General features: G+C 46.7%; 1 protein-coding gene and 2 pseudogenes across 1 annotated transcript; all 3 read right to left on the bottom strand.

Moving 5' to 3' along the window:
* Positions 1 to 12,815: 12,815 nt before the first annotated feature.
* On the bottom strand, positions 12,816 to 13,750 carry LOC127044056 (olfactory receptor 51G2-like; annotated as a pseudogene).
* A 12,190-nt stretch (positions 13,751 to 25,940) lies between these two features.
* On the bottom strand, positions 25,941 to 29,528 carry LOC127032633 (olfactory receptor 51G2-like; annotated as a pseudogene).
* A 12,941-nt stretch (positions 29,529 to 42,469) lies between these two features.
* Positions 42,470 to 43,408, bottom strand: LOC127056561 (olfactory receptor 51G2-like). The gene has a single exon (XM_050964593.1). The coding sequence runs from the start codon at positions 43,406 to 43,408 to the stop codon at positions 42,470 to 42,472; it is 939 nt and encodes a 312-aa protein (XP_050820550.1).
* Positions 43,409 to 72,089: the final 28,681 nt, after the last annotated feature.

Genomic DNA, 72,089 nt, shown 5'->3' with positions numbered 1-72,089 from the left:
TTTTCAGTCAACTTTGGATTAAACTATCTTAAAAAATTTTGTGTCCCCTCCAAACTTTGCCACTTCACTGTTCACTCCCTTTTCTGGATCATTAAGGAATGTGTTGAACAGCACTGGTCCCAGTACAGGATCCTTGGGGGACTCCACTGTTTACCTCTCTCCATTGTGAAATGGACCATTTATTCCCCCTTATTTCCTATATTTTAACCAGTTACTGATGCATGAAGGGGCAGGGAGATGTAGAGCCTGGATGACAAGCATACAGGCTGTGAATATGGGGTGGCACTCAGGAGATCTGCATTCTATTCCCACACTCTGCCACCACCCTGCTGGAGAACCTTGGGCAAATCCCTTTGCCTCCCTGTAACTCAGTTTCCCCTTCTGTAAAATGAGAATATTGACACTGACATCCTTTATAGACTGCTTTGAGATCCACTGATGAACAGCTACATATTATTATTTAATCTTGTTTCCAGTGGGGCCCAAAGGTCTGTGCCAGACACTTCCCAAACTGAGACGTGATCCTATACTGAGGAACTTACAAACTAGACATCACACCAAGGCCAAGGAGAATCTGACCAAGGGAACTGGCCCATTGGTGGCTTAGCATCCCCATTATTCACTGATTCACTAATTCCAAAACCAGAAGGCAACATTATGCTCATGCAGTATGATCCCCTGCATCTCACAGGCTGGAGACCTGCCCCCAAATAATTCCCAGAGCAGAAATTTTAGAAAAACATCCCGCCTTGATTGAACAACCCTTAGAAATTGTTCCAATGGTTATTTCCTCTTGCTGTTAGAAATCTCCACTTAATTTCCAGTCTGAATGTGTCTAGCTTCCACTTCCAGCACTGGATTGTGTGAGACCTTTCTCTGCCAGGGAGAAGAGCCTGTTGTTATATGTGTGTGCCCTGTGTAGGTACTTAGACACTGAAATCAGACTTAACTTTCTCTTTGTTAAACAGAACTGACTGGGCTCTTTGAGCCTATCACTATCAGGCAGGGTTCATAATCCTTTAATCATTCCCGTGGCTCTTCTCTGAGCCCTCTCCGATGGATCAGCATCTTTTTTGGGTCTGTCCGTTTTGGGGAGCAGGGAAGTCACTGATGATGTCACAGTTGGCCCAGAGATTGTTAGCACAGAAATCAGTGACTTTCAGCAAACTCCATCTTGGGAGACCCTGGGCTGGACACCCTGGACTCCCCTCTTTCCAAGTCCCCCACAGCAGACTGCCTAGCTTCCAGAGGCCTGACCTCTGACATGCCTATTGCTCCTCCTCCTGTTGTTTGTCTCACTTCCTGGGCAAAGTGTCACCTGGTTGCATCCCCCTGTGACAGTTTGGATCACAGAGATCTCCTTGGGACTGTCACCTGATGAGCTGAAATTACCTCTGAGCCCGTTATCCCTGCCAGCTTGGGACTCCAAAACCTTGCCTTGTTGTGCCAGATACAGCAGCCTGCTGCAATACAGGCCTGGGCCACCCCCTCAAAGGTGCAGACCTTAACCAAATACAGTTCAGCAGATTACCACACTAGCATCCTGACACCCATTTCCCAATGGGATCCAAACCCCAAATAAATCTGTTTTACTCTGTATAAAACGTATGCAGGATAAACTCATACATTTTCCACCCTCTATAACACTGATAGAGAGATATGCACAGCTGTTTGCTCCCCAAGCCTGGTCACTAAAAGCTGTGTGCTGTAGACAAGCCCTTATTCTCCTAACTCTAGACATAGAAATCATACCTGCAAACAAATAGGATGAACACTCTCAGTATATGATAGGCTTTGTAATGATACCTTTTTGAATAAAGCATATTCCAGTTACATCATATTTACATTTATAAGCATATATTCAAAAAGCATACGGAGTGCAGCATCATACTCCATCTTTGGTCCCAGGTGAGGAAGGGCACCAGCCATCGCTGACATGCAGGCAGCTGGAGCCAGCTCACCTGGTCCTGAGGCCCTCAGCAAAAGTCACCCAGCCTTATTCCCACCACTTAGTCATTGGTGCAGCACAACAGGGAAACTGAGGCACACACAGTAGTCATGCAAAAACGTAAGACTCAAATACGCTTGTGTACAACATAATAAGGAGGAAAAACCCACTTTGTCACAGGGGTTTACTAGTGCCTAAGGGCCCTGTAGCCTGATGTTCAAGACCTGTGGTCCCTGACGCCCAGACAGGGCGCAGACGCAGAGTCAAACAGGACCATGGCAACCTTCTCTCCTGAGGCACTTTACTATTGCTGCCAATCAAGTCACGCTGAGAGGACAAATTATCTGCCTCAGTCCCTCACTGATAGAAGCCATCAGGACAGTTGACCTGACCTGAAACACCAAGTGGACATTACACAGTGATAATCCTAGACGTGTAGGGCTGGAAGTGTTCTAAACAGATAGCTAAGGGTTAATGTCTCTTTCACCTGGAAAGAAGTAACCTGAAACACCTGACCAGAGGACCAATCAGGAAACAAGGCTTTTTCAAATCTGGGTGGAGGGAAGTCTGTGTGTGAGTCCTTTGTTCTTTGTCTTCTGCCTGTGTCCCTCTCGGCTATGGGAAGGATTTTTCTGTTTCCTGCTTTCTAATCTTCTGTTTCCAAGTTGTGAGTAGAAAGATCATAAAAAAATAGTTGTTATTGTTTTTTTCCTTTGTATTTACATGTGTGTAGTTGCTGGAGTGTTTTAAATTGTATTCTTTTTGAATAAGGCTGTTTATTCATATTTCTTTTAAGCAATTGACCCTGTATTTGTCACCTTAATACAGAGAGACCATTTTTAATGTATTTTTTTTCTTTTTACATAAAGCTTTCTCTTTAAGACCTGTTGGAGTTTTTCTTTAGTGGGGAACTCCAGGGAATTGAGTCTGTGCTCACCAGGGAATTGGTGGGAGGAAGAAGTCAGGGGAAATCTGTGTGTGTTAGATTTACTAGCCTGACTTTGCATACCCTCTGGGTGAAGAGGGAAGTACTTCTGTTTCCAGGACTGGAAATACAGAGGGTGGAATCCCTCTGTTTAGATTCACAGAGCTTGCTTCTGTGTATCTCTCCAGGAACCCAGGGAGGAAACACCTGGAGGGGGGAAGGGAAATGGTTTATTTCCCTTTGTTGTGAGACTCAAGGGATTTGGGTCTTGGGGTCCCCAGGGAAAGTTTTGGGGGAACCAGAGTCCCCCAAAATACTCTAATTTTTTGGGTGGTGGCAGCTTTACCAGGTCCAAGCTGGTAACTAAGCTTGGAGGTTTTCATGCTAACCCTCATATTTTGGACGCTAAGGTCCAAATCTGGGACTAGGTTATGACATGGTGGCACTGTTTGTGGGAAAGATAGAATCCAGAAGCCAGTAGGAATATTATATTTTTCTATTCTCTGCTAGGGGCTTTTAAGCAGAGAGAAACAGTTTGGTTTTAAAGGGAACCAGAGAGAATTTTTTTTCTCTGCTCTCTCTTGCAGTTTCTGGCTTGCATATTAAGCAAGGAACCATTAAGCTGTGACAAAAGGGTCTTTTGTGACGCAATAGCACTCCCATTTGGAGTCAAATACCAGCAATATACACATGCAAATAAAGTGGTTTTTCTCGTTTACTTTACATTTAAAAGATTAGCTAGAGGAAGAAAGGGAAAAAGGCACTGTTGCTAGGCAGACCCCAGGAGGCAACAGAGAACCTGCAGTTCAGAAGATAAAAACCGGAGGGCACCCCAACACAAGAAAACAGGAACCATGACTAACAAGACAAAAATGGAGGCCGAAGTACAAATCAAAGAAGCCGAGCACAGGTGAGATACGGGAAAAAAACTACAAGAGGTGGAACTAAGAGAAAGAGAAAGAGAGGCGGCCCACAGAAGAGAACAAGAAGACAGAGAGGCAGCCTGCAAAAGAGAACAAGCAGCCAAAGATGCAGACCACCAAAAACAGCTGGAAATAAAGAGAAAGAGTGGGAACTCCAGAGGGAAGCCCACCGACAGGCCATGGAATTAGAAAAGACTAAGCAAAACACAGCCAACCCTAACAACCCTGCGCCAGCGTTTGTTCCACAGCACAGGAAATTTCCCACCTACAAGGCAGGTGATGACACCGAGGCCTTCTTGGAAAATTTTGAAAGAGCCTGTCTTGAGTACCGCATCTCTGAAGACCAGTACATGGTAGAATTGAGGCCACAGCTCAGTGGACCTTTAGCAGAGGTGGCAGCTGAAATGCCTAAGGAGAACATGAACGACTATAAACATTTTCAAACCAAGGCCAGATGCAGAATGGGGATAACCCCGGATCATACCCGTCGGCGTTTCAGAACCCAAAAGTGGAAACCAGATGTGTCATTTCCCAAACACGCCTACTACGCTGGGAAAAATTATGAGGCCTGGATATCAGGACACAATGTTAAATCCTTGGAAGAACTGCACCTCCTCATACAAATGGAACAGTTCTTGAATGGTGTTCCTGAGGACATAACCCGGTACATACAAGATGGAAAACCCAAAAATCTCACCGAGGCAGGGGAGATTGGAGCCAGATGGACGGAAGTGGCAGAAAGCAAGAAAGCTACTGTCAAGGGGAACGAATTCCCCAGAGGGCACACCAACCATAAACCCTACAACCGAGGGCAGCCAAAAACCCCACCTACAACCCAAGTAAAGTCACAGACACAGTATTCTTCCACCTCACCAGTCTCCAGTAACTCACCTCGACCCAGTGACCCATCAGATGGAAGATGCTTTAAGTGTAATGAACTGGGACATATCAAGGCCAACTGTCCAAAGAACGCCATCCGAGTGCAGTTCATTACACCACCATCACCCAAAAGATTCCCAGGCCCGGATGCCTCTCAAATACCCTTGGAGCGAAGGGAAAATTTGAGAGTGGGCGGAAAGAAGGTTACTGCGTGGAGAGACACGGGGGCACAAGTGTCAGCTATCCACCAATCCTTCGTTGACCCCAAATTCATCAACCCAAAGGCCCAAGTGACAATTTACCCTTTCATGTCACAAGCCATAGACTTGCCTACAGCTGAACTGCCGGTCCAGTACAAAGGCTGGTCAGGAATGTGGACTTTTGCAGTCTATGACAATTATCCTATCCCCATGCTACTGGGGGAAGACTTGGTCAACCAGGTGAAGCGGGCCAAGAGAGTGGGAATGGTTACACGTAGCCAAACCAGGCAAGCTTCCAGACCCATTCCTGTTCCTGAACCGTCCACAGACGCCCTGTCTGGGTTACCAAAGACCCAGACAGAGGTAGTGGACCCGGATTCCATGCCAACCACTGAAACAGCCACAGCACCTCCAGTCCCAGGCCCGGAACTGGAACAGCAACCAGCACCAGCAATTGCAACCACACCTTCAAACTCAACGCCAGTGGGCACCAGCGAGCCAGAACTGGCAGATGCAACAATCAGCCATACCCAAAAGGCTCATCCAGATCCTGAAATACCCTCAGGTGCACCAGCGGAGAGCGGTTCACCAGCAACGGAAACAACCCCATCAGCTACAGCGCTTCCAGAGGGACCAAGCCGAAGTCCACAGTCTGAGGAAGAACCAGTGACCCCAGCCTCGAGGGAACAGTTCCAGACGGAGCAGGAAGTAGATGACAGCCTTCAGAAAGCTTGGGTGGCAGCACGGAGTACCCCACCGCCTCTCAGCTCTTCTAATCGATCCCGGTTTGTTATAGACCAAGGACTTTTATACAAGCAGATTCTTTCTGGTGGACACCGGGAAGAATGGCAGCAGCAAAAAAAGTTGGTGGTTCCAGCTAAGTACCGGGGGAAGCTCTTAAGCTTAGCCCATGATCATCCCAGTGGCTATGCTGGGGTGAACAGAACCAAGGACTGGTTAGGCAAGTCCTTCCACTGGTAGGGGATGGGCAAGGACGTTGCCAAGTATGTCCGGTCTTGTGAGGTATGCCAAAGAGTGGGAAAGCCTCAAGACCAGGTCAAGGCCCCTCTCCAGCCACTCCCCATAATTGAGGTCCCATTTCAGAGAGTAGCTGTGGATATTCTGGGTCCTTTCCCAAAAAAGACACCCAGAGGAAAGCAGTACGTACTGACTTTCCTGGACTTTGCTACCCGATGGCTGGAAGCAGTAGCTCTAGGCAACACCAGGGCTAACACTGTGTGCCTGGCCCTAACAGTCATTTTTGCCAGGGTAGGTTGGCCCTCCGACATCCTTACAGATTCAGGATCTAATTTCCTGGCAAGGACCATTCAAAAACTGTGGGAAACTCATGGGGTGAACCACTTGGTTGCCACCTCGTACCACCATGAAACCAATGGCCTGGTGGAAAGGTTTAATGGAACTTTGGGGGCCATGATATGTAAATTCGTCAACAAATGCTCCAATAATTGGGACCTAGTGTTGCGGCAGTTGCTGTTTGCCTACAGGGCTGTACCACATCCCAGTTTAGGGTTTTCACCGTTTGAACTTGTGTATGGTCACGAGGTTAAGGGGCCATTACAGTTGGTAAAGCAGCAATGGGAGGGGTTTATGCCTTCTCCAGGAGCTAACATTCTGGACTTTGTAAGCAACCTACAAAGCACCCTCCGACACTCTTTAGCCCTTGCTAAAGAAAACCTAAAGGATGCTCAGGAAGAGCAAAAGGCCTGGTATGACAAACATACCAGAGAACGTTCCTTCAAGGTAGGAGACCAAGTTATGGTCTTGAAGGAGCAACAGGCCCATAAGATGGAAGCATCATGGGAAGGGCCATTCACGGTCCAAGAGCGCCTGGGAACTGTGAACTATCTCATAGCATTTCCCAATTCCTCACTAAAGCCTAGAGTGTACCATGTTAATTCTCTCAAGACTTTCTATTCCAGAGACTTACAGGTTTGTCAGTTTACAGTCCAGGGAGATGATGCTGAGTGGCCTGACGATGTCTACTACGAAGGGAAAAAAGACGGTGGCGTGGAAGAGGTGAACCTCTCAACCGCCCTGGAACGTCTGCAGTGGCAACAAATCAAGGAGCTGTGCACTAGCTTCGCCCCATTGTTCTCAGCCACCCCAGGACGGACTGAACGGGCATACCACTCCATTGACATAGGTAATGCTCACCCAATCAGAACCCCACCCTACCGGGTGTCTCCTCATGCCCAAGCTGCTATAGAACGGGAGATCCAGAACATGCTACAGATGGGTATAATCCGCTCATCTACCAGTGCATGGGCACCTCCAGTGGTTCTGGTACCCAAACCAGATGGGGAAATACGCTTTTGCATGGACTACCGTAAGCTAAATGCGGTAACTCGTTCAGACAACTATCCAATGCCCTGCACCGATGAGCTATTGGAAAAGTTGGGACGGGCCCAGTTCATCTCTACAATAGACTTAACCAAGGGGTACTGGCAAGTACCGCTAGATGAACCTGCCAAGGAGAGGTCAGCATTCGTCACCCATGCGGGGGTGTATAAATTTAATGTCCTTCCTTTCGGCCTTCGAAATGCACCCGCCACCTTCCAGAGGCTGGTACATGGTCTACTCGCAGGACTGGGAGAATATGCAGTTGCCTACCTCGATGATGTGGCCATTTTTTCGGACTCCTGGCCCGAACACCTACTACACCTGGAAAAGGTCTTTGAGCGCATCAGGCAGGCCGGACTAACTGTTAAGGCCAAAAAGTGTCAAATAGGCCAAAACAGAGTGACTTACCTGGGGCACCAGGTGGGTCGAGGAACCATAAACCCCCTACAGGCCAAGGTGGATGCTATCCAAAAGTGGCCTGTCCCACGGTCCAAGAAGCAGGTCCAATCCTTCTTAGGCTTGGCCGGATACTACAGGTGATTTGTACCACACTACAGCCAAATCGCTGCCCCACTGACCGACCTGACCCAAAAGACCCAGCCAAATGCAGTTAAGTGGACTGATGAGTGTCAAAAGGCCTTTACCCAGCTTAAGGCGACGCTCATGTCTGACCCTGTACTCAGGGCCCCGGATTTTGACAAGCCATTCCTAGTAACCACGGATGCATCTGAGCGTGGTATCGGAGCAGTTCTCATGCAGGAAGCAACAGATCACAACTTCCATCCTGTCGTGTTTCTCAGCAAGAAACTGTCTGAGAGGGAAAGTCACTGGTCAGTCAGTGAAAAGGAATGCTATGCCACTGTGTACGCCCTGGAAAAGCTATGCCCATATGTTTGGGGATGGCGGTTCCAGCTACAAACTGACCATGCTGCACTCAAGTGGCTTCATACTGCCAAGGGGAACAACAAGAAACTTCTTCGTTGGAGTTTAGCTCTCCAAGATTTTGATTTTGAAATTCAGCACATCTCAGGAGCTTCTAACAAAGTAGCGGATGCACTCTCCCGTGAGAGTTTCCCAGAATCCAGTAGTTAAAATGTGTTCTTAAACTGTAGAAGTCTGTTAGTTATATACTTAGTGGTATATGTAATGGTGCATGTGTTGTATTAATCTGTTTAGTTTAAAGTTCTAGGAGGAAATCGCCGCCAGTGACCTTCCCCACTGTCTGCAATTTGGGGGGCGTGTCATAAACAGATAGCTAAGGGTTAATGTCTCTTTCACCTGAAAAAACGTAACCTGAAGCACCTCACCAGAGGACCAATCAGGAAACCAGACTGTTTCAGATCTGGGTGGAGGGAAGTTTGTGGGAGAGTCCTTTGTTCTTTGGTCTTCTGCCTGTACTCCCTCTCGGCTATGGGAAGGATTTCTCTATTTCTTGCTTTCTAATCTTCTGTTTCCAAGTTGTAAGTACAAATATAGTAAGGCAGTAAGGTTTCTATCGTTTTTCTTTTGTATTTACATGTGTATAGTTGCTGGAGTGCTTTGAATTGTATTCTTTTTGAATAAGGCTGTTTATTCATATTTCTTTTAAGCAATTGACCCTGTATTTGTCACCTTAATACAGAGAGACCATTTTAATGTATTTTTCTTTCTTTTTACATAAAGCTTTCTTTTTAAGACCTGTGGGAGTTTTTCTTTAGTGGGGAACTCCAGGGAATTGAGTCTGTGCTCACCAGGGAATTGGTGGGAGGAAGAAGTCAGGGGGAAATCTGTGTGTGTTAGATTTACTAGCCTGACTTTGCATTCCCTCTGGGAGAGGGGGGGAAGAGAGATTAGCTTCTGTTTTCCAAGGCTGGAAACGGGGAGGGTGGAATCCCTCTGTTTAGATTCACGGAGCTTGTTTCTGTGTATCTCTCCAGGAACACCTGGAGGGAGGAAGGGAAAAGGTTTATTTCCCTTTGTTGTGAGACTCAAGGGATTTGGGTCTTGGGGTCCCCAGGGAAGGTTTGAGGGGACCAGAGTGCCCCAAAACACTCTATTTTTTTGGGTGGTGGCAGCTTTACCAGGTCCAAGCTGGTAACTAAGCTTGGAGGTTTTCATGCTAACCCCCATATTTTGGACACTAAGGTCCAAATCTGGGACTAGGTTATGATAACCTTGGGGGCCACTTGGCCATCAGGGAACTTCAGCTGCTTGGCTTAGTTGGCACCAGCTCTAACCACCGTTAACAACCAAAGACAAACTGGAGGAGACCAAATCACAGGAGATGAGAGGTGATGCTACCCAATTAGACTGCAGCAGAAACCGAGGTACAGGCTCTATTCCTGGACTCTGGGCTTGTCATATCTGTTTGCATGGTTCCAATTAGTCATATGGCTACTGCAAGGATGGCCGAGTGGTAACAATAATGCTGTCACAGTTGTGATTTTGCTAAAATAAAATAAAATAGAATAATAAATAATAGAATAATATAGGACACTTTTTCTACCTGACAGCCCCCTTTTCTGCATCACAAACCCGGGATGCAGGCCAGGGGAGTAGATTCCATATGGCTATGTACATGAAAATTTCCCTCGGATAGTTTCAGAATGTGTGGTCCCTTTTCTTCTCCATGAGGAATGAAAAGGGACCAAGGATCCAAAGTTATGCACAGATCTCTGTGATTCACTGGTTGCTAGGCCCACCCACCATCTCTGTAACTCCACAAGTGCTCTAAGACCCTCTCCAGCTCCCAGCTAGCACAGGTTCATCAGAGATGTGCTACCGGGGCCTGTCAGAGAAGCTGTTGCCCACAGGATCTGCTGAAGGGGGTATCGTGCAGGGAGCTACACAGAGATGGGAAGGCTGGTTAGAGAAGCTGATGGGCACAATATCCAGCCATAGACTGGTCAGGAAATTTTGACCTTTCCAGACCCAGAGTGCAGTCATAGACTCTGTCAGTGCAACTTTCATTATGTTATGAGGAAGCAGGAGATGAAAAGCTTCTAGTTTCTCTTGGGGATCCAGGCAGATGCAGCTGGGTAGTATCATGGTTTCTGAGCTTTCAGAGAAAAATGCTCCATTTTCTGTGAAAACTCACCCCAAAAAATTGATGAAAAGGAAACATTTTAGTTTGCTTAACATTTTGCATGGAGAGAAAATCTCTCTATTTTCTAGCCCAGCTCTGGCTCAAACCATAAGCCTCTGTCCCTCGTGCAACAAGACCACACCCCTAGTTGACAGCACTAGCCTGGAATCAGCCTTCCACAGTGAGCAGCGCCTGGACATCTGCTGGGGGTGAATAAGCCAGTTCTATAAGAGAGGGAGCCCCTGGAAATGGCCTGTCAGCAGCAGCCCATCCATCAGTGGAACAATTTAAGTATATAATAATGGCCTTATTGTGTTGGACAAATGGTTTGTCCTGCCCAGTGCAGATACTTCCGAGGGAATGAAGAGAACATGGAATTATCAAGGGCTCCATCCTCTCCGTCTCCTCCATTTTGGCTAATTGATGGACCTTTCTTCCATGAACTTATGTTATTCTCTTTTGGACCAGTTATACGTTTGGCCTTCGCAACAAACCTTGGCAGTGAGTCCACAGGCTGAGGGTGCATTGCGTGATAAAGCACTGGCTTTTGTTTGTTTTGAACCTTCTGCCTATTAACTTAATTGAGTGACCCCTGATTATTGTGTAGGTGAAAATAACTCTTCCTAATTCATTCTCACCACACTGCTCATGATTTTACAGACCTCTGGCATATCCCCACTTTGTCATCCCTTTTCTGGGAATAGGAGAATCAAAACAGCACACAGTATTCAAGATGTGGGCGTGCCATGAATTTATAAATAGGCAATATGACATTTTCTCTCTCTTTATCTATCCCTTTCCTAATGATTCCCAACATGAACGGTGGGGGGAGCCCCCCTTCAGGGAGGGAGGTCCCCTTGGCCCCTTCTGCCAGAAGCTCTCCCCCACTACAGCTGGAGCACTGAACCTCCTCATTCTGGAGAACCCAGAGCCTCCCCACCACCTATGGCTGTAGCATTGATCTCCCCTCCTACACCTCATGGATGGAGGAGCCTTAGGCTGGACAGAGCCCCCCCAGCCATGCGATGCCTCCTCTCTTGAGACCCCAATCTGCCCCACGGGGAAAATATGTCTCTTTCCAAAGAACCTGAACATTTTAAATGTACCATGCATGTTCCCGGGCAGCTGAGGAGGTGGTTATGACATTGCCCCCAGTATTCAGCATGATGGTATCATTATGATATGTTTATGAATAACATTATAATACATCTTGTACAAAATATGCCTTGTGAGGTATCTATGGAAATGTTATGATTTGTGAAATATGATAACACTATATTTATGCATGTATCATTTTTGTATCAGAACTCATGAATATTGACTATGTATCTGTATTTCAAATGTAGCTATGCCTGGGCAAAATGCTTCCTATCAAGACAGCTGGTTGTGAAAAGCCTATTCAGGGTAATGGAACATGAAGGAAACAGTAGGCCTGAGGAGCAGCTTCTCCCCCCACCCGGTCACCCTTCTGAGAATGCTCCAGACAGCCTGTGGATAATGGCTGCTATGACTCAACAGTGCATGCAAGGACATGTGACCAAACCACATGACACTAAACTCCATTTTGGTACCTTTATGTTTCCAATATATAACGTAGGGTGTGGGATCATTTCTTGACCTCACTCCCCAGACAAGAGAACTCCTGGAAACACCTGAGGAACAAAGACTGAATGGAGGGAAGTGCTGGTCCCAGGCTAAAGGGATTTCTAGCCTGCATATGGAAACTTGGTGGACTGCTTGTTTCATCAGTCAAGGTGAGAAATTAGTAATTCATATCCAACTTATCTAGTATATTAGGCTTAGTTTGTCTTTTTTTTGTTTATTTGCTTGGTAGTCTACTTTGATCTGTTTGCTATCACTTAAAATTACTTAAAATCCACCTTTCTGTAGATTTGTTTATGCTTTATCTTTACCAGCATGTTTTGGGTACAGTGTTTGGGAAAATCTCAAGTCTATGTACAAAGGCTGTTGCATATTTTGCCCACATCCAGGGGAAGTGACCTGTATTAATGAGCTTACACTATACAGACACCTGTGCAGAGCAAGACGATATAATTCTGTGTTTATACTCAAGAAACAGGGCAAGGTGGGGAAGCTTGGAAATTGGCTGTTGTCTGCTGCCTGTCTTTGAGAGGCTTAGGTAAAGCACTCAGGCAGCTCAGCTGGTTGTATGGCCCTAACTGCTGTCATGTTGGGTGATAACAAGGCTTGCAGAGGCTGGCTGTGTCACCAGCAGAGCAGTGTATGATTGGCCAGCCCAGCTGGAGAGTTGAGGGGCACAGCAGTTGCCACAGGTCTCAGACTGCTCCGGTGGGGATGACAACTTGTCATAGTGGAAAGTGTTATACAGCTTCCTGTGTTCATCACCCCTCCCATTGTTCCAGGCCTTGGACCCCAACTGACCCTCTCTCTACAGAGTGGAGATCAGTAGCTCATCTTGTCTTGGATTTAAGTGTCCAGGATGCAATCAGTGACCCATGTCACCAGCACGGGAGCCAGGCAATGAACTGACCCTTCACTTGATGAACATCCTGATTGTCCTCGCACGAAGGTGTTTGTTTTTCACGCTGTACACAATTGGTTCATCAGGGTTGGGACCAGAAGGTAGATATAGCCCAGGAGAATCTGAAGGAAGTGAGAAGAGCTATTCCCGAATCTGTGTATCACAGACAAGACAATCTCTGGTGTGTAGAAGAGCAGTACGGCGAACAAGTGGGAGACGCAGGTGTTTAGGGCCCTGAGTCTCTCCATGTGGGACGTGACACTAAGCACAGTTTTGAGGATCATCACATAAGAGAGAAAGATTAGCAATGAATCCACCCCTACCGTTAAGAGTTTAATAGACAAGCCATAGATGGTGTTGACTGTGATGTCTGAACAAGCCATCTTCATGACTTCCTGGTGCAGGCAGTAGGAATGGGATAGGACATTGGCTTGACAGTATCGGAACCGTTTCAGGAGAAAGGGAAGTGGGATGTTAAGGGCCACCGATCTTAGCACAAAGCAAAGTCCCATCCTGGCTATTCTCAGTGCGGTTAAGATGGAAGTATATCTCAGTGGGTTACAGATCGCGACAAAACGGTCAAAGACCATTAGCAAGAGCACAGATGATTCAATGTATGAAAGCGAGTGGATGAAGAACAACTGAGCAAAACAGGCATCCAGGCTGATCTCCCTAGAGTTAAACAAGAATATGCCTAGCATCGTCGGCATGGTGGATATCGATATGCCAAGGTCTGTGACTGCCAACATGGAAAGGAAAATGTACATGGGCTCATGGAGGGTTCGATCTGTTTTTATAATGAATAGAATGACTGAATTTCCAAATATTGAAATAACCAATATTAAGCAGAAGGGAATAGAGATCCAGCGATGTACATCTTCCTGTCCTGGTATCCCGGTGAGAAGGAACACTGCAGGTTTGAATTTGGTATCATTGACAGCTGACATAATGTATTGGGCAGGTCTGAGGAGTTTTGAACTTTCCTTCCTAAATGGGAAAAAAACAGGACACTAAATGGTATTTTAGAAGATACATTTCTGCTTTCAGTGCAAGTCTAGAGACTCCTGGAAGATCAAGGAAAATCAGCAAAAACATAGTCTTGGATTTACACCACCAACAGGAAGATAGGCACTGCCAGACTGGATCAGACCTGCAGTCCATCTAGCCCGGTATCCAGTGACCAGTTCCAGATGCTGCAGAAGAAGATTGGAAGAAGCCCTGAAATAGACAGCTGTAAGATAGCTTGCTCCCAGGGAGAATATCTCCATGACAGCCACTAGTTAGAGATATGTAATGGTGTAAATCAGGAAGGTTTAGAGCTCTTCCAAGACTTTTTAAAAACAATCCTCACTACTATAATTGGATTTTCTGGTTGAATTCTGCTAAACTCTTGGCCCTCTTGATATCTTGTGGCTGGGAATTCTGCAAACTACTTGACAACTGTAAAAGCAGCAAAGAATCCTGTGGCACCTTATAGACTAACAGACGTTTTGGAGCATAAGCTTTCGTGGGTGAATACCCACTTGGTCAGATGCATGATGAAGTGGGTATTCACTCACGAAAGCTCATGCTCCAAAACGTCTGTTAGTCTATAAGGTGCCATAGGATTCTTTTCTGCTTTTATAGATCCAGACTAACATGGCTACCCCTCTGATACTTGACCACTGTGTGATTTTGCAAATATGACCTTCCTACAGGCACCCTTTCTGGCCCTCCAATTCTGAGTGTGGCCCATTGTATCATGAAATGAGTCTAAACATATGGCCCGTTCATGGTGAAAATGGTTCTGTACCTAAGTGTCCTGGAGTGAAGCTATCTATCTATCTATCTATCTATCTATCTATCTATCTATCTATCTATCTATAATTTTGTCCACTGCCTTGCAGTACATGAGATTAATTCTTATTGCCATTTTCTTAATTGAATAATATTGACTTTAACTGCATCACTACAGCTCTGCATGCATAAAATCAGTTAGAACTGGGCTCTATTTACTTTCCCTTGACAGATGTTCCCAGTGATACACTCTGACTTCCAAGAATCACTCCAAGAGAAGTGGAAGTGCTTCCCTGGTCAAAGTAGACTGACTCCAGAGAGTTTGCTCATCCTATAAATGTCTCTTCATCCTCACAGGACCTGCATCCTCTCTCCATGCAGGTTTTTGTCGATATTTGGCAAGTTACAAGCTTACACAGAGAGTTACTTCAGCTGGCCAGGGTCTGGGACCGCATCACAAATGGGTGAATAGTGCAAACCTAGTGTTTGTACTAATATCCAGTAGAGTGTGCAATTTACTTGAGCAATGCTCCTGTAAGAGGTGATGGGCCAAGTTACATTCAGCCACAATTACACTCCCCTTTCCTATACCCCAGCTCTACTCTTTGCTGAAACACACAGCAGAGCATGGCTGTTTTTAAGCATAAGCAGCACTGGAAAACTTGGGGCACCCCTGGGTCTTAGTGTCCACCCCTCTGCCTCTTCCTATCCCTGTTCTGACCCTTCCCGTAGACTCCCACTGCAGCTGCAGCCTGGTGAGTCTCCCTCTGGACGAGATCTAGTACTTAACAGTGAAAAAGCCTCCAGCCTGCCAGACCTACTAGCACAACACTGAAACTGGTGAAGAGCCATTCAAGGGGTAATGGAGTCGTTTAACAGGCATTTACCAACTCCCAGGTATAGACTGTCTGGTTTTGAGTTTACTGGCAAAACCAGCTGTGCATTGCTGTAGTATTTACTCAGAACATATTAGTCTACAGGACCTTAGTTTAAAATTTGCTTTAAAAATATTTCATGAGTGTGTTCTTGAAGATTATATAATCAGATCTCTAAAAAATCCTCGCATAGATTTTTAGATGCTTGAATCTTCAGACATACAGTTTTTTCAATAAATCCTTCAAAAGACGCACCTTATCTAAAATACACGTGCGAGACTAGGCTGCCGTCGGGCATAGGGGCACCAGTTTAATAATACTGCATAGGGCCCCATAAATCCTAAGGATGGCCCTGCACCAAAGGTTCTGTTCTCCCAGGAATTTTTGCAAGGACTTGCACAAGTCTTCAAGAGTGATTGAATGCATGACCAGGAATGTAAGTGTTAGAAACAGCTTCTTGTCTGTTACTAAGAGACAGTATCATACAACTATTACCTGAAAATGATTTCATAGCATAAACCCTTTGTCAACAATATGTGGAGTGCTTCTGAGACATTTCGAAAGCAAAAGCCATTAAGCAGTAAAGTTACCACTGCTTCTTCCTGTAGAGATTCCAACAACTCTGCTACAGGCTTTCAACATACAGGCATGTCATGAAAGTTTGGTTCATAATATTTGTATTACAATGAAACAGTTTGGCAGAACATTTACATATCTGTATTTTGGTACACACATGTCAAAACCATCCTTTCCCCTCTGATGATTTCTCAGGTTACAGTGGGATTTACAATGTAGCATCTCTCATCTGGCTTTCTTCAGAATCTGAAAAGATCCCAGTGTCTCAGCCCTCAGTCAGTCACTTGTCATCAAACAAAAGTCTAGTAGCTCCTCTGTCCCTGGGTTAATAGCTGACAGATTCTCCTCAGGTTCTCTTCTGTCAGTCTGCAGCCTGTAGCCGGAGCGGTAACAGGCACTGGGATCAGTATAGAAAATATTAATTCCTTGAGCTTTCACTATCTAGTACATAGTAACTCCAGCGCTTGTTATTCAGCTACTATGAGAGTTTGCAGAAAGCAGATTTCAAAGTCATATGCATGAGTATTCATGGAAATGGAACTTCATTTCACACAGGAAAGTCATCTATTGCTCTCTCTCTCTCTCTCTCTGTCTTTCTCTCTGACAGTCTAGCTGCAGTATTTATAAAATACTTAGAGATGCCAACAACTCTGCTACTGGCTTTCAACATACAGGCTCTCTCTCTCTCTCTCTCTCTCTTTCTCTCTCTCTTTCTCTCTGACAGTCTAGCTACAGTATTTATAAAATGCTTAGCCCCCAGGAATGGCATTGGGACAGACATGGAGCTTAGCTGCCATAATGTTCAACCTAGTTCTTGGGATGTTTGCTGTAGAGCTACATTAGGTTAACTATTGTGATGTTTGTGTTATGGCTGTATTGGGTGAAACCTTCATGGCTCATCTTAGTTTAGTATCAGGATACTGGAAAACAAGCAAGAAGGGAAGCAACAGCGCAATAAAGCCATCGCTCAGTCAGCACTTTAGGGAGGTCGTGAGACAACACTGGAGCTATAAGTTGGGAAAAGCCTATTTCTGGGATCCTGCCACATTACACAGCTTGTTTTGCCAGCACTCAGAAACTTTCCAGAAGAGGAAAAGCTGTTGATGGGAAGCTCTTCAGACTAACAGGCACAGACAGCACCGAGGAAGTCTGAAGGCCCTCAAACTACCTGGGTCCTCATCAGAGTGAGAGGGTTTGGGGATCAGAGACGTGTACAAACTCTTCTTTGAAAATCCTCTTATTCTCCCATGTTACACATTATTTCTACTGTTCAGATTAAACAGTATTTTTGTTCAAGAAGGCTGGCTGGTCACTCATCTCACCACTAGTCATAGAATCCCAGAGGGAAGAACCTCAGGTGCCAAACCCACTGCGAATTGCTGGACAAGCACAATCAACCCACAGTTTACAGAAGCCCATTGCCCAGTCTGAGGTGGGAGGGTCATGGGATTCCACCCCATGAGAGAGCAGGGTCTTATATCTGACATGTGGCACTTGGAGACCAGAGAGGGGGCAGAGATCCCAGCAGTGCTGTAGCTCTGAGGAGGACCCCTCAGCCAGTCAGGAAATTAACATATGCCCTATCAGACCCATTACTACAGACCATGGCAGCTCTGAATTCCTGTGTTCACAATTAAGCCAGAGAATAAAATCGCTGAAAATGCATTTGCTGATTAAATTTCCAGTATTAAATAAACCTGAGGCAATTTGTGAACTAGTCACTGATATTCTGTGGGATCTCCTCTCACTCAGCCCCTGGCAGGATCTAACTCATAGCACTCTGCACTTCGAAAAATGGTACCCCTTGATAAATCCTGACTTGAGACATTGGGGATTTATCACTCCAAGCTCTCTTAGAAAGTCAGTTTTCTGTAAAGCTTGAATAACGCACTGTGGTGCCCAGGCAGATGGGGGATGGGGTTCCCAAGCTATCTAGCACTGCCTTCTCTCCAGCCCCGTCACTGAGTCACACCGACAGCCCAGCTCAGTCCTCTGCCACTGCACAGAAATCTGCAAATGGAAACAGCTCACAGCCTTTCCCCTTCACTTTGCATTTTAGAGATAGTGAAACCTGCCAACGTACCCAATTGCTGCTAGACGTGGAGCTGCTGACATGAGAAGGCTTCACCCTAAAGGACAAGGAGTCATCGGAGAGGTTGCACAGGCAGCAGGCAGTATCTGTTCGGATCGGGAGGCAACTGGCTATATGAAACATGCCTGCACATTCCCTTGGGGGCCACTTGGCCAACAGGGAACCTCAGCTGCATGGCATAATGTGCACTAACTTTAACCCCATCACGGCCAAGGCAAACTGCAGGAGGTCAAATCACAGGGGACGTGTGGTGATCCTACATAATTGGACTGCAGCCCAGCTCTGGGCTCTGTTACTGGAGTCTGGGCTTGTCATCACTATTTCCATAGTTCTGATTAGTCATCTGGCTACCTCGGGGGCATCCAAGTGGTAACGATGATGCTGTCACAGCTGTGGTCTTACTGAAATAAAAAAAATATAATAATAATATAGATCCATATTTTTCCCCAACAGGCCCCTTTCCTGCATTACAAAGCCCGAGTGCAGGCGAGGGAAGGGACATTCCACAAGGCTCTGTTGTACAGGGTGGAGAGGCCTGCACAGAGAGTGAAGGCTGTTTATACAAGTGGATGGACACAATACACCAGTCATATGCTGGTGAGAAGGTTTCAACCTTTCCATACCCAGGGTGCAGCCATAGACTTCGTCAGTGCAACATTCATTTACACTACGAGGAAGAGGCAGATGAAAAGCCTCCAATTTCTCTTGGGCATTCAGGCTGTTGCAGCTGGGCAGAATCATGGCAACCGAGCTTTCAGCAAAAAATGATCCATTTTCTATGAAAACTCACCCCCAAAAATGGATGAAAAGGAAACTTTTAATTTGGGTCAACATTTTTGATGGGGTGGGGGGAATCTTTTTGTTTTCCAGCACAGCTCTAGCTCAAACTATGAGCTTCTTTCCCTCCTGCTACAGGACCACTCCCCTAAGTGGCAGCTCTAGCCTTCCCATCAGCCTCGCACACTGAGACTGCCCTAGACATCTGGTAGGGTGTATATGTCATCTCTGTAGCAGAGGGAAGCCTTGGAGAAGGCTTGTCTACAGCATCCCATCCATCAGGGGAATAATTTAAGAACATAAAAATGGCCATATTGGAATAATGGTCCATCTAGCCCAGTGTCCTGTCTTCTGACTGTGGGCAGCGCAGATACTTCAGTGGGAATAAACAAAACAGGGCAATTATCGAATGATCCATCGCCTGTTGTCTGCTCCCAGCTTCTGGCAATCCATAATTTAGACACCCAGAGAATGGAGCTGCGTTCAAAACCATCTTGTCTAATACCTATTGAAGGACCTCTCCTCCCGCAAGTTATCTGGTTTTTTTTGGACCAGCTATACTTTTGACCTTCACAATATCCCTTGGCAATGAGTTCCGGAGGCTGTCTGTGTGTTGCGTGAAAAAAATACTTCCTATAATTTGTGTTAAACCTGCTGCCTTTAACTTCATTTGGTGACCGTGGTTCCTGTGAAGGAGTAAATAGCACTTCCTTATTCACTTCCTCCACACCAATCATGATTTTGCAGACCTCCATCATATTGTCCCTTAGTCATCTTTTCCAAGCTGAAATGTCTCAGTTTTATTAATCTCTCCTTATATGGCAGCCATTCCATAACCCTAATAATTTTTGTAGCCCTTTTCTGAACTTTTTCCAATTCCAATATATCTTTTTTTGTGATGTGAGGACCACATCTGTACACAGTAATCAAGATGTGGGCCTACCTTGGATTTATATAGAGGCAACATGATATTTTCTTCTTACTCTCTATCCCTTTCTTAATGATTCCCAACATTCTGTTCTATTTTTTGACTGCTGCAACACATTGAGTGGATGTTTTCAGAGAACTATCATCAATGACTCCAAGATCTCTTTCTTGAGTGATACCAACTAATGTAAATCCCATCATTTTCTATGTATAGTTGGGATTAAGTTTTCCAAAATGCATTTATTTTTGCTTATCAACACTGAATTTCATTTGCCATTTTCTTTACCCATCACCCAGTTTTGTGATATCTCTTTGTAACTCTTCGTAATCTGCTTTGGACTCAAGTATGCTTAGTAGTTTTGTCTCATCAGCAAATATTGCCACCTCACTGTTTACCTCTTTTTCCAGATCATTTATTAACATGTTTAACAGCACTGATCCCAGTACGCATCTCTGTGGGACACCACTATTTGCCTCTCTTGTGTCTAAAAACTGATCATTTATTCCTACCCTTTGTTTCCTATCTTTTAAGCAATTACTGATCAATGAGAGGACCTTCCTTCTTATCCCATGATTGCTTACTTTGCTTAAGATCCTTTGGTTAGGGACCTTGTCAAAAGCTTTCTGAAAATCTAAATATACTATATCCGCTGGATCATCCTTGTCCACGTTTGTTGGCCCCCAAGGGAATTCTAATATATTGGTGATTTGAAAAGCTATGTTGAATCTTGCCCAAAAAAGTGTGTTCATCTAAGTATCTGAAAACTCTGTTCTTTACTATAGTTCTAACCAATTTGCCTGGTACTGAAGTTTGGCTTACTGGCCTGTATTTCCAGGATAACATCTAAAGCCTTTTTTTAAAAATCAGCATCACATTAGCTATCTGCCAGTCGTATGAGAAAGAGGCTGATTTCAGTGATAGTTTACATACCACAATTAGTAGTTCTGCAATTTTGCATTTGAGATTCTTCAGAAATCTTGGGTGACACCATCTGGTCCTGGTGACTTTTTACTTTTTAATTTATAAATTTGTTCCTAAACCTCCTCTACTGATACCTGAATGTGGGAGAGTTCTTCAGATCTGTCACCTAAAAAGAATGTCTCAGGTGTGGGAATCTCCCTTACATCCTCTGCAGTGAGGATCAATGCAAAGAATTCACTTAGTTTCTCTGCAACAGCCTCATCTTCCTTGAATGTTCCTTTAGCTCCTCAGTCATCAGTGATTGTTTGGCAGGCTTCCTGCTTCTGATTTACTTTGAAAAAATAATTGCTTTTATTTTTTGTGACTTTTGCTAGTTGCCCTTTAGATCTCTTCAACTAGGTACACAGTATCATCTAGCCCGGTTCAAAAAGTATGAGTCACCCCCGACAAAAAAAACAATGAGATTGAATTAAAATAATAAGATTTTAAAATACACTACAGTGGGGTTTGTTTTCCTGTTCCTTTGGTTTCTGAGTCTTTGTGGTGCACGTGGTACAGAGATTCTAGCTTTTCTGAAATTCACTTTTTAAAATAAACTCTTTTAAGAAAATAAAAAGCTGAGTTTCCTCCGCAGTCTCTGGAATCCAGAAGTTGGGGTTTTAAGAAAGACAGGAAATAGTGCGAGTCTCCCAATAAAATCCCAGGAGCTGGTGCTGCTGGCTATCTCTGAAGCTGAGCACCCACAAACGAAGGCACTGAAGGTTACTTAGTGGGCGTTTCTGGTCACACAGTCCATCAGTAGCGGAGACGCTGTGTCTCTCTGCATTGGGGTACAGACCCCTGGGTTGTAAGGACCAAGGTTACCCACAGACAGCCCGACATAACAGTGATGGATGTGAAGAGTCACTGAGTACCCGATGCACAGCTCAGAAGGTCTCTTCCTCTTTTCTCAGATATGAGACATGCACACATTGGTTAGGCGAGGCCATGCATATTCTTAATAGAAAGGGGCTTGACCCAAGCCCAGCTCCGAATGTCTGCTGCTAACTCTCTATTGGTCCCAAACAACCCCCTCCCCCAGATCCAGCTGTCCCCAAACTTGTTGATGATGGAAATTTGGATGCAGTGTATGATATTTATATACAGTGCTAGAGCGGCTCTAGGTGCCCATGGAGCAGGTGTTGGGTAAGGATCAGACTGAGAGGCAGCTCAGCAGGGCTCTCTTCAGCCAGGTAACGATCTCCAGATCCTTTGCTCTCTGAAGGCACGTCCCAATTCCCCCTCCTGGTGCTGAGCTGCAGGAGGGACCCAGAACTCCCTCGTCAAAGGGGGCTGTGCCAATGACAGGCCTCATCACCAAGGGGTGTTGGGAAGAGTTCAGGTTCTCCACCAAGTGCCCCAAATCGTCGTTATGAGGCACACAGAGCTGAAATCTCTCTGAAGCTCTTAGCTCTGGTTACAATTACTGTGGAGTCCAAGTTCCTCATATTTATCACTACTACACCCCATGTGGCAGGGCAGTGCTATTAGCACCACAGGGCAGATTCAAAGGCCAGAAGGCACCATTGTGATCACTTAGTCTAACCGCCTGCGTAGTACATGCCAGAGACCTGCCTCACAATAGCTTGAGTACTGAGGAGCAGACTCTTTCAGCGTACAGAGATGAGCCCGGATGGTGTGAGGGGTTCAAAATATGCTTGCTTGGAAACTAACCCCAATAAACATCGCATTGTCTGTGCTTCATACTTCTTGTCTTTTGCTGCTTGCTGTCTGCGTGACAAGAAGCAGGGAAGTGGGAAGGTTGAGGGAAAGCCCTCTAACAACACAAAATGGATGAATGTGACCCATAGGGACAAAGGCCTGGAATGGACCTCCTGGGTCAATGACTCCAGACCCCTGCTATGGCAGATGACCCTGATGTATCATCCGGTGCATAATCCTGTCAAGCTACATCTTAAAACCAGCTGGGTTGTTTGCCCCCCACTGTTCCTGTTGGGAGGCTGTTCCAGAACCTCCCTCCTCAGATGGTCAGAAACCTCCTTCTCCTTTCCAGACTGAGTTTAGTCCTGGCCTGTTTCTACCTATTTCTTCTTTTGCCAGCACTGTCCTTTAGCTTCACCCTCCCTGGTGTTTACTCCCCCATCCCCCAGTGTATTTATAGTGCAATCCCTGCTCAGCCCGTGTTGTGTTAGGCTAAACCAGACAAGCTCATTAAGTCTCTATGTAAGCCCGGTCCTCCATTGCCCTGACCGTCCAAGGAGACCTTCCCTGAACCTCTTCCAGTTTAAATTAATCTTTCTGGAATAGACCAGAATGTAAGACACTTTGCCAGAGGAGGTCTCACTAGTGTCTTGTATAAGGATATTGACACTTCTCTATCTCGCCTGACACCTTCTAGGATCTCATCTTTAGGGCTAGCCCTTGGGGCGGGCGGCATGGTTGGCTGCCCACGGCAGCCTGCCAAAGAGGGTGCCATGCTCAGGGTTTGTCTCAGTACCGGATTAATAATGGTGCCAATGGTGCCGTGTCTCCTGGCCCACACTCAAAATGAGTCCTGGCCTGCTGGCCTGGCCCTCCACTTGCTGCTGGTTCCTCTCCGCTCCCCCTCTGCTCCACTCCTCTCGGCCAGCTGGCACAGGGCTCTCCCACACCAGCTGGCCAGCTGAGGACTCCTACCAGTGATGGGGGCTCTGCCTCACCCCTCCCTCCTCCCCCTAGAAGCTCCTACCACTTGGCAGAGTGAGTGGCTGGGTGTGGGGGGGCCTCGGCAGGCCCAGGTCAGGGGTTTCTGGCTGCTGCATGACGTGGACAGCTGGGATCCCCAGTTTCTGCTGTGTGCAACCCCTGCCTCCTCCCTGGGCTCTTGGTCCCCTGCCTGGCCTGGGGCAGCACTGGGGGGAGGGTGCTGTGCATGCAGCTCCCCTACCCTGTTCGCTTGCCCCAGCCCCACTACTATTTGAATGCGGAGGCCTGGGAGCGTGGGAGTCCTGGACCATGCTGTGCAGGAGGCAACCCTGGCACCCAGTGAACAGGCACTCTGACCAGTGGGTGCTCCTTGCTACCGCTAACGCCCCCTCAGCCTGGGCCCCGCAGAGCAACCGGAGTCTTTTTGCCCCATCCCGCCCCCAGAGCCCCTATGGGAGACTTGAGTCCCCTGCCCCTTTGAGATGATTCAGATCACCTGTGCTCCAGGCCCAGTGGGGAGCTGCATGCATCAAGCTGCAGCCAGGTGTGGAGCAGCCTGATTCAGGTTGGTTTGGAGGAGAATGGGGCAGATCAACAGCAGGGGGTGGCTCTGGAGTTGCGGGAGGGCAAGCGTGGTCTGGCTCAGGATTCAGGGTTTCTGGTTTGGGAACAGAGGTTTGGGAGGAGCCCTGTTCTGGTAGGCAGGGGGCCATCAACAGGGGTGGGGGGCTGTGCGAATGGCTTCTCCTGGGTCTCTGGCAATAATCGTATCTCTGACATGACTCAGTCACAAGCACCTGGTGCAGGGCGTAGGGGAAGGGTGGGGGGCTGTGCCCCATGAAAAGCCCCTGTCCACATCTGGTACAGCCCCCATGATCACACAGCACCCAGAGTGTTCAGGAAGGGCCAGGACTGCAATTGCAGAACAGTTCTGCATCTTTCTTTATGGCCCATGGATGTTTAAGCAGAGACTGGATAGTGACAGGCCAGGTCTAATGGAAACCATCATTCACATCCCTTCTCTTTACTGACTGTATAGGCAGGAATTTGGAGGTTAGAGTGGCCACCGATACAGCTTTTTATGGGCCAACGTCCTACTGGTGTCCTGGCTCTGCACGAACACAATCACTTTCTATATATTGCTGCCTGCCTTGTTCTCCTTTCCCCAGTTCACTGTCCTTCCTCACCAGGGTGGGGTCGGGGAGGCAGCCCCTCTCGCATGGCTACAGGCCTTAGCCCCTTCACAACCTCTGTGTACAAAGTGGAGATCGGTAGCTCATGTCATCTTGGATGTAAGTGTCCAGGGTGGAATAGAGGGCCCGTGTTTGTCATGGCCGTGTCACCAGTGCTGGAGCCAGGTGATGAATTGACCCTTTGTGTTCCCCCTCTGGTGTTCTCTGGACCGGTGATCTGGTAGGTCACTGCAGTCCTTGACTCTGGGAGCCAGACTGACCCTGCTCTGCTGTGAGAACCCCCACTCCTGGGCTGTTCACACACAGCCTCGGACATGTAAGCTGCTCCTTGGATTGCACAACTGAATGACACTAGCCAATATCTCCAGTCCCAGACACAACCCTAGGAACCTCCGTCTTGCAGTGTCTAGTTATGCCCGCTGGACACTGCAAACTTATATGAGTTCATCAATTTAACAAAGAGATTGAGATGTACCAGGCTTATTATCTCCAGGGGAGTCGCTGACACACTTCAAACCAAACACACTGCTTCAGGTAGAATAAACAAACAGATTTATTAAGTACAAAGATACATTTTAAGTGATTGTAAAGAGCATAAAAAGTCAGATTTGGTCAAATGAAATAAAAGCAAAACACATTCTAAGCTGATTTTAACACTTTCTATGTCCTTACAAAATTATGTACTTCTCACCACAGGCTGGCTGGTTGCTCTTCAGGCAGGTTCTCCCCTTTGATCAGCACTTCAGTTGCTTGGTGGTGGTGTCTGTAGATGTAGGTGGAAAAGAGAGGAAGAGTATGGAAAACGTCTCTCCCTTTTGTCATGCTCTTTCTCCTCTCTTGGTTTTACCCCCATCCCCTTTCAGAGTCAGGTGAGCATCACTTCATCGTAGTCCCAAACTGACCAAAGGAAGAGGGATGACTCACCTGACAGTCCAACAGAACCTTTGTTGTTGCCTAGGCCAGTGTCCACTGTTCCTGTGAGGCTGGGATGGGTTTGTCCCATACATGCATGCTCTGATGAGGTGTGAACTGCCCTTCTGCTCTTAGGGATCTTTTTTCTGGGCTTGCTTTAATTCATGATGATACATTTTCATCCTCATAACTATATACATGAAATTACAACCTATAACTTTATTATAACATTACAGTAACAACAGTTACTATAACATCACTATAACAATAATGCTTAGTGCATCATGAGCCTTCCAAAGACACTTTACATGACAAACTTTGCACTGGATACAACACAATCATATTATAAGGATGAACGTGGAGGTGTAGGGGGTTCCCCTAAGGCACAGAGTGTCACAACCTTCACTTGATGAACAGCCTTATTATCCTTGAACGAAGGTGTTTGCTTTTCACACTGTACACTATTGGGTTCATCAGGGGCAATATCAGAAGGTAGACATAGCCCAGGAGAATCTGAAGGAAGTGAGAAGAGCTGTTCCCAAATCTCTGTATCACAGATAAGCCGATCTCTGGTATGTAGAAGAGCAGGATGGCACAGAGGTGGGAGATGCAGGTGTTCAGGGCCCTGAGTCTCTCCGGTGGGATGCGACACTCAGCACAGTTTTGAGGATCACCGTATAAGAGAGAAAGAAGAGCAACGATTCCAAACCCACCATTAAGAGTTTAATAGACAAGCCATAGATCAGGCCTGCACAACTCGTAAAGCGGCGAAGGCCACATTACTCGAAAGAAAACAGCTGAGGGCCGAAATCCCCCGGCCCCGCGGAAAGACCCCCCCCGGCCCAGTGGAAACACTCCGCCCCAGCACCGCCCAGCCCTGCAGAAACAAACCCTCCTTTCCCAGTGCCGCCCCACCAAAACAGCTGTGGGCCAAAAAGGAAGGTTGAGGGTCGGGAGGTGATACTTGATTTTAAATCAACCAGGGGCTCCCAGCTGAAGAGCTGGCTGGGAGCCCTCAGGGTCAAATTAAAGGACCCGGGGCTCCGGTGGCTGCTGGAACCCGGAGCTTTGTGGGGCTGGGGCAGGGATTTAAAGGGCCCAGAGCTCCTGCTGCTGAAGGGAGCCCGAGCCCTTTAAATCCCAGCCCCAGCGCATCCGCTGGAGCTGCCGCCGGGATTCAAAGGGCTCTGGGCTGCCTGTGGCGGCGGGGAGCCCTGATCCCTTTAAATCTCAGCTGCGGCTGGGAATCTCTGCGGGCAGCCCAGAGCCCTTTGAATCTCAGCCGCGGCTGAGATTTAAAGGGCTATGGGCTACCGATGGCTGTGGGGAGCCCAGAGCCTTTTAATCCTGTCCACAGCTGGCAGGGCCAGCTTTAGGAAGTGTGGGGCCCGATTCGAACATTTTCGGCTAGGCCCCGGCAGGGATGACTGAAAGAAAAAATAATGTAAAAAAAAAGCCTTTCATTTCTTAGCAACCAGTTCCCTATAAAAAGTTCTACCACAGTATGTATTTTTTGTACCAATAGGGTTACCATACGTCCATATTTTCCTCCTGGATGGCAATTTAAGATCCAAAAACCTGACATGTCCGGGAAAGTACAGATGTATGTTAACCTTACCTAAAGTTCTTTTTTAAAAAGATGTGTCTGAACTAGAAATGAGCTCCGCCACTCCCTGAGGGTGTGCTAGGGTGCATGTGTGGGTCCCAGCTGCTCCCTGCCCACTTCATTGAAGCAGGTGTGCAGGGTTATTTCCCTGGGTACTACAGGGCACCAGTGGACATGGAGCTGGCTGGAGGTGGGGGGGAGGTGGCTGGAGGTAGGGTCTGGCTGCAGGCTGGGCAAGACGTGTGGGCAGGCTGGAGACAGTATGTGGGGTGGGCTGGCTGTCTTCAGGCAGGGCCACAGGGTGGGTGCGGCATGGGTTGGCAGGGCTGGAGACAAAGGAGTGCAGGACTGGCTGGTTTCAGGCAGGGGGGGTGCGGTAAGGGTTGGCTGGAGACAGGGAAGGGGGTGCAGGGCTGGCTGGAGACAGGGGTTGGTGCAGGGCTGAAGGCAAGGCAGAGGGTGAGAGGCTGGCTGGAGACGGGCTGGCTGTGGGCAGCGGGTGCAGGGCTGGCTGCAGACAGGAACTGGTGCAGGCAGGGCAGGAGGTGCAGCAGGGGTTGGCTGGGGGCAACTGGTGCAGGTACAGAGGGTACAACCCATCCTGTATGGTGGGTGTCCCCTCCTCCTGCCTCCTCCACCAGGGTAGCAGTAGCAGCCCGTGGCTCAGGAGCTATTTAAAGGGCCTGGGGCTCCCCTGCTTCCACTGCCCCAGCCCTGTAAATAGCTGCAGGAGCCCTGGGGAAGTGGTGGGGTTCCAGGGGATATTTAAAGGGCCAGGGCAGCAAAGGCATCTGGAGACCCCCCCACTACTCCAGGGCTCTGGGGGCTATTTAAAGAGCCCGCGGCTCCCCTGCTTCTACCGCCCCAGCCCTGTAAATAGCCGAGGGAGCGCTGGGGAAGTGATGTGGCTTCAGTGACTTTTAAGGACCGGGGGGGAAGAGGCAGATGGAACCCCGGCCCTTTAAATAGCCCCCAGAGCCTCCCACTGCCCCAGGGCTCTGGGGGTAATTAAAGGGCCCAGAGCCCCCCTTCTTCTATCACCCCAGCCCTTTAAATAGCCACGGGAACCCTGGGGAAGTGGTGGGGCTCTGGTGGCTGTTTAAAGGGCCGGGGTGGAAGAAGCGACGGGAACCCTGGACTTTTTAAATAGCCCCGAGACCCCACACCCCTAACCCAGGGCTCCAGCAGTGGTGTTCTGGTGGCAATTTCAAGGGCCTGGGAGCCACAAGCCTTTTAAATTGCCCCCTGGGGAAGCTGGGCCACCCCGCTACAGCGCACTGGCTTTTGCCGGTACACCATACTGGGGCTTGAGCATGTGGCCCTCTTAGGGGCAGGCTGATTCAGGGGAATTGGTTGAATTGGCCTAAAGTCGGCCCAGGCAGCTGAGATTTAAAGGTCTCTGGGCTCTCTGCGGCTGTGGGCAGCCCAGAGCCCTTCGAATCCCGACTGAGATTTAAAATGCTCTGAGCTCTCGGCTGCCTGCAGCTCAGAGCCTTTTGAATCCTGGCCGCGGTTGAGATTTAAAGTGCTCTCAGCTCCCCTCGGATGCGGTCAGCCCAGAGCCTTTTGAATCCCTGCGGCGGCTGAGATTTAGAGAGCTCTGGGCTCCCCGCCCCTGCAAGCAGCCCAGAGCCTTTTGAATCCCGCCGCGGATGAGATTTAAATGGCTCTCGGCTCCCCACCTCTGTGGGCAGCCCAGAGCCTTTTGAATCCCGCCGCGGGCCGCACAGTGAGCCTCTGCGCGCCGCATGCGGCCCCCGGGGCCTATGTTGTGCAGGCCTGCCATAGATGCTGCTGACTGTGATATTGGAACAAGCCATCTTCATGACCTCCTGGTGCAGGCAGTAGGAATGGGAGAAGACATTGGCTCGACAGTATCGGAACCATTTCAAGAGAAAGGAGAGTGGGAATATTAGGGCCACCGATCTTAGCACAAAGAAAAGTCCCATTCTGGCTATTCTCGGTAGGGTTAAAATAGAAGCATATCTCAGTGGGTTAGAGATTGTGACAAAGCAGTCAAAGGCCATCAACAAGAGCATGGAGGATTCAATGTATGAAAGCAAGTGGATGAAGAACAGTTGGGCAAAACAGGCATCATGGCTGATCTCTCTAGAGTTAAATAATAACAGCCGCAATGTCGTCGGCATGGTGGATAAAAATAAGCCAAGGTCTGTGATGGCCAACATGGAAAGGAAAATGTACATGGGCTCATGGAGGCTTGGATCTGTTTCTATAATGAACAGAATGACTGAATTTCCTCCTATCGAAATGACATACATGAAGCAGAAGGGGATAGAGACCCAGAGATAGATGTCTTCCTGACCATGTGTCCCGGTGAGAAGGAACACTGCAGAGCTGAATTTAGTGTCATTGACAGCTGACATAATATACTAGGCAATCCGAGAAGTTTTGAACTTTCCTTCCTGAAAGGAAAAAGAACAGGATACTACATGATATTTAACGAGACATCATTCTGCTCTTAGTGAAAGTCTAGAGACTCCCAGGAGCTCAAGGAAGATCAGCAAAATCAAAGTCTTGGATTTAAGAACATAAGAATGGTCATATTGGGTCGGACTAAAGGTCCATCCAGCCCAGTATCCTGTCTCCTGACAGTGGCCAAAGCCAGGTGCCCCAGAGGGAGTGAACCTAACAGGCAATCATCAAGTGATCTTTCTCCTGCCATCCATCCTCTGACAAACAGAGGCTAGGGACACCATTCCTTACCCATCCTGGCTAATAGCCATTAATAGACATAACCTCCATGAATTTATCCAGTTCTCTTTTAAGCTTGTTATAGTCCTAGCCTTCACAACCTCCTCAGGCAAGGAGTTCCACAAATGGAATGTGTGCTGTATGAAGAAGAACTTCCTTTTATTTGTTTTAAACCTGCTGCCTATTAATTTCAGTTGGTGGCCCCTAGTTCTTATAATATGGGAAAAATAAAGAACTTTTCCTTATTCACATTCTCCACATCACTCATGATTTTATATACCTCTATCATATCCTCCTTTAGTCTCCTCTTTTCCAAGCTGAAAAGTCCTAGCCTCTTTAATCTCTGCTCATATGGGACTCGTTCCAATCCCCTAATCATTTTAGTTGCCATTTTCTGAACCTTTTCTAATGCCTGTATATCATTTTTGAGATGAGGGGACCACATCTGTACACAGTATTCAAGATGTGGGTGTACCATGGATTTATATGAGGGCAATAAGACATTCTCCATCTTATTCTCTATCCCCTTTTTAATGATTCCTAACATCCTGTTTGATTTTCTGACTGCCACTACACACAGTGTGGACATCTTCAGAGAACTATCCATGACGACTCCAAGATCTCTTTCCTGATTAGTTGTAGCTAAATTAGCCCCCATCATATTGTAAGTATAGTTGGGGTTATTTTTTCCAATATGCATTACTTTACATTTATCCACATTACATTTCATTTGCAATTTTGCTGCCCAATCACTTAGTTTTGTGAGATCTTTTTGAAGTTCTTCACAGTCTGCTTTGGTTTTAACTATCTTGAGCAGTTTAGTATCATCTGCAAACTTTGCCACCTCACTTTTTACCCTATTCTCCAGTTCATTTATGAATAAGTTGAATAGGATTGGTCCTAGGACTGACCATTGGGGAACACCACTAGTTACCCCTCTTCATTCTGAGAATTTACCATTTATTCCTACCCTTTGTTCCCACTCTTTTAACCAGTTCTCAGTCCATGAAAGGATCTTACCTCTTATCCCATAATAACTTACTTTACGTAAGAGACTTTGGTGAGGGACCTTGTCAAAGGCTTTCTGGAACTCTAAGTACACTATATCCACTGGGTCCCCCTTGTCCTCATGTTTGTTGATCCCTTCACAGAACTCTAATAGATTAGTAAGACACGATTTCCCTTTACAGAAACCATGTTGACTTTTGTCCAACAATTTATGTTTTTCTGTGTGTCACCACCAATAGGAAGATAGGCACAGCCGGACTGGATCAGACTTGTAGCCATCTAGCCCAGTATTCAGTGGCCAGTTCCAAATGCTTCAGTGGAAGGTGGAAGAATCCCTGCAATAGGCAGCTGTGAGATAACCTGCTCTCAGGGAAAATTTCTCGCCGACACCCACTAGTTAGACATATTTTGTGGTGTAAATCAGGAAGATTTAGAGCCCTTCCAAGACTTTTTAAAACAATCCTCACCACTGTAATTGGATTTTCTGGTTACCCATATAAACATCCAGTCCCTCTTTTAATCCTGCTAAACTCTTGCCCCCCTTGATATATTGTGGCTGGGGGGTCCATGAACTACTTGAGCGCTGTGTGATTTTACAATTGTGACATTCCCACAGACATCCTTTCTGGCCCTTCACTTCTGAGTGTGGCCCATTTTATCATAGCACGAGTCTAAACAAATGGCCAATTTATAGTGAAAATGATCTTTGTATCTATGTGTCTTGGTTTGAAGCTTTTTATAAATGTGTTTCATATATATATAATTTTCTCCAGTCCTGTGAGTTCAAATTATACCACTGCCTATTTACAGTACATGAGATAAATTCTGCCATTTTCTTAATTCAATAATATTGACTTTAACCGCGACACTCCAGAACTGCATGTATAAATTCAGTCAGAACCAGGCTCTATTTACTTTCCCTTATCAGATGCTACCGGTGATACACTCTGACTCCCCAAGAATCCCCCCAAGGGAAGCTGAAGTGTTTCCCAGGCCAAAGTAGACTGAATCCAGCATCTGATCATCCTACAGGCTTCATCCTCACAGGACCTGCATCATCTCCCCATGCAGATGTTTGTAGATATTTGGCAAGTTACAAGCTAACGCCAAGAGTTACTTCAACTGGGCGGGGGAGGTGACGGCATGACAAATGGGCAAATAGTGCAAACATTACATTTGCATTAATATCCAGTTGAGTGTGCAAATTATTTGAGCAATGCTCCTGTAAGAGATGATGGGTGTAAGTTAACCCAATCACTACTACACACTCCTTTCCTATATCTTTCTTGAAACAGAGACCAGCGGTTCTGTTTTGTCAGGAATTTTTGGAAATACTTGCACAAGTCTTCAAGAGTTATTGGATGCACAATCCGAAATGTAAGTGTTAGAAACTCCAGTCTGTTACTAAGAGAAAGTATCATACAACCTATTCACTGAAAATGATTTCATAGCATAAACCCTTTGCAAATAGTATGTGAAGTATGTGACATCTGATATACTTTCGAAAGTAAAAGCCATTAAGCAGTCAAGTTACCACTGCTCCTCCCTGTAGAGATTCCAAAAACTCTGCTGCTGACTTTCAACATAAAATCATGTCATGAAAGTTTGGTTTGTAATATCTGTATTACAATTAAAAGTTTTGGCATAACATTTACACATCTGTTCTTTGGTACACATATGTCAACCCATTCTTTCCCCTCTGATCTTCTTTCAGAGATGATTTCTCAGGTTCAAGTGGGACTTAAAATGTAGCATATCTTTTTTGGATTTCATCACAACATGAAAACATCTCAGAGTCTCAGCTCTCATTCAGTCACTTGTCAGCAAAGAAAAGTCTAGGAGTTTCTCTGTCCTTGGGTTAATAGTTGCCTGGTTCTACCTCAGGTTCTGTTCTGTCAGTCTGCAGCCTGTAGCCAGAGTGGTAACAGGCATTGGGGTCAGTATAGAAAATATCCATTCCCTGAGCTCGAACTCTCTAGTACATAGTAACCTCAGCACCTGTCATTCAGGCATGCTGAAGGTTTGCAGGAAGTGAATATCAAGGTCAAATGCAACAAAGAGTCCTGTGGCACCTTATAGACTAACAAGATTCTTTGTTGCTTTTTACAGATCCAGATTAACACGGCTATCCTTCTGATACTTGAAGGTCAAATGCATGAGTATTCATGGCAATGGAACTTCATTTCACACATGAAAGTCATCTCTCTCTCTCTCTCTCTCTCTCTCTCTCTCTCTCTCTCTCTCTCTCTCTCTCTCTCTCTCTCTCTCTCTCTCTCTCTCTCTCTCTCTCTCTCTCTCTCTCTCTCTCTCTCTCTCTGACTGTCTCTGTCCTCTGTTCATAAAATCCATAGTACCAAGGAACGGTACTGGGACAGACATGGAGCTGAGCTGCCATAATGAATGTGTATGTTAAACCCAGCTCTGGAGATGTTTGCTGTGTAGTTACATTGGGTTAACATTTGGGATCTTTATGTTATGGCTGTATTGAGTGAAACCAGTATGACTCATCTGATTCTAACAGAAGGCTGTTGGAAAACACACAATAAGAAAAGCCATCTGTCAGTGATCATTTCAAGGAGACTGAGGGACACTGGAGCTACAAGCTGGGAAAAACCTATTTCTGGGCTCCAGCCATGTTACACAGCTTTTTTGCCAGTGATCGGAGTCTGTTCACAGGTGGTCCAGCTATTGGTGAGAAGCTCTTTGGACTGACAGGCACAAACACTGTTGGAGATGTCTGACAGCCCTCTTCCTGCCAGGGTCCCTGTCAGAGTGGGAGGATTTAGGGTCAGAGACATGTACAGACTGTTGTTTGAAAACCCTTTTATTCTCCCATCTTAGGGTTTCTTCCTACTTCTCATATTAAACCGTATTTTAGTTCCAGAAGGCTGACTGGTCACTGGTCTCACTATTAGTCACAGAATCCCAGTGGAAAGAACCAAAGGTGACGTACCCACTCAGACCTGCTGGACAAGCACAGTCGATCCACAGTGTGCTGTAGCCCAGGGCCCAGTCTGAGAGTAGGAGGAAAATGGGATTCCACCCCCTGAGAGGGAAAGTTAGGAAACCTGACATCTGGCACTGGGAGACCACAGAGGGGGCAGAGATGCTGGCAACCCTATACCTAGGAGTGGCATCAGCAGGGCAGAAGTGCTGGAGCCCTCAGCTAGTCAGGAAATAGAAATAAGCGTTATCAGACCTGTTACCACAGAGCAACACAGCTCTGAATTCCTGCCTTCACAATCGAGCCTGAGAATAAAAACTTTGAAAATGCGTTTGCTGGTTCAGTTCCCATGACCAAATAAACATGAGGTAATTTGGGAACTAGTCATTGATATTCAGTTGAGTCTCCTCTACCCAATCCCCTGGCAGGATCAGGCCCAGAGAACATAGCACCTTTAGAAACGAGACCCCTTGAGAAATCCTGACTCGGGGCATCGAGTTTCTAATACTCTGAGGTTGCTTTAAAAGCAGCAAAGAATCCTGTGGCACCTTATAGACTAACAGACATTTTGGAGCATGAGCTTTCGTGGGTGAATACCCACTTCCTCAGATGCATGTAATGGAAATATCCAGGGGCAGGTATATATATGTGTGAGGTTGCTTTGAAAGTCGTATTTCTGTGTAGCTTGAACACCCCCCTGTGGAGCATGGGCAGATGTAGGGGAGGGGTTCCCAAGCTACCTAGTGCTGTCTGCCCTCCAGCCCCATCACTGAGTCACCCCAACAGCCCAGCTGAGTCCTCTGCCACTGCACAGAACATCTGCAAATGGAAACAACTCACAGACTTTCCCCTTAACTGTGCATTGTAAAGATAGTGAAACCTGCCAACGTACCCAATTCCTGCTAGAAGGGGAGCCGCTGACACCGGAAACTTTCATGCTAAAGTACAAGGAGTCATCAGAGAGGTTGCACAGGCAGCAGGCAGTATCTGTTCAGATAGGGAGGCAAGTGTCTTTATGAAGCATGCCTGCACATTCCCTTGGGGGCCACCTGGCCCTCAGGGAATCTCAGCTGCTTGGCTCAGTGTGCACCAGCTGTAACCCCTGTGACAGCCATTGGCAAACTGCAGGAGGGCAAATCATAGGGGATGTGTAGTGATGCTGCCCAACCAGACGGCAGCACCAGCCCAGCTGCAGGCTCTACTCCTGGAATCCGGGCTCTTCATCATTTTTCTTATGGTTCCGATTAATCACATGGCTACCTTGGGGATGGCCAAATAGTAATGATCATGCTGTCACCGCTGTGATCTTGCTGAAATAAAATGAATAAATAAATAAAAATAATAATAATAATAGTTAATAACATAAGACCATATTTCTGCCCGGCAGCCCCCTTTCCTGCATTACATACTCAGCGTACAGGCCAGGAAAGGAAGATTCCACAAGGCTTCCTACATGGGAATTTCCCTCGGATCATTCCGGGTGTAAGGTCCCTTCCCTTCTCCCTGAGGAATGAAAAGGGGGACCCAGGACCCTGAATCCCCAAAGTTATACACAGATCTCAGTGATCCACTGGTAGCTATGCACACCCACCCACAATCTCTGGGCCTCCACAGCTGCTCTAAGACCCTCTCCAGCTCCTTGCTAGCACAGGTTCATCAGAGATGTGCTACCAGGACCTGTTGCAGCAGCCGCTGCCTGCAGGATCTGCTGATGGGGCGTTGTACAGAGTGGAGGGGCTGCACAGAGATGGGAAGGCTGCTTAGAGTAGCAGATGGGCACAATACCCCAGCCGTAGACTGGTCGGGAGGTTTTGACATTTCCATCCCCACTGTGCAGCCATAGACTCCTTCAGCACAACCTTCATTTGTTTCGAGGAAGAGGCAGATGAAAAACCTCCAATTTCTCTTGGGGATTCAGGCAGTTGCAACAGGGCAGCACTATGGCAGCTGAAATTTCAGAGAAAAATGATCCAGTTTCTATGAAAACTCAACTCATAAAAAAATGGAGGAAATGGAAACATTTTAATTTGGGTCAATATTTTCCATGGGGCAAATATACTGTCTATTTTCCAGTCCAACTCTAGCTCAAATCATGAGCCTCTGTCCCTCACGCTACAGGACCACACCCCTAGGTGGGAGCACAAGCTCTCCTCCATTTGAGGCTATTTCCTGTCACTGGAATCCTGTAGGGACCCCCTCAAGTGTCAGGAGTCTGTCACCTGTGGTTGGAATGCTGCTTCCCCATCCCAGCTCAGCATCACCCCCTTTGAGGGAGGCTGGCACCCCCACTCGCCTCCCCTGAATGTTCCGCCACATCCCATTTCCCCACTTTTATGACAGAAGTGGGCATTTGTCCCGTTTGCTGTTGCCAACTGATCAAATCAGCAAGAGCAAGATTAAAAGGGACAAATGTCTCCTTTTGGGGGAAAAAAAAGTCAGATTGGCTGGCTCAGAGCTTAAAAAAGGCACTTTCTCAACCAGAATGGTAGGTATGGTCACACTACCATGGACGTGTGCCAGGGTGGCTACACCAGCTCTATCCATCAATGGGATAGTGTAAAAACATAAGAACGGCCATATTTGGTCTGATCAATAGTCCCTCTAACCCAAATGCCCTGTCTTCTGACAGTGGCCAGCTCGAATGCTTCAGAGGGAATGAACAAAACAGGGTAATTATTGAGAGATCCATTCTCCATCATCTGCTCCCATATTCTGGCCGTCAGAGGTTTAGAGACTCCCAGAGCATGGGGCGCTATCCCTGGCCATCTTGGTTAATAGCTATTGTTGGACCTATCCTCCATGAACTTATCTAATTCTATTTTGACCATCTAATTTATACTTTTGGCCTTCGCAGCATCCCTTGGCAATGAGTTCCACAGGTTGACTGTGCGTTGTGTGAAGAAATACTTCCTTTTTGTTTTAAACGTGCTGCCTGTTAATTTCATTTAGTGACTCCAGTTCTTGTGTTATGAGGATGAGTAAATAACACTTCCTTATTTACTTTCTCCACACCAGTCATGATTCTATAGACCTCTAACATATCCTCCTTACTTTTCTCTTTTCCAAGCTGAACAGTCCTAGTCTTTTTATTTTTTCTTCAGATTAAAACTGTTCCACACCCCTAAATATTTTTGTTGTTTTTCTCTTTACTTTTTCAAATTCAAATATATCTTTTTTGAGATGGGCGACCAGAACTGGGCACAGTATCCCGGGTGTCAGTATGCCATGGATTTATATAGAGGCAATATTATAGTTTTTTTGTCGTATTATCTATCCCCTTCCTAATGGTTCCCAAATATTCTGTTACCATTTTTGACTTGTCCAGGATATTGAGTGGATGTTTTCAGAGAAATATCCACAATAATTCCAAGATCTCTTTCCTGAATGGAAACAGCTAATTTAGAGCCAATCGTTTTTTAAGTATAGTTGGGATTATATTTTCCAATGTGCATCACTTTGCATTGTGACTCTTTGTAATCTTCTTTGGACTTCAGTCTATTGAGTTACAAATTTTGCCACTTCACTGTTTACTCCTTTTCCAGTTAAGACCGACACAAAGAATCCATTTAATTTCTGTGCAAGAGCCTCATCTTCCCTGAACGCTTCTTTAGCACCTCAGTCATCCAGTGGGGCTACCTCACTCATCCAGTGGCCCCACTGATTCTTTGGCAGGCTTCCTCCTTCTGATGTACATTGCTTAAAGAGTTTTAGTTTGCTTGTTGCATACTGTTAATGCTTTGGTATAGTACACAACAGGTTTTTTTTTTTCCCAGCATCAATATTCTGCATGATCATACTAACAATACAGGTTTTTTTAACACTAGGATACAACACAAAAGGGAACTTATTATTAGTGGCGGGCAAAGTAAATACTTTCATTAACCCCCTTTTCAAGCTTCCCCATGAACTAGCTGCTTCTTTTGTTTAGGTTTATTGTGGTTTTTTAAGGAACAACCCAATAACTGCTGCACTAACCCTTTCGTGCTCTTTTCTGTTTTACTTACTAGCAAGATATTGTTTATATACTTCACAATTTTTTTGTTTGCAACAATTTTTAAACATATTTTTACAGCAGTATGGAATATTGTGGGTGTATCGCAGTACCCCCAGGCAAAACATTTGAGCAATATCGAGTACCCTGGAACACAGAAGCCATTTGGTACTGGGATTCTGGATTTAAAGTAAACTTTAAAAACCATTTGCCACATTCAGCACAGAAAACCACTTTATTTCTGGGATACCACCTCCAGCTACTATGGGGGCTCCCTGCTTAACAATTTTGTTTAATCCTCAATAATCAATAGTTAATGTTCATGTTCCATCTGGTTTCTCACCTGGCTAGATTGGTGCTGCATTAGGCACTGAGTAGCTCCGGATTAATTTTCATTTTCCCAGTCTTTTAATGACTTGTTTCAGGGTTTTTTTTTGGGCAGGGGGGAAGGGGCGCGGCATTGGGTATTATTTAATGTGTGGAGGAACGTCTCCTTCTAGTGTAACCAAGCTTTGTACCTTTCCTGTGTTTAGAGGGTTTGTAACCCATCCATTTTGTATTTCAGTCCACTGGGATGTCCAGCCTTCTGGCTTTGTTTGTTTTATTGCTTGTACAATTTGAGTAGCAAGCCCCATGGGAATTAGATTAACATCATCCTTCCCCTCTTTTACAGTAACAGCTTGTTTAATACAAATATTTGAGAAATGCATGACTATATTTAATTGCTTTATTGTTTCAGTTCCAATTCCATTTTTTTCGGCGAGGGCACACTTCTCCTGAGTGACATGTGCACCAAACTGGATAGGTAGTGGTTTTACATTGTAAATCTGCTTCTTTTTGATTTTTTTTGTATTTGTACAGAGTTTGTAAGTGGATATGAGCCCATGATCAATTGGAATAAGAGCAAAAGAAAAGCTGTGATTGCAGTCCCTGCTTACAACGAAATGTGCACACCATGCGGTAGCCTACGGATCCACGTACTGATGACAGTGACTTAGGGCTTGTCTACATTACACGCTGGATCGGCGGGCAGTGATCGATCCAGAGGGGGTTGATTTATCGTGTCTAGGCTAGATGCGATAATTCAACTGCCGAGCGCTCTCCCGTCAATTCCTGTTCTCCACCAGAGCAAGAGGTGCAGACGGAGTCCACGGGAGAGTGTAAGCCATCGACTTACCACAGTGAAGACACCATGGTAAGTAGATCTAAGTTCATCAACTTCAGCTATGTTATTCACGTAGCTGAAGTTGTGTAACTTAGATCGATCCCCCACATAGTGTAGACCAGGCCTTAGTATTATGTGGTGCATGCTTAACAGAAATCCAACAAAATGCACAGCGCCACATAGAGACAAACACTCAGCACCGAATGAAGACCAGATCTGTATGGAGGAATCAACTTAGCTAGTTATTCCCTGCTATGGGTAGAATCTGGACAGGATGTTTTTTTCCCTAAAACTTCTGATGCCCATCATGGAATATATTCCACACACACATCGCCCAGTGTGAGACCCTCTGGGCTACATGATCTAATGGTTAATTCGTGCCTGGAACTCTATGACTCTATGAATCATTCTCTTGAGTGGAGCGTTATTTTGGATGCAACTTAAACAAGTTGTTCCTCTGAATGATGATAGGCACTAAACACAGATGGATGATGGTCAAGAAGAATTGGGATTGTCACAGTAAAACTGGGATATATGGTCTCTTTACCCTCTAAACCAGATCCTTTTATGTCATGCATGGAGTCTCACAATTGTCCCACTCTTTGAGCTGGGGACAACACACCTTCTGTGCTAAATACTTATCACCAAATATCAGAGGGGTAGCCATGTTAGTCTGGATCTGTAAAAGCAGCAAAGAGTCCTGCGGCACCTTATAGACTAACAGACGTATTGGAGCATGAGCTTCCGTGGGTGAATACCCACTTTGTTGGATGCATTCGACGAAGCTGGCATTCACCCATGAAAGCTCATGCTCTGATACGTCTGTTAGTCTATAAGGTGCCACAGGACTCTTTGCTGCTTATCACCAAGCAGTTCTGACTGGACACCTCAGTTTCTTTCCTTTGGGTGCTTGTGACCAGAGCTATACAGTCACCACAAGACTCCTTAAAACTAGGAGGTTTATTGAAAAACAGCACAGAGCATTGGAGATAATGGTTATAAAATAACAGGGAGCTGCCACACGTCTACACTCGTCTATCTCACATCTCATTACAAGCTAAGTTAGACAGGCTTTGCTCTGGAGATAGAGGAACAGAATTGGCCCAACTTACATTCTCTTGGGACACCAAGGAGCTCTTGGGTCCCAGACTAACTACCCTGTGTCTCTGAGAACATCTTCCCATTGGTTTGCTCTTTTCTTGAGGAAGCAGCATGTGCTGAAACCTGCTGAGCCTGGGCCCACTCATCACCGTAGTGCTCAGCTGTGTCCATGTTACAGGTCCAACATGTGGAGCTGACCTTTTCCCTCAGGCTGATTTCTCCCAGCCAGACAGTCTAAGATGAAGCCCCTGTGGCTGTTGTTGCACTGTTTGACAGTTAGACACACTCAATCTGAATGGCTTGTAAACATGTGCTCGGTGACTGTGCTGAAATTCCTGACGTCCCTGTGACGCTCCAACACTCACCTCAGAAATCCATTACTAACCCCTCACTGTCACCCCCGAGCACCCCCACAACTGCCACAGAGACCAAGATGCTGGAGTCACAGGGCTTTCCAGAAGCAGCTGTCACAGGAGGCTGAGTTAGGAAACCTTTTATAGACAAATGTCAGAGGTGTTCCTCTGTGGAACCCTGACACAGCGCTGACCTTAGGGTCTCAGAGTATCTGAGTACCTGGAATCTCTTTATCCTCCCGCCACTGCTGTGAGGCAGGGCCAAGCTAAGATCCACCTGTGCAGAGGCCCAGAGACAGATAGTAGCTTGCTCATGGTCACACATGGCAAGGGAATCAAAGCCAGCTCCACTGAGTAACAGAGCTGTGCAGAGTTTAGAGCAGACTGGGGACGGCTAACAGCTTCCAAGAGTACAGCCCACTTTAACCAATTCCCTGTGGATGGGTGTCACCACAGAGTGCCCCCTCGGGGCCTGAGGTAGCCCTCCAGGCAACCTGCCCTTCCCCCTTTGGTAGTTGCAGTGAGTTACTCTCAGCCTGGGGTACTTAAAACAAGAGTCTCCTTTGTGGGGTGGCATTAATTCAGTCTTCTCCAAAACACAAACTCTCCTACCCTCCAGCCCCATCCTCCTCCTTTACTTAGGAAACTTCACCGCCCTACCTGCTGCGGTTAGCAATGGTTCAGGCTTGCCACACACTCTGCCTCATCTCTTCCCTCAAATCTCTGCCCCCTGCTCTTCCAATTCTGGGCCAATGTGGGGAGACTTGGACTCTCCAACTTCCCTAGGAGTATGTCTTGGGTTTGGTGATAGAAGATGGGGGCTGCTCTCGGGCCCACAAGCCACCTGCCCAGGATAGGAGTAGAGTCTGGGGCTCGTTATAGAGGTTCTGGAAACCTGGGCAGCTCTTGCCATGGCCTGGCTCTGGCTTTGGGTTTGGAGAGAGATTGGAGCTTCAGGTAAAGAGGAGGAAAGTGGGGTGAGGTTCTGGGGAAGAGATGGGGCAGAGGGAGGGGCAAAGGAGGAAGGGGATGGAGCAGAGGGTTATGGCTTCAGGTAAGAATGGGGGAGAGGGAGGTGCTCAGGGAAAGAGGAAGCCTGGGGTGGGGCCACACAGGGGACGGGGCCCCTGCATATGTTCTGCTTTTGCCTTTTGAACAGGTGGTCTCCTGACAGTGAATGGGCTGGACTGGGATAGGAGCTACCTGGGACTCTCTGCGGAAACTGATTCCCATTCCCACTCCTTGAAAAGCAGCTGGGGCAGCATAAACACAGGGGACAAGGAGGGAAACTGGGCCTCAGTCTCTTGTCAGGACTCCTGTGCGTCAGACCCTCACTCACACAGGCAGCGCTGCTCGGGGGAGGGGGGAATGGGCTCAGCAGTTGTGCTGTGCTGAGACAACAACTGTGTGCAGGGAAGGTTGCCTGAAAGGCTTCTCCTGCGTTAATCTGACAGGACTCAGTCATAATCACCTGGCTGAGGGTGTAGGGGAAGGATGTGTGTCCGTGCACCTTGAATAGACCCTGTTCACAGCTCCTGCAGTCCTCATAGATCACACAGCAAACCAGAGCGCTCACAGTGAATCAGGACTGAGACTGCAGAAAAGCTCTGCAGCTTTCCCCATGGCCTATGGGTGTTTAACCAGAGACAGGACAGGGGCAGGCCAGATGTAATAGGAAACAACATCCACGTCCCTTCTCTTTATTGACTATATCAAGAGGAATTCTGAGGTCGGAGCAGCTACAAATAGGGCTCTTTAAGGGCCAACATCCCACCGGTCCTCTGGCTCTCCACAAACACAGTCATTTTGTAAATGCTGCTGCCTGTCTTGGTCTCCTTCCCCCTGTGTGCTGTCCTCACTCATCAGCAGGTGGGGACAGTCTCATTTCATTCCTCAAAGCCTTAGGCCCCATCTCAAATTCTTTCTATAGAAGGGAGATGAAAAGCTCATCTTGTCTCAGATGTAAGGGTCCAGGATGGAATAAGTGTCTGTGTCCTGGGTTTTTCATCTCCTGTGTCACCAGTGCTGGAACTGGATGATGAACTGACCCTTCACTTGACAAGCAATCTGATTATCCTCGATCGAAGGTGTTTGCTTTTCATGCTGTATACGACTGGGTTCATAAGGGGCGGGACCAGAAGGTAGACATAGCCCAGAAGAATCTGAAGCAGGCGAGTAGAGCTGTTCCTGAATCTGTGTATCACAGACAAAACAATCTCTGAAGTGCAGAAAACCAGGATAACACAAAGGTGGGAGACACAGGTGTTCAGATCCCGAAGACACTTTGTCTGCGACACAACGCTCAGCACTGTTTTGAGGATCATCACATACGAGAGGAAGATGAGCCGTGAATCCAACCCCATAATTAAGAATGAAAGATACAAGCCATAGATGTTGTTGAATTTGTTGTCTGAACAAGCCAACTTCATGATTTCCTGGTGCGCACAGTAGGAATGGGAGAGGACATTGTCTCCACAGTATTGGAACCGTTTCATGAGAAGGGGGAGTGGGAATATTACGGTTATTCCTCTTAGCACACACACCAGTCCCATCTTGGTTATTCTCGGCAGGGTTAAGATGGAAGCATATCTCAGTGGGTTACAGATGGCAATGAAGCGGTCAAAGGCCATCAACAAGAGTATGGAAGATTCAATGCACTGAAGTGACTGAATAAAGAACAACTGGGTAAAACAGGCATTAACGCTGATTTCCCTAGAGTTAAACAAGTATATGCCCAATATCGTCGGCATGGTGGCTATCAATAAGCCAAGGTCTGTGACAGCCAACATGGAAAGGAAAATGTACATGGGCTCATGGAGGGTTGGATCTGTTTTTATAAGGAACAGAATGACTGAATTTCCTATTATCGAAATAACATACATTAAACAGAAGAGGATAGAAAACCAGAGATGGACGTCTTCCTGCCCTGGTATCCCAGTGAGAAGGAACACTGCAGAGTTGAATTTGGTGTCATTGACAGCTGACATCATGTCCTGGGCAGGCACAGGGAGTTTTGAACTTTAATTTCTGAAAGAAGAAATAACAGGAGACTAGATGATAATTAGGGAGACATCTTTCTGCTCTCAATGCAAGTCTAGCAGCTCCCAGGATCTCAAGGAAAATGAGCAACTACATAGTCTTGGATTTTCACCACCACCAGGAAGATAGGCACTGCCAGACTGGATCAGACATCTGGTCCATTCACCTCAGAATTTAGTGGCCATTTCCTAGATTCTTCAGAGGGAAGTGGAACAAGCCTTGCAATAGGCAGCGATGAGACACCCTGCTCCCAGGGAAAGTTTCCCTGACACCCACTACTTAGACATATTTGGTGGTGTAAATCAGGAAGGTTTAGAGCCCTTCCAAATCTTTTTAAAAGAGATCCTAACAACCTTAATGGGATTTATTTTTTACCCATATAAACATCCCATCTCTCTTTGAAGCCTGCTAAGCTCTTGGTCCCATAGATATCTTGAGCTGCGAATTCCACAACCTATTGTGCATTATGTGATTTTACAGTTGTGACCTTCCCACACACACTCGTTCTGGCCCATTGTATCATGGCATGTGTGCAAGTGCATGGTGATATTGGTCATTGTATTTATCTGTCCTGGATTGAAGCTATTTATAAATGTGTCTACCTCTTTCCAGCACATGGGATAAATTCTTAGGGCCTGATTCTGAATTCAAGATTGTCTTAATGGCATCACTCCAGATTTACATGGGTTAATTGCTTCAGAGGAGGGCTCTGTTAGCTTTCCCTTATCAAATGCACCAGGTGGTACACTTTGACCCCCAAGAGTCCCTCCAAGAGAAGCTGAAATGCTTTGCATCAACAATGTTGACTGAATCCAGACAGTCCATTCACCATACAAGCTTCTCTTCATTCTCACAGGCCCTGAATCCTCTCACCAGGCAAGGGTCCCTAAATATCTGCAAAGTTACAAGATGACACAGACAGTTACTTCAGTTGGTTGCTGGAGGGGTTGGCATCACACATGGGTGAATAGTGGAAAACCAGGTTTGCACTAATATCCACTTGAGCGTGCAAGTTATGTCAGCCATGTGCATGTAAGAGGTGATGGGTGAAAATTATATACAACCAATATAACACTCCCCTTTTCTGCACCTCTCCTTGACTCTTTGCTGAAACACAGACCAACAGTTCTGTTATCTCATGACTTTTTCAAAAGACTTGCCCAGGTATCGCAGAGGGATAATGTTCATGACCCCAAATGTAAGTGTTAGAAAGAGCTTCTGGTCATTTCCCAGGAGATAGTATCATACAGCTGTTCACTGAACAAAGAGTTTAGAGCTCAAACCTATTGCCAACAATATTTGGAGTACTACTGAAATACTTTCTAAAGCAAAAACCATTAAGCAGTATAGTTACCACTGCTTCTGACTTTCAGTATACAGGCATGTCATGAATGTTTGGTTTGTAATATCTGTATTACAATGAAAAGTTATGGCATAACATTTACACATCTGTACTTTAGCATACACATGTCAGTCCATTCTTCCCCTCTGATCTGCTTTCAGAAATGTTTTCTTGGGTTAGAGTGGGACTTAAAATGTAACATCTGTCATCGGGATTTCTTCAGAACCTGAAAAGATTGCAGCATCCCAGCCCTCATTCAGTTGATTGCCAACAAACAAAAGTCTTGTAGCTCCTCTGTCCCTGTGTTAATAGCTGACTGATTCGCTGCAGGTTTTGTTCTGTCAGACTGCAGACTGTATCCCGAGCGGTAACAGCCATTGGGATCAGTATAGAAAATATTCATTCCCTGAACTCTCACTCTCTAGTACATAGTAACTCCAGCACCTGTTACTCAGGCACAATGAGGGTTTGCAGTTAGTGGATTTCAAAGTCAAATGCAGGAGTATTCATGGAAATGGAACTTCATTTCCCACAGAAAAGTCACCTATTGCTCTCTCTCTGACTGTCTTTGTCCTGTATTCATACAATCTGTAGCACCTGGGAATAGCATTGTATCAGACATGGAACTGAGCTGTCATCATGAATGTGTGTTAAACCCAGTTCTTAGGATGGTAACTTTATAGCTACATTGTGTTGACTGTTTCTGTTATGGCTGTATTGGGTGAAACCAATATTGTTCATGTTAGTTTAGTAACAGGATGCTGGAAAACAAGCAGAAAGGGAAGCAACAGCTGAAGAAAAGCCATCTGTCAGTAAGCTCTTCAGGGAAGCTGAGAGATCACTCATTCCGTAGCTACAAGCTGCGAAGATCCTATTTGCGGGCTCCAGGCACATTAAACAGCTTGTTTTGCCAGTACTGGGAATCTGTGCAGAGGTGTGGAATCTGTTGCTGAAAATCTCTTCATACCAATTGGCACAGATGCCGCTGGGGATGTCTGAAGGCCCTTGGCCTGCCTGGGTCCTCGTCAGAGTGGGAGGATTTCCGGTCAGAGACACGTACAGGTTGTTGTTTTAAAATTATCTTATTCTCTCATGTTATGCTTTATTCCTACTGTTCAAACTGAACAGTATTTGGGTTCAAGAAGGCTGGCTGGTCACTTGTCACTAGTCACATGCTCACAAAGGGAAGAAACACGTGTGCCTAACCCACTTGGACCTGCAGGGAAAACACATTCGACCCACAGTGTGCCGTAGACAAGGTCCCAGTCTGAGGGTGGGAGGATAGTGGGATTTCACTCAATGAGAGGGAAAGCTATTACGCCTGACATATGGCACTTGGAGACCAGAGGAAGGGCAGAGATGTAGGTAGCCCTGTAACTCTGAGGGGTATATACAAAGCAGAAATGCTGGAGCCCTCAGCCAGTCAGGAAACAGAAATATGACCTATTGGACCTGTTACCACAGAGCAATGCAGATCTGAATTCCTGCCTTCACAATCAAACCAGAGAATAAAATAATTTTATATGCATTTACTGATTACATTTCCTGGAACAAATAAACCCGAGGTGAACGAGTCACTAATATTCTGTGGGGTTTCAGGATCAGGCTCAGAACACACTGCTTCTCTACAAATGGGACAATTTGACAAATCCTAACCCAGAGTACTTGAGTTTTTACACTCAGAGCACACTTTGAATGTCAGATTTCTGTGTAACTTGAATAACCCACATTGGTTCATGGGCAGGTGTAGGGGAGGGATTGCCAGGTGACCAAACGCTCCTGCCCTCCAGCCCCTGTCTCTGTGTCACACCAACAGACCAGCTGAGTTTTCTGCTGCTGCACAGAACATCTGCAAATGGAAACAATTTGCAGCCTTTCCCCTTCACTTAACATTTCAAAGACAGTGAAACCTCCTAACATACCCAATTCCTGCTAGACGAGGAGCTGCTGACACCAGAGGTCTTCAGTCTAAAGGAAAAAGAGTCATCGGAGAGGCAGCAGGCAGTGTCTGTTCAGATAGGATGGCAACAGTGTTTATGAAGCATGAATGCACATTCCCTTGGGGGCCACGGCCATCAGGGAACTTCAGCTGCTTGGCTTAGTGTGCATCAGCTTTAACCCCCATTGTGGCCAAGGCAAACTGCAGAAAGACAAATCACAGGGGATGCATAGTGATCCTACCCACCTGGACTGCAGCACAAGCCCTGCTGCAGGCTCTATTCCTGGAATCCAGGCTTGTCATCACTGTTCATATGATTTTGATTAGTCACCTGGCTACCTTGGAGACATCCGAGGGGTAGTAATGAGCCTGTCACAGCTGTGATCTTGCTGAAATAAAATAAAATGTAATTATAATAATATAGGAGCATATTTCTCCCTGGCAGCCCCCTTTCGTGTATTACTAAACCAGGGTGCAGGTCAGCGAAGGGATATTCCACAATGCTCTGTACCTGGAAATTTCCCTTGAATCGTTCCAGGAGGGGAGGTCCCTTCCCTTCTCCCTGAGGAATGAAAAAAGGAACCTAGGATCCCAGACTCCCCAAAGTTAGGCACAGATCTCAGTGGTCCACTGGTAGCTAGTTCCCCCCACCCAAAATCTCTGGGCCTCCACAACTGCGCTAGGATGCTCTCCAGCTCCCTGCTAGCACAGGTTCATCAGAGATGTGCTACAGGGCCTGTCACAGTATCCACTGACTGCAGGATCTGCTGAAGCGTGAATTGTACAGGGTGGAGGGGACTGCACAGACATGGGAGGGCAGATTAGAGTAGCTGATGGGCACAATACCCCAGCCCTAGACTGGTTCAGATGTTTCGACATTTCTATGTCCCAAGTCCAGCCATAGACTCAGTCAGTTCAACCTTCATTTATGTTATGAGGAAGAGGAAGATGAAACCCCTCCAATTTCTCTTGGTGATTCAGGCAGTTGCAGCTGGGCAGCATCATTGAGTCAAAATTGGGGGGGGAGGCACTCTGCTTTCCAACACAAACCATGAAACTCTAGGTCAAACCATGAAACTCTGTCTCTAGTTCTACGGGGGGCTGCATAAGCTGCCAATCAACCTTTCACACTGAGCACCCTTAAGGTGACCATAGTTCCCAGAAAGAAAACAGGAGACACACAGTTTCTCACGCTAGTCCCCTCACCCCTGTGCAAAACTGTCATCCATCACTGGAACCCAGTAGGGGCCCCCGCAAGTTTCAGGAAGCTGTCACTTGTGGCTGCAACACTTCCCCCTGATTCCCAGCTCTGCTTCACCCCCGTCTTGGAGCTGGCATCTCCACTCGCCTGCCCCAAAAGTTCCTCCGCTCCCCACTTCCCCAATTTTATGATAGAAATGTGCATTTGGCCTGTTTTCTGTTGCCAGCTGATCACGTCTGCAAGAGCAAACAGGACAAATGCCTCCTTCTGAAAAAAAAATTTTTTGAGTAGGTTGGAGCACTTGTATTAATATCACTGGGCAAAGATATCAGGAAGATGCTGAGCCATCTTAAGGAGAAGGGCAGGAACAACATGATCAAACCAACATGTTCAAGATAAAGGGCGGCCCATGGATATGTCAGTGGGTGGCACCCTAATACGTTACAAGGTGGCACTCTGATATGTCAGGGACAATGCGTAACTTGTTTGTATCTGTGTATAAAGATGTATCTCAGAGGCAATATGTTTATCTAGCCAAGGGGAGAATGGAAAGTCCTGCCATTCACTGAGCCAGTCCATTGTCATGGGCATACATGTGTGAGTGTTCCTGTAACCATCAGCACTGTGCTTCGGTGGCAGTAAACCTGACTAAGTGCCTTTGCTGAAAACTGACTCTGTGGATTTATTGGGTGGTTCACTCGAGGTCTGCTCTGTAGGACTCACGATCTAACATGGCAGAAAGCTATGTGTTAGGAATCCCCTTAACCCCTCCCGAACTCCCCTCCGAGAGTTTCATAAAGTATGGATGTACTGGTTTTCTAGCCAAAGAGGTCTATATGAACTTAAAAATTATAGTAGGGTAGAAACATGCAATGAAATCCTACAGACCAAAGACACTAAAAGATATCACACCACAAAAACACCAGAAGTTATCAATATATAGTGAAGGAACCCTCAATCAGCAAGAAAAAGAAACATGAAGTGTTTTATAAATAAGAGACTGGTCAAAAACACCTTAGCTTACCATATATGGACAATTAAGTTGGCAATCAGCTAAAACTCACCATTAGTTAATTAAAACTTGTCTAACTCGTAAAAACAACTATGTTATTGCTGTATTGCATTCTTACTGTACGTCATTTACAACGTGCATAACATTGCTAAATTGTTTAACCAACACACAGATAAAAATCCTCAAAAGAATGGCAGCAAAGAACATGAAGTCAAGTTAAAAACAAAGTGGTAAAAATATATATGTGACATAGTAAGTACAAATTGGGTAAACCAATTCCCTGGTAGTACCAGTCATAATTTGGATTAGTGACACTGCATCCTAAGTGAGGCACATGTTATTCAAAACCATCTTGTTCAGGGTCTGGGTACCAATAGTACATCCTGACATGGCAATATTGGAGAAATTGGTTATGGTCCATTCAGTAGGCTATCTGGAAGATAGCATCCCTAAGAAACAACCATCTACGTCAGCTACTGATGTATCACAGAGTAATCCAACCCATGGAACAAAGAAGCTAGACATCCCTGTTTCCTGCCTAGTAAAGTTTACCAGAGGGTGACAACCAGCAGTAAGGGTAACCTATAATATGAATGGACAGTACTGCGTAGTAACTAACTGTGAGACATTTATATATAAAGGCCTCATTTGTAATGTCACCACTGTAAATGTGTTTTACTTCTCATATACATGGTACAGTGGAACACATTGTAACAATGCTTATCCCAGCATTTCAAAACACCCAGCCTACTACTACTGCCGATACAGGTGATAACTGTCATTGCCCTAAGAGGAGTGTGTTGCTCTCTGTGGTGGCACCAAAGTAAAAGGGCCAAACTACTAAGACTCAATCATAAAATTACATTCCTCAGTCATGGTCCCAGGCCTAACATTCCCGCGTCCACTACAGAGGACTAAAAACAATTGGAAAATAAAATGTGTCCATCAGTCGTACGAGGGAATGTGCAAGGGAATATAGGACAGATGTCACACAATGGCATAGTAAGATGGCCACATAACAGTGTTTAGCCCAACTGGTTCATCTTCAGTCCTGGCACTATGCTTTTCTGGGATGATGAGTAAATGTGGGGAAATGTAGCTGAAAGAAGGCGTAAGACTTGAGGCTCTGTAGCAGAATCCTGATATGAGGCCTAAGGCCCAGACTAAAGTAGTCAAAACTTTGTGTTTATAAAGCAAAGTTGAGTTGTGAGCAAGAAGCAGGTCCAGCTCACAGACTCTTGCATGAACAGGGCTGACATTGCACAAACCCACATTCTTAAGTAGTGATAGGCACAATATACAAACCTCAAATAAATTCCAGAAAGGTGGTACCAGAACTTCCTGATACCAAACACATTCCCCAAAGACAACAGGAACATTCTGACTCATCTTAAGGATAAGGTCAAGATAACAGCATGATGGACAGAGATGTTTTGATCGAACTAACATGTATAAGGTAATGGGTGGCCCCTGGTTACGTCAGTGGGTGGCACCCTGATATGTCAGGGGTGATACATAACTTGTCTCTATCTGTGTATCAAGATGTATCTCAGAGGCAATGTCTTTGTCTGGCTGAGGAGAGAATGGAACGTCCCGCCATTCACTGAGTCGGTCCCTTGTCACACACATACATGTATTAGTGTACCTGTAAACACTTAGGGAGGGCATTAGCACTGTGCATCATTGGCAATAAACATGACCACATTCCTTTGCTGAAAACCGAGCCTGTGGATTTACTGTTGCTGTGTTAGGTATAAGTGCAGCCAGATTAATTCTTTTTCCAGTTCTTCTATGACTTGTTTTAGTGATTTTTTGATGGTATTGGGTATTATTTAATATATGAAGACATGTCTCCTTTTAGTGTAACCAAAATTTGTATCTTTCCTGTATTGAGAGGGTTTGTAGCTCATCCATTTTGTATTTCAGTCAACCAGGTTTTCCAGCCTTCTGGAGCAGGAGGTGGCTTTTTTGGTTTTATTGTTTTTACAGTTTGAGTAGCAAGCCCCATGTAGATTAGATTAACATCATCCTTGCCCTCTTTTACAGTAACAGCTTGTTTGATACACATATTTGAGAAATGTATGATTATTTTTACTTCCTTTATTGTTTCAGCTCCAATTACATTTTTTTTCTGCGATGCCACACTTCTCCTGAATTACATGTGCACCAAACTGGAGATGCAGTGTTTTCACATCATATATTTGCTTGTTTTTTTGATATTTTTTGTATTTGTACAGAGTTTGTAACTGGGTATGAGCGAATGAGCTATTGGAATAAGAGCAAAAGCAAAACTGTCATTGTGGTCCCTGCTCACAATGAAAGATGCACACCATGCTGTAGCCTACGAATCCATGTACAGATGACAACTTAGTTTCATGCAGTGCACACTAAATAGAAATCCAGCAAAATGCACTGCGCCACCTAGAGACGGACACACAGCACTGAACGAAGACCAAATCTGTCTGGAGGAATCAGCTTGGCGATTCCGTAAGGTCTCCTCTGGCTCAGCCCCTGGCAGGATCGGACCCAGAATGCACAGCACTTCTAGAAATCGGACTCATTCAGAATCCGGACTTGGGATATTGGGGTTTTAACACTCCGAGCTCGCTTTGAATGTCAAATCTCTGTGTAACTAGAACAGCCCAATGCAGAGCCTGGGCAGATGTAGGGGAGGGGTTCCCAAGCTACCTAGCACTGCCTGCCCCCCGGCCCCCTCACTGAGTCACCCCGACAGTCCAGCTGAGTCCTCGACTGCTGTGCAGAACATCTGCAAATGGAAACAATTTGCAGCCTTTACCTTTCACTTTGTATTTTAATGATAGTGAAACCTGCCAACGTACCCAATTCCTGCTAGACGGGGAGCCATTGAACCAGGGATCTTCACCTTAAAGGACAAGGAGTCATCGGAGAGGTTACACGGGCAGCAGGCAGTATCTGTTCAGACAGAGAGGCAACTGTCTATATGAAGCATGTCTGCACATTCCCTTGGGGACCACTTGGCCATCAGGGAAACCCAGCTGCTTGGCTTAGTGTACACCAGCTGTAACCCCTGTGACAGCCAATGGCAAAAAAGATATCTTGGAATTGGAAAAAGGTTCAGAAAAGGGCAACAAAAATAATTAGGGGTGTGGAACAGCTTGCATAGGAGCAGAGATTAATAAGACTGGGACTTTTCAGCTTGGAAAAGAGGCAACTAAGGGGGGATATGACAGAGGTCTATAAAATCATGAATGGTATCGAGAAAGTAGATAAGGAAGTGTAATTTACTCCTTCTCATAATATAAGAACAAGGGGCCCACGAAATGAAACTAATAGGCAGCAGGTTTAAAACAAACACAAGAAAGTATTTTTTTCATGCAACGCACCGTCAACCCCTGGAACTCCTTGCCAGAGAGTGTTGTGAAGGGCAACAGTATAACGAGGTTCATAAGGGAGCTAGATAGATTCATGGAGGACAGGTCCCTCAATGGCTATTAGCAGGATGGGCAGGAATGGTGTCCCAAGCCTCTGGCCATGGCTACACTGGCGCTTTACAGCACTGCTCTCCCAGGAGCCCCTCTCTGCCTGAACACGGGTTGCTCTTACAGGCCCAGCTCACTAGGTGACATCTACCCTGTCTTTCCATCCACACTCCAAGGAGGACTGGAGAACTGAGCAGGATAATGACATCACAGGTATCAAGGAGGCTGAACAGCTGTAACATAAGAATGGCCACACTGGGTCAAACCAAAGGTCCATCTAGCCCAGTATTGTGTCTTTCGACAGTGGCCAATGCCAGGTGTTTCAGAGGGAATGAACAGAACAGGGAATCATCAAGTGACCCATCCCCTGTCGTCCATTTCCAATTTCTGGTAAAAAGAATCTAGGGACACTCAGATTATCACCAGATAAGTCTGCTCAATGGTCTGCGGGGAGATGTTGGATGGGATGGGAACTGAGTTACTGCAGAGAATTCCTTCTTGGGTGCTGGCTGGTGAGTCTTGCCCACATGCTCAGGGTTTAGCTGATCGCCATATTTGGGGTCGGGAAAGAATTTTCCTCCAGGGTGGATTGGCAGGGGCCCTGGAGGTTTTTCGCCTTCCCCTGCAGCGTGGGGCATCGGTCGCTTGCTGGTGGATTCTCTGCAGCTTGAGGTCTTCTAACCAATTTTGATGATTTCAAGAACTCAGTTCTGGGTTAGGGGTTGTTATAAAAGTGGATGGGTAGGGTTCTGTGGCCTGCTTTGTGCAGGAGGTCAGACTAGATGATCATATTGGTCCCTTCTGACCTATGAGTCTATGAGTCTATGAGCATGGTGGGTCATCCCTGCCCATCTTGACTAATAGACATTGATGGACTTCCATGAAATTATCTAGTTCTTTTTTGAACCCCCTTACAGTCTTGGCCTGCCCAACATCCTCTGGCAAGGAGTTCCCTGGCTTGACTGTGCATTGTGTGAAGAAATACTTCCTTTTATTTCTTTTCGACCTGCTGCCTATTCATTTCATGTGGTGACCCCTAGCTCTTTTGTTCTGAGAAGGAGTAAATAACACTTCCTTATTTACTTTTTCTATACAAATCATGATTTTACAGACCTCTGTCATATCCCCTGTAGTTGTCTTTTCTAAGATGAAAAGTCCCAGTCTTATTAATCTCTCCCTCTGTGCAAGCTGTTCCACACCCCTAATCATTTTTGTTGCCCTTTTCTTAACCTTCTCCAATTCCAAGATATCTTTTTTGAGATGGGGAGACCACATCTGCATGCAGTATTCCTACGCTTTGTTTCCTATGGTTCAGCCAGTTACTGATCCATGAGAGGACCCTTCCTCTTATCCCATGACAGCTTACTTTGCTTAAGAGCCTTTGCTGAGGGACCTTCTCAAAGGCTTTCTGAAAATCCCAGTATGTCAGTGCACTGCAAGGCCTTCAATGGCTTTTAAACTTTCCCATGGGGACATTGGAGACATGGTCCAGTGAACTTCTGTTCAGGCCTAACAAGAACTCAGATGCAACCTGCTGTGAGAAACTCGTTTTAACAAGGATGCTTCTGTGCCAGCACAGGCCACAGGTCAAAATGTGTAACTTCAATAACATTGGTATTGGAAGAGCCCGAAAGAACTACTACAGGAATGTATTGACTCTGACCCCTTATTTCAAATGCACTGTGGCCTAGTGGATAGAGCACTAGATGGAACTCAGAAGACTTAAGTGCTAGTCCTGACTCTGCTACTGTTGTGCTGGGTGACCTTGGGCAAGTCACTGCTCTTCTCTGTGCCTCAGTTTCCCATCTGGAAAAGGGGGCTAATGCTATAGACCTCCTTTGTAAAGTGCCTTGAGGTCTATTGATTGAACACGTTAGACAAGAGGTACGGCTCTTTATTATCTTATGATATAGGGTGCTTTTCTTAACGCGCACACTGCTGGAGTCAAGTGATTTATTTGAGAATCTCTGCTCTTTCTTTTATTTTATTTGTTAGCCAATTTGAAGGCCTCGTAGTTGCAAAGAGAAGCTGGAGAATGTGAATTGAGTGCAGCTTAGTGGCTCAGACACCAGAAAGCAAATGAAAAGTTCCCCAGATGAATGTTTTTTGAAGATCTCATTATTTTGAAGCCAATCTCATGATTTTGGTAGGGCCCAGCTCATGGTATTGGAGTGCTTGGGCTGTGATACCATGAAAGTTTTTCTGCACTGGTAGCACTAGATAATCACGTTAGGGCTGCTTCTCACTTCAGGCTGGGAGATTCTGCCTCAGTCACAGGGGTTTTAGGAGCTCCCACAAGTAGGGAAAAAATGTCCCTTGCCTGAGGGCTTGAGAGTCAGAGCTCGGAAAAGACCCAGGATTTTCCTGGGAAACCTGGTGCCCTCTCTCCTGACTTATTCTGAGCTCAGCTGCTCAGCCTACTTGGGCAGTTGCCTCATCCCATCTCCTGATCTAAGTACAGCATTGACATCTCACAGACTAGAGAGAGATTGCAGGAGGACAGCCTCATTGTGACCTAGATACCACATCAGCACCTGCCTGTTGCCAGAGCAGCAACCTACCCTCAGGTGTAGCCTGGGTACTTGTTGCTGGTTTGAGAGTGTCTGTGTTGAGAGTGTCTTAGTGATTGAGCCCAGGGTAATGAGTTCACTCCTCCTGTATCTCAACTCTGCCTCCTGCCTAGAGATCCTGGAATTCATGCTGCTCTTTTTGGTCTGTTATGCTGTGATAAGGCTCGCCAGATCTGAGGTAAGTGAGACTCCTAGAAAGATGGAAAGGCTGGATTGATGCCAGCTGAATGCAGGAACCAAATATAAGTACTTTTAAATCAGCAGGCTCGGATCATCTCCACTCAAGAGTCCTCAAGGAGCTAGCTCAGGAGGTTATTGGCCCACTGATGTTAATTTTGTAACCAATGTAGGATTCTTGAGGGAATTCCAGAAGGCTGGAAGTATGCTAATGTTTTGTCAATATTCAAAAAGGTACGGGAGGTTGACCCGGCTTCTTATAGGCCAGTTAGCCTGAAATAATGGACAAACTGATATGGGAATCAATCAGTAAAGAATTAAAGGAAAGGAATATATTTAAAGCAGGTTAACAACGTTTTATGGAAAATGGGCCATGTCAAACATAGATGTGACAAACTTAGAGTTTTGTAAGGTGTTGTTTTTCATAGATTCCAAGGGAAGATGAGCCCATTGTGATCTTCTAGTCTGACCCTCCTGTCTAACACAGGCCAAAGAACTTCCACACAATAATGCCTAGGGCATACCTTTTATTAAAATGTCCAATCTTGATTTTAAAAATTGCCATGATGGAGAATCAATCCACCATGACCTTGGTAAATTGTTCCTATGGTTAGTTCCTCTCACTGTTAAAAATGGACGCCTTATTTCCAGTCTCAATTTGTCTAGTTTCGACTTCCAGCCATTGGACCATGTTAGACCTTTCTCTGCTAAATTGAAGAGCCCATTTGTAATTATTTCTTCCCCATGTAGGGATTTTTAGACTTTTCCTCAAACCACCCTTAACCTCTTTAAGCGACATTGACTGAGCTCCCAAGTCTATCACTACAAGGCATGTTTTCTAATCCTTTCATCATTCTTATGGCTCTTCTCTGAACCCTCTGCAATTTATCAACATCTTTCCTGAATGTTAGACACCAGAACTGGACACAGGATTCCAGCAGTGGTTGCACCAGTGCCAAATACAGAGGTAAAATAACCTCTCTTCTCCAACTTGAGATTTCCCTGTTTATGCATCCAAGTACCACAGGACATTTGGATTAAAAATTAGCACTGTACAAAATATCAGTGGAGCACAAGTTAAACGGATTGGGAACAAGCTAATGGTGAACTGATAGATCTCAAAAAGTAATTGTCAAAAGGCTCATCGAATGTGGGTGTTTCTAATAGGGCTCTGCAGGGATCAGTACTAGGTCTGATGCTAGTCAATATTTTTTCAATGACTTGGAAGTAAATACAAAATTTCTGCTGTTAAAAATGTACTGATGACACAAAGTTTGGCAGAATGGTAAATAACGATGAGGACAGGGTGGTCATACAGAGAGTTCTGGACAGTTTATTTGGCAAATGGGGCTCATTCAAACAAAATGCATTTTCACACAGCCCAGCACAGAGTTATACATCTGGGAACAAGGAGGGCACATTCAGCTTTGGATTTAACAATCTTTAGTTTTGTATCATCTGCAAAACTGGCCACTACTCTGTTTCCCCCCTTTTCTAGATCATTTATGAATATGTTGAACAACTCTGGTCCCAGGACAGATCCCTGCGGGACCTTGCTATTTATATCTCTTCATAAACTCACCATTTATTCCTACCTTTAGTTTCCTGTCATTAAAACACTTACTGGTCCATGTGAAGATCTTCCTTTTTGTCCCATGACAACTTACTTTGCTTAAGAACCTTTCATGAGGGATCTTGTTAAAGGTTTTCTGAAAGTTCAGGTGCACTATATCCACTGGATCACCCTTGTCCACATACTTCTTCACCCTTGTAACATTACGCCCCATATTCTTCATAGAAATATTTTTCTATGAATGTGGCATAACTAAGATATGTTTAATGCAAGATGGGTCATGTGACATATCATTGGAAAGGTTATGATTTACTGAATGGGATTATCCTATTTGTATGGATGTATCATTTCTGTATCTGAAGTTAGGAATATGGGTTCTGTATCAATTACAAAAGTACTTGCACCAGGGCAATGCCCCCAAACAGTAGGCAATCAGACTGGATGGGCTATTAGGGAGGACAATAGGACTTTGAAGATACTAATCTTCCTCCATCCTGAGAAGTTTTCTGGGATGCTGCTTTGACACTGCAGGGTCATGTGATCATGTCACCTCACAGAATCACAGAATCCATAGAATCTCAGGGTTAGAAGGGACCTCAGGAGGTCATCTAGTCAAGCCCCTGCTCAAAGGAGGACCAATTCCCAACTAAATCATCCCAGCCAGGGCTTTGTCAGGTCTGTCCTTAAAAACCTGTAAGGAAGGAGATTCCACCACCACCCTAGGTAACCCACTCCAGAGCTTCACCACCCTCCTACTGAAAATGTTTTTCCTAATATCCAACCTAAACTTCCCCCACTGCAACTTGAGACCATTGCTCCTTGTTCTGTCATCTGCTACCACTGAGAACAGTCTAGATCCATCCTCTTTGGAAACCCCTTTCAGGTAGTTGAAACAGGCTATCAAATCCCCCCTCATTTGTCTCTTCTGCACACTAAACAATCCCACTTCCCTCAGATGGACAGCATTTTGGACTGGTGGTATTTTTCCAAAAGGAAGGAGTTGGGGGTCAAACTAGGGGACAAAGGATTCCTGTCATAGCCAAATCCTATTTAAGGATTCAAAGGGAGTTAATCTAGGTTCTTCTCCACCACCTCCCTGCCCAAAAAAGGAAGACAGCTGAAAACACCTGCAGAAATAAAGGAACTAATCTGTTTGGGAGGAGGGCAAGGGCTGAGCCGAGGTGAGAAAGATCTAGCCTGTGAAAGGAATACCTGGTGAGTTAAGCCGCAAGCAGGCAGTTTACCTTCAAGAAACTTTGCCGCTCCCAGGCAAGTTGGCTGAACTCATTCCAAACTATTGTTGTTGTTTTTTGGTGTAAAAAAGCTTCCGTTTAAGGATGATATTGAGGTTATATCAGCATTTGTTTGGGAGGATTTGCATAACCCATTCATGGTTTCACCACTCAGGAGTAGCATGACCATCCCAAATGCATGCAGATAAAACCCCAATAGCATGCATTCCCTAAATATGTTTCTAGGAAACATTGTTGTCCAGAGGTCAGATTTCACCCCCAGGGTCTGAATTCCATGCATGGTATCTGAGGTTAATTGCATACCCTGCAATCCTAAAACCAGCCGAGTTTTATCATCTCTGCAGGAGAGAGAACTTTGCAGGCTTTCTCCTTCAATGCTTATAAACTCTGCAGGCTCCTGGTACCAGCAATCCCTGTTTCTCCAACCCCTGGATTCTTCCAGTGACCTCTGTTATGGGTTCTGATGTGTGTCCTATATTGTCTGCATCATAGGAAAGCACAATGCCTACCCATAAAACCTTATAGTGCAATACTCTCCCACAAGGAAAAGCTTCCCTCTGGCCCCACATGGCAGCCACCTCTGGCTCATTATTCTCCCAGGTTCATAGAGGAGTTCTCTTCTAACCATGCTGCTTTCTCTGTGTGTGGCAGGTTTCTCCGAGGAAGAGGAGGCACAGAAAGAAAAAGAAGAAATCGAAAGGTAAGCAGCCCCTGACCCCACAGCTGTGGTGGCAGACTTAGGCCCCATGCAAAGCAGAGAAATAGGGACTATTCCCCCACCTGCCTCCCCTCTTCCTGCAAAGGTACAGTCATGCCCAGAGTCATGCAGAGGCACTGGCTGGGGCTCCGTTCACAGGCTGCCTGTGAAATCTGGGGATCTAGAGTGCTAGGAAGCAGAGGGTGCCCAAGCAGCTTAATATATCCTTTATGTCTCACTTCTGGCAGCTTTTGGGTGCTGTGAGGAAGAGTTGGAGGAGGCTTGTGCATCCCTTGAGACATGGTAAGCAATGCCCCTCTCCATAAATCTGCAGTGGGTCGGTCCTATCCTATAACATCATGCAATTCATCCCCACCCAGGGGCAGTAGCCCGAGTAATCCCTCCCCTGCCCTGACCTATGTACCAGGCAAGCAACTCTTCTACTTTAGACTCATGCAATTCATTCCCACTCAGCAGAAGTTGCCATCTCTAATCCAACCCCACGCCTTGTACAGTGGGTCATTCCCTTCCTCGAGCATCATACCGTTCGTTTAACCTGGGGCAGTGTGTGTGGGGGGGTAGATTGTGTCAACTGGACTGGACCATCCTCCCCTCCTAAGAGGGGGAGAAAATGTTTTCTGGGAGCAGCCCCATGCACCTTAGGGAGGTGAGTTGGAGAGGTCAAGAGGAAGTCTGGCCTTTCTGGTACGGTGAGTAGAGTGAAAGGGATCCACCAGCATTTAGGTATTGGCCCCTCCTCCAGTCCCCCAGGATAGGTTCCCAGTAGCATTTGAACCCTAGACCTTCAGCTCTGCAGCATAAAGCACCCCTTAGAGCTAAAGAGGTAACTGTATTAGTTGGCAGCTATAGTAGGCTGTTATCCTATATGTTGATTCGCTTCTGTGGATGAGACATGACACACACGCTGCCAACAGGATACACTCTCACTTGCTCAGCATTAGACAGGCTCACCTAACAATCCAGTTAACTCCAAAGCAGACCATCCAAGGCCCGAGTATTGCAGGGGAGGAGGCTGCCTCAGTGGATAATGGACAGGGAGCCTTTCAGTGCCACACCTCTGGGTAAAAGAGGGCCTGAGGGCAGGGCGTGCACTCAGCTATCTGCTCTCTCTGTTCCACAGCTGCCCTGTGCCCCTGGAGAAGCTCCCCTTGGCTTACAGCCTTAGGCTCTTTGAGAGGAGGCTACAGTACATGGCCAGACACCAGGATGAAGTTCTGATACCGTAAGGCAACTTATTGGGGGCACCAGACTGGGGGCTGTGTGGGAAGGGATAGTGAATGTAGAGAAAAGGGAGCAGAGACAACCAGACACTCCAGGATCCTAAAATAATGGGGAAAAAGCCACTAAGAGGCTTTAGCTTCCAAGGTGAGAGACCAGTGAAAGTGAAGTGAGGGATTATCAGAAATTAAATGCAGAGATTACAAGTTGGGGTTGTGAGTAGGATCAAATCCTTCTGTACGGCAATATCTGCCAGCAGGCAACTATCTAGCACCTGCCCGTGCTGTGTTTGAAAGAAAAAGCAATCAAATGACACTCCGTGAGGGAGTGTCCATCCCACATAGCACTGGAAGGGACTCAGGTGGCCAGGCAGGCCCATTAACTCCACAGGGTGCACGTGGAGGAAGAGCCAGGGAGCAGGGAATTGATTTCAAGCAGGCTCAGCTGCGCAGGAATTGGCAGGGCCTATAAAGCCAGGAAGCTGGCAACACACAAGGGCTGTCTTTGGGAAAGGCAGCCCCTCCCCAGGAAGAGGGGGGAGTGTTTGGAGCTGGTGCACCCAGAACAAGGAGGGGAACCAGGATTAGTAGGAAGCAGTCCAGGCTTGGAGAGGAAAGCCCAGAACTGCTGGGTTGAGGGTTCCTGGCCTGGAGCCCGGTGTGAAGTGTGGGCCCCGGTTTCCTTTCCAGCCACCAAGGGCGTGGTATAAACCAGCGGGGCAATGAACAGGAAAACTATCTGGGTCATTGTGGAAGTGACAGTGACCACATGTGACAATTGGAAGGGGCATTGACCTCGAGAGCTAATCCCCAGAGTAGGCAGCAGACAAGCAGTGAGGGGACAACACATGATACACTCCAAACACTAGTCATCAGCTGGGTTCAAACCCAGGTAGCTCATAGCCATTGAGGAAATTATCTAGTTCCTTTTATAGTTTATAGTCTTGGCCTTCACAACATCCTCTGGCAAGGGTTACACACACATGCTCACGTCTTCCTCCCCTAAACCAATTGTTCTTAGCTAATCTTTCTATTAAAATAGCAGTAGAGACCTGATCATGCTCAAGGCCCCATTGTGCTAGGTGCTGCACATGTGCATGTAACAAAGGGGTTATCGTTCTAGATAAAATGAGTGCCAGCTCCCCCTCTCAGTCCTTCGTTACCCGGTTGATGTCCTTGTGTCAGGCAGTGGTGTGCAACGCATGCCTAGGCACTGCCCCATTGCACTACTGTTGGAAGGCTGTGTCCAAGCCCTGCCTTTGCTCAGCAGGGCCATGTCCCATCTGTTCCTGTCTGCTCTCTCCCACAGGCCGGGTGTGTCGACATCTGCCATGAGCCAGTTCTCCTATTTCCCTATGGAATCCACCACCTCTTCACTTTGGAGTCCCAGCTCCTTTCCCCTGAGAGAAGCCTCCGTGACTTGGTCAGAGCCCCTCTGCCACACAAGGGAGATCATGACTGTCGCAAGCTGGGAAGGATCCACTCATCCCATCCAAGCCCAGCCTCTTCCCAGTCCTCCTGCCCACAGCAGACGAGACCGGCGAGAGCAGAACATAGGTCTGGATCAGATTTCAGAGCATGGCTCAGACTTCAACATCCGACAGAAGCATCTGCAGAGCCAACTGGGGGCTCCACAAACCCCTATCCTGGGGGAGCCATTGCTGGGTGAGCAGGACACCAAGCAGCAATGGGCATTCAATACAGATCGGCCCAATTGTGGATTTCCAGCAAAGGTCTCAAAGCCCCTGAGATCCGACACCAGCCCTCAGCATGCACAGGAGATCCAGGAGCCATGTGTCTGCCCCTGGGGACCTCTACCCCAAAAGGCCCACAGGATCATGGCATCCCCTGATGCCATCCTGGCCAGGCTTGTACCTATGGCCAGGGTCAAGCTGCAGGATCACGTGGCTCAGAAATGCTCAGAGATCCATATGAAGGCATTTCCTAAGATCGTGAGAGAGTCGCACAGAGATGCTCCCCTCCTGAGAGAGACTGCCCTGCCTGGACCACTCTGCGCCCCCAGGGAGCCAGGCAAGCACAGGACAATGGCATTCCCAACAATGGGACAACAGCCTGCCCACCCCATCGAACTCCAAATAATGCGAGAGCATCTCGTCATGCAGAGGGGGCTGCTCACCCTGGACCCAGAGCTCCCGGCAAAGCTGCCTCATGCCGTCCAAGCCAAGGGAGCCAATGTGGAGTTCAGTGAGATGGAGACCAATTTCCTGCAGATGAGGAGGCAAAGCACAAGCTCCTCTTCTTCCACACATCCTCCAACGCCAGTGGAAGATACCACCATGGAGACGGGCAGGAATGATGGCTTATCAGGAAACCAGATTAACCCAGATCACTGCACTCTGCCAGCAATGGTGGGTCTGGCATTGCCACCTCCAGGAACCAGAATAGCAGAGAACACCCTCGAAGCCACACTCCAGATTTGTAGGAGTGAATTGAGAAAGCCCTTTACCAGCGTGAGCGGCACCAAAGGGACTGAAGAGAAGTTGGAGCTGCACATGGAGAGGAAGGTGATCTTGGGAGAAGGTTTCTGCCTGGGGCCAGGGGCACAGGCAGGTGAGAGCAGGGCAGATCTTCCCAGGACCCATTGCCACCAGGTTCCCTCAGAGGCACCAGGCTCTGAACAGCTCACAAGATCCACCCTTGACTCTCTCCTTGCTGGGCAGGCTGCACACGACCTGCAGATCAAGCAGCTAACGGAAATGTTGAGCAGCTCCCGCCTCATCGTGGGCCAGGTCTCAGTTTGCCAGCAGTGCCGCAAGGCATATCCAGGAAAGATGAAGAGTAAGAAAACTCAGAAGGAGACATCTGCTAAGCTGCATGGTCTTCAAGACATCGTGGGTTCACAGGGGTTCGATGGAACTGTGAATTCAAAGCTCCCCAGGGACCAGCCACCAATCAAAATCTGCAAGAAGTGCAGTAAGCTTCGATGGAAGAGACCAGCAGGCTATGCAGGTGCTGACTTGCCCACAAGCTCCCATGGAATTCCAAAGCGATGGACTCCAGGAGACTCCTCAGCATCATCCAACCGCAACAAGATGCTAGAGATGTGGCTCCTTCCAGCAGGCAAGAGCAAGAAGCAGGATGGAATGGGGAAAACGGCTCCCACCAAGCAACCAAAGATGGTGTCCATTGCTACGAGTACAACAGGGCTTTGGCAAGCTGAGGAGAAAGCAACTGGGAATCCTGACGTTTCTCCCCCAAGTCACCAAAGGCCTCCAGAGCTAGGACACCATCTCCTCCAAGGAGCAAAGTTACAGTGCTCAAACAGATGTTAATGTGCCTCAAACAAACCTTCAGCAAGCTTCAAAAGAAAGTGAAGTCCCGAATTTCCAAGGACTCTCGTTCCAGAACACCTGACACTAAATTTACAAAGCCACCCTTTTGGAAGGCAAGGGCCTCCAAGGGTGTCCGGTTACCACACTACTGAATCCCACCCTGCCAGCATGCCCACTAACAGAAGAGGCCCACAAATTACAACATCTCCCTATCATCCAGCGGGTCTGCTAAGCATGGGCTACAGTGATTGAGAAGAATGGCTTGTTGTCCTGGGACACAGAGACTGATGTATAAAAGACTCTCCTTGGGGTATGACATCTAAATTCAGATTCCAAGATAAAGGGGTACCTGGGGCCTTGGATGAGATTGAGGTTGTGGCTAGCTCACTGGATTTGTTACTTTACCTCATATGGTTCAAGAATCAATCCTTTCTTCAAGAAGAGCTGACACTAAATTGACAAAGCCACCCTTTTGAAAGGCAAGGGATCCTAAGTCTGTCCAGTAGTACTATTAGGGGCCTACCATCGATCAAACCCAAACCGGCCCTTTGACCCCTAAAACCCTGCCCCTCCACCCTTAAACCCCGCCCACCTATCACCAGAAGCCCCACCCACAGGGATATTACTTCCAGAGTCAAGGCGGACACATGACCGAAAGCAAAGTGTGTCATGTGACCCCTCTAAGAACTCCTCCCACTGTCCTCTACCAATCAGGAATGGTTTCACCACCATAGGCCTACACCGAGAGGTCATCTGACCAATCAGGGGTGTTCCAGGGTGGGGTGACTCATCCAGATGTGGCTCGTGTGACCCCTCTAAGATCTCCTCCCACTGCACTCTACCAATCGCGATGGCTTTCAGCCGCATAGAACCACCTCGAGAGCAGATTGTACCAATCAGTGGTGTTGCAGGGCAGGGTGACCCACCCAGATGAGGATCATGTGATCCCTCTGAGAACTCCTCCCAGCACCCTCTGCCAATCAGAGCGCAGCACTATCACCCCATAAGTCCCAGCTATCGGGACAGAAGAGGCTATCTTTTACCAAGGATGCGTACCTTAGAAATCATGGAAACATGGACTCCTTTTTCACCACCTCTGTGAGCACTTTGGACTTTGTTTTAGCCCTGAAGGCCTTTGAACTTGAGTGGAGAAAGCACTACATTAGCGACAGTTCCCACAAGGGCTCTTTGACTCAGCCGTTGATTGATACGCCAGAACCTGAAACCTAAACTCTCTTGAGGCACCCTGATGAGTGTGATGGCCTCTCATTTTCCACCCCCGTAGAGGTGGAAGGTAAACACAGCTTCGAGGAGTCATCGGAGGAGAAGGTGAATGGAAAAGACATGCTCAGGTAAATGAATGATTAAAAAGTGACTGTTGATGATGGAGTATAATGGGCTTAGGAACCGGGGGGTGGGGGTTGGGTTGTGTCTATTTAAAAACAAGCAGGGAGAACTTACACTGTTTCTTTTTTGTAAATCTCTCGACAGCTTGACGATGCCTTTCTAGAGGACCCAGAGGCCCTGGACAGCGTTACATCAAGCAGCAAAGATGAACTAGGTTCTCCTTGTTTTTGCTCAAAGCCGATACAAATTGTTGAAGAGGACTCCGAGGATGATGGCTATGAGGAGTTTAGGAGGCTTGGCATGGAACTAACTGAGCCAGTGCCACATCGTGAGCATAAAAAAAGTCATGCAGACTATTGTACGTGTTGCTGTTTATGCTGTCCGGAATAACTGCCTTAGGGAAAAGCTTTCTGAAGATTGTGAGGTCTGTGTCATTGATGTGCCAGCCGAACGGCGCCATGACTTCAGTAGATATAAACTGCAAGCTCCGGGGCCTGTGTGCTGAGCTGTATTTGGAAAGCTTATTAAACACTGTTCTTGCCATAGGGTATGCTATGCAATGTCTGTGCCTAACCCAAGAACATTTAGCGTAAGAGGTGATCTTGATAAATGCTGTGCAATTTAGTGCAGACCCTGACTGTGTTTTAAAGAAAATGACCAAACCGGAAGATGTGTGCGTCACCTTATTGAGTTGAACTGGGACCGTATAGAACATGGTTACAACCAAGGTCCTGTGGTGGCACCAGATCTTATGTAAAGGGGGTCATAGAATGGGACTAAAACCAGGTTATGGGTTCTTTGTTATGATTATGCTGTCTGTATGCATGTGTCATTTTATAATTGAAGTTATGAATATTGGCTCTATCCTGTCTGTATTTCAAATTTAAGCTATGCTTCTGGGTGACATCCCAGGAAAGTTGGTTTCAGCTCTGCCTAGCCTGCTTGATGGCCCATTAAGGACCATCAGCTACACAACTGACCCATTGAGAGAAGGCAGATACACCTTGTGAGTCAGCAAAGTATGCAGGGACTTGTCCATATGACTCCAAACTCCATTTTGCTTGTAATTTTCTACAGTAAGGACAAAAAGGTGTTCTTACACCTGGATACAACTATAAAAGGCTGATGCCTGATCTCCATCTTGTGTTCAATCCTGCTTCTCACCTCTGGAGGGACTTTGCTACAAACTGAAGCTCTGAACAAAGAACTGATGACCCATCCCAGCTGGGGATGTACTCCAGAGACTTAATTTAAACCTGCACTTTATTCTATCACTGCTACAAGCCTGAACCAAGAACTTTGCCATGACTGTATGTACTTGATTCCATTGAACCAATTCTAGCTCTTATCTGTATCTTTTTCCTTTTATGAATAAACCTTTAGATTTTATAAATTCATAGATTCTAGGACTGGCAGGGACCTCAAGAGGTCATCGTGTCCAGTCCTCTGCCCTCATGGCAGGAACAAATACTGTCTAGACCAGCCCTGATAGACATTTATCTAACCTACTCTTAAATATCTCTGGAGAAGGAGATTTCACAAGCTCCCTAGGCAATTTATTCCATTGTTTAATCACCTTGACAGTTAGGAACTTTTTCCTAATGTCCAATCTAAACTTCCCTTGCTGCAGTTTAAGCCCATTGCTTCTTGTTTATTCTTAGAGGCTAACTAAGGTGGATAAGTTGTCTCCCTCCTCCTTATGACACCCTTTTAGATACCTGAAAATTGCTATCATGTCCCCTCTCAGTCTTTTCTTTTCCAAACTAAACAAACCCAATTCTTTCAGCCTTCCTTCATAGGTCATGTTCTCAAGACCTTTAATCATTCTTGTTGCTCTTCTCTGGACCCTCTCCAATTTCTCCACTCTTTCAGTACCTGTTTTCCCTCAATTACAAGGTTTCATCCTGTGAGTTTATCGATGATGAAACCACGTGTGTGTTTTGGAAGTACGCAAAAGACCAGTACTCTGTCTCTGGCAATATCAAAGTCTTCATAGCCTGTTTCACCACCGCTTATGTCCGCTTAGAACTATACAACCTCCTAGAGAGGTTGCAAGAGTGGTGACTGTACCACAACACTGTCTGGGTCATATTTGTGAAAAGGGAAAGTGAGTGGAATCCCCCTCTGGGGGATTATTTAGGGGCAACAACCAGTGTTATTTTAAACCATTTCGGTAAACCATTTTCCTTACCTTCAAAGAATTTGAAGGGCTAACATCAGCGGGTCTGGTACATATAGTTCTGTGAATCTCTGGTTGTAACTCTTTAAAGTCAGGTAACACATCAGTGTAGAAAAAGGTGTTATGGGCTGTAAAATATCTCCACATCCTAGGTTTTAAAGTTCTGTTAAATCGCTCTACAACCCCTGCTTTGACTTCATAATTAGTAAGAAGATGGTGAACTCCATGCCACTTTAATAATCTGCCTAAAGGTTTGTTTAAAAATTCTTTCCCCTGATCGGTTTGTAATTTTTGAGGCACGCAACCTTTGCTGAAAATAGCTTGAAAGGCCTTGGATACCTCTACACCTGTCTTGTCTTTTAGGCCTAAGGCCCAGGCATATTTGGACAGAAAGTCTATCACTGATAAGATGTACTTAAAACTGCTGCTGCATTTGGAGAACCGGTGCATGTCCACCAAATTTGCCTGCAATTGCACATCCACATCTAACACAATGGTCTTATTTCTTTAAAGTGTATTCAAGCTGGTTTATGTAAAGGGAAAGAAGAACAGGAGTACTTGTGGCACTTTAGAGAGTAACAAATTTATTTGAGCATAAGCTTTGGTGGGCTACAGCCCACTTCATCGGATGCATGCAGTGGAAAATATAGTAGGAAGATATATATATATATATATATATATATATATATATATATATGCAGAGAATATGAACCAATGGTTGTTACCATACACACTATAAGAAGAGTGATCAGTTAAGGTGAGCTATTATCAGCAGGAGAGAAAAAGAACTGTTTGTAATGGTAATGAAATTGCCCATATCCAGCAATTGACAAGAAGATGTGAGGAACTGTAGTGGGGCTCATTCACTCCCAGTCTTTACTGAAGCCTAATTTTATGGTGTCCAATTTGCAAATTAATTCCAATTCAGCAGTCTCTTGTTGGAGTCTGTTTTTGAAGCTTTTTTGTTGTAATATTGTGACTTTTAGGTCTGTAATCAAGTGGGAAGGGAGAGTGAATTTTTCTCCCACTGGTTTTTTAATGTTATAATTCTTGACGTCTGATTTGTGTCCATTTATTCTTTTACATAGAGACTGTCCGGTTTGGCCAAAGTACATGGCAGAGGGTCATTCCTGGCACATGATGACATATATCACATTGGTAGACGTGCAGGTGAATGAGCCTCCGATAGTGTGGCTGATGTGATTAGGTCCTATGATGGTATCCCCTCAATAGATATGTGAACAGAGTTAGCAAGAGGCTTTCTTGCAAAGATAGGTTCCTGAGATAGTGTTTTTGTAGTGTGGTGCTGTAGATTTGCGGGCTGTCTGTAAGAGCGGACTGGCCTCTCTCCCAAGATCTGTGAGAGTGAGGGATTGTCCTTCAGGATAGGTTGTAGATCCTTGATGATGTGCTGGAGAGGTTTTAGTTGGGGGCTGTGGCGGATTAACAAATTTGCCACCCCTAGGCCCTCAAAAAATTGCCATGCACCCCCCACGTGCCAGCTCACCTCTGGTCCCCCACGGCAAGCCTGGGAGGGAGGGAGGAGAAAGGGACTTTTGATGCGCTCGGGGGATGGCGGCTGTGGAGCAGAGATGAGCTGGGGTGGGAAGCGGTTCCTGCCCCCTCTCCCGGGTTACTCCCAGCACCTGTGGGTCGCAGCTCACCTCTGCTCCGCCTCCTCTGAGTGCGCCACTACTCTTTTCTGTCACCCTCCCAGCATTTTCTCATGGCAAGCCAGGGAGGGAGATGGAAGGAGGGAAGCGCAGTGTGCCTGGGGGAGGAGGCAGGCTAGGGATTTGGAGAAGGGGCAGAGATGGGGAGGGGACGTGAGCAAATTTGCCGCCCTAAGCCTAGGCCTTGTTGGCCTAGGTGATAATACGCCACTGGTTGGGAGCTGATTGATGATGGCTACTGGTGTTCTGTTACTTTCTTTTTTCCGCCGGTCCTGTAGTAGGTGACTTCTGGGTACTTTTCGGGTGCTGTCAATCTGTTTCTTCACTTCTGCAGGTGGATATTGTAGTTGTAAGAACGCTTGGTAGAGATCTTGTAGGTGTTTGTCTCTATCTGAGGGGTTGGAGCAAATACGATTGTATCGTAGAGCTTGGCTGTAAACAATGGGTTGAGTGGTGTGGTCTGGATGAAAGCTGGAGGTATATAGGTAAGTATAGTGGTCAGTAGGTTTCCGGTGTAGGGTGGTGTTTAGGTGGCCATCGTTTATTAGTACTGTAGAGTCTAGGAAGTGTATCTCTTGTGTGGAATGGTCCAGGCTGAAGTTGATAGTGGGGTGGAAATATGTAAAGTGTAAGTGTCCCTCTCTGAAAGCCAAACTGTTACCTGTCTTCTATTTAAAGTTTTAATATGCTTTCTGGCCACTTGAGAAAGAAGGTTCACCCCGCCGAAGCTCCCGACTTCCCCGGGGATGTAATATATTTTCTTTAAGAGAGCTGCCTGTGTAGAAATGACTTACTGGTACCGTTTTTTACTAACACAAATATGAAAGGGGACACATTCATATTGACAAATTTAAATAAATAAGGTTTATTCATTGCCTGGTTTAACACGAACTTTTACAGCCGCCTGTCAAAATGGACACCACGACCCCTACCATAAGGGAGTCTGAGCTGGTTCATTCTTCCATTTTGTCCTTTTCTGGATTTTCCTCCTGAGATCTGTGTCTCAGACATGAGCCAAAATAGCTGATGCATGATATATTTACTCCCACGTAGTGGTGAGCTGAAGCCAGTTCCCACCAGTTCGCAGGAGCCAGTTGTTAAATTTAGAAACCCTTTTAGAACCAGTTGTTACAGGACAACCGGTTCTAAAACAGCTTTTAAATGTAACTAAAGCTCGGGCAGCTATCCACCTGGACCCGGCCCCAGCTCACTGCCCTCTCCTCCCCTGAACACTCTGCCCTCCTTCTCCTCCCCCTCCCCTGCTTCCGGCGAATCAGATGTTTGCAAGAAGCCTGAAAGAAGCAGCAGGAAGGTAAGCTGGGGGGCAGGCGTGAGGAGGGCTCCAGAGAGCCATGGCGCGGTCCAGTCCGGCTCAGGCTGAGTGTCTCTCTCTGGCCTGGCCCTGGCTGAGCGCCCATGCTCAGTCCTGGCCAAGCACCCCTGGCTCTGGCCTCAGTGGCATCGGCCCAGCTTGGGTCCCACAGCACCGGTGCCGGTTCCGGCCGAGTGGCTCCAAGCCGGCCCGGCTTGGGCCCCACAGCGTTGGTGACGGTCACTGCCGAACAGCTCTGGTTCGGCTTGGACCCCAGGCCAGTGGTGCTGGTCACAGCCGAGCGGCTCCTGCCCAGCCCGGTCCCCGACTCCCCGGCCCAGCTTGGGCCCCACGGTGCTGGTTCTGGTCCCAGCCGAGCAGCTCCAGCCCTGTCCAGCCTAGCCCGAGCCCTGCGGCACCGGTCCCGGTACCGGCTGAGCAGCTCCTGCCCTGACTTCGCAGCACCGGCACTGGTCCAGGTCCCGGCCGAGCGGCTGTGTCCGGCTCGGCTCGGCTCGGGCCCCTGCAGCTCCCTTTCCAGTCACCGCCGGCTGAAGCCGAATGGCTCCAAGCAGCGCCGTAAGGGGGCAGGGATCAGGGACGGGGTGTTGGAAGAGGGCAGGGGAATTGTCGGGGAGTGGATAGGGGTTGGGGAGGTCAAAGGGCAGGGAACGAGAATTGAAAGGGAGCAAGGGCTCAGGGGGGCAGTCAGGACGTAGCAAGGGTTGGATAGGGTAGTGAGGGGCAGGAACAGAGAGAAAGTGTGGTTGGATGGGGAAAGGGTCCCAGGTGGTGATCAGGAATGAGAAGAAGAGTTGGATGGGGTGTCAGGGGACAGTCAGGGGAGAGGGAAGAGGGGTGGATGGGGCAGGGGTCCCGGGAGATATCAAGAACATAGAGTGTTTGATAAGATATGACCCTTGGGGGGGCACGATCCCCTCGTGGGGTGAGGAGGAGGGAACCTGTTGTTAATATTTTGACAGCTCATCATTGCTCCCACAAGGCTACCGATGTCAGTTTTCAAAGACCTCTAGAAAAGCATCGTCGAGCTGTTGAGAGATTTTCAGAAAAAAAACAGCGTAAGCACACCACTGCTTGTTTTTAGATTTACACAACCTCCCAGTTCCTAATTTCATTGCAACCCGTCATCAATCGTCACTTCTTAATCATTCATTTACCTGAGCGACATCTTTTTTCTTCACCTTGTCCTCTGGTGACTACCCTGAGCTGCGTTCGTTTTCCACCTCTGGGGGGTGAACAACAAGAGGCCTTCATGCTCATCGGGTGCCTCATGAGGATTTGGGTTTCGGGTTCTGGCATATCCACCAACGGCTGAGTCAAAGGGCCCTCGCTGGAACTGTCGCTCATGTAGCGCTTTCTCCACACAAGTCCAAAGGCCCTCGGGGCTCACACAAAGTATGAAGTTCTCACCAGAGTGGTGAAGGAATCCATGTTTCCACGATTTCTAAAGCACGTGTTCTTGGTAAAAGATGGCCTCTTCTGCCCCGATGGCTGGGACTTATGGGGTGATAGTGTTGCGCTCTGATTGGCAGAGGGCGCTGGGACGAGTTCTTAGAGGGATGACACGACCCTCTTCTGGGCAGGTCACCCCACCCCAGAACACCACTGACTGATCAAATCTACTCTCAGGGTGGTGCTGTGTGGCAGAAACCCATCGTGATTCACAGAGGGCAGTGGAGGAGTTCTTGGAGGGGTCACATGAACCACTTCCGGATGGCTCACCATGCCCAGGAACACCCCTGATTGGACAAATCTCCTCTCAGGGTGGGCCTACGGGGGAGAAACCCCTCCTGATTGGTAGAGGGCAGTGGGAAGAGTTCTTACAGGGGTCACATGACACACTTTGCTTCCGGCTGTGTGTCCTCCTTGACCCCGAAAGTAATATTCCCCATGGGTGGGACTTCCAGTGAGAGGTAGTCAGGGCTTACGGTGTCAAGGCGCAGGGTTTAAGCGGCCAAGGGGAGGGGTTAGGGTTTGATTGATGGTAAGTCCCTTATACTATTTCCGGTTTCCATACTACTGAATCCCACCCTGCCTGCATGCCCATTAAAAGAAGGGGTCCACTAATTCCACCATCTCCCTAGCAACCAGCGGGCCTTTTAAGCATGGGCCAAACTGGCTGAGAACAATGGCTTGTTGTCCTGGGACACAGAGACTGATGATAAGAGACTGTCCTTGGTGTATGACGTTTAACCCCAGATTCCAAGATATGACTCTTTAGGGGCCAACATCGCACCAGTCCCCTGGCTCTCCACAAACAGATTGACTTTGTAAATGCTGCTGCCTGGCTTGGTCTCTTTTCCCCGGAGTGTTGTCCTCCATCAACTGCAGGTGGGGTTGGTTC

Source organism: Gopherus flavomarginatus, chromosome 1, assembly GCF_025201925.1.
Source record: "Gopherus flavomarginatus isolate rGopFla2 chromosome 1, rGopFla2.mat.asm, whole genome shotgun sequence".
In the NCBI taxonomy this organism is placed as follows: Eukaryota; Metazoa; Chordata; order Testudines; family Testudinidae; genus Gopherus; species Gopherus flavomarginatus.
The sequence above is the reverse complement of the archived record's forward strand: the minus strand, read 5'-3'. Positions and strand labels throughout refer to the sequence as shown.

Bases quoted from the DNA above. Each gene is read 5' to 3' on its own strand.
- LOC127056561 (XM_050964593.1), bottom strand. From the start codon at position 43,408: ATGATGTCAGCTGTCAATGACACCAAATTCAACTCTGCAGTGTTCCTT.